Raw genomic sequence first — 72,089 nt, 5'->3', positions numbered from 1 at the left:
AGATAGTTAAGGGAGATTTAATTGTGATGGGGGACTGGAAGAAACGAAGAAAAAATAACAGGTGCATATGGACTGGTGGAAAGCAATGAAAGAGGAAGCCGCCTGGTAGAATTTTGCACAGAGCATAATTTAACCATCGCGAGCACTTGGTTTAGGAATCATGAAAAAAGGTTGCGCACGTGGAAGAGATGGGGAGACGTCGGAAGGTTTCAGGTTGATCATAAACGGTAAGACAGACCTTTCCAGGGCAGATGTGGACTCTGAGTACAGTTTATTTGATTATGAACCGTAGATTAAAACCAAAGAAATTGCAGAAAGGTGTGAATTCATAGCGTTATGTGTTTTTTTTTTCAAATATCTGTAATTGCAATTTAAAAACTAATATTTACATGTATACAAACAGTAAAGAACATTATTTATCTTTAACAGGCATAACATAAAAGCCCACTGAAGATGTTGCAACTGCAGTGAAACATGTTTATGTTAAAAAACAAAATTGTTTTTTTTAAAGGCGGACCCTATCCAAAAACATATGTAGAGAATAGAAGCTTTTGAAACGTGATGCTACAGAATAATGCTGAAGATTGGGTAGGTAGATCACGTAAACACTGAGGAGGTACTGAATAGAACTGGCAAAAAGAAATTTGTGGCACAACCTGAGTAGAAGATGGGATCTGTTGATGGACACATTCTGTGACATCAAAGGATCACCAACTTAGTTTTGGAGGACGTGTTAGGGGTAACAATCGATAGGGAAACCAAGAGATGAATACAGTAAGGAAATTCAGAAGGAGCAATAATTATTCGGAGATGAAGATGCTTGCACAGTATAGAGTAACATGGTGAGCTCCATGAAACTGGTCTTCAGATTGAAGAACTCGACAATAAAACGTAAATTTTCATGTGAGACACCTTAATAAATTCTCTCAAGGAAGAAATTTAAAATATTGCGTTCGCCATTGTCGAGTTCATAAGAAGAGATTTATTAGATCAGTCGGATATGAACAGAAGAAGGTATCCGACTAGACATTTTGAAGGTAATATCTCAGTAAAATTATCAGGAAAAACCGAAGGCATATTGTTCATACGGGGTTTGAAAGTTGCTTTTAAAGGAAACGAGTTTAGTGTCTTAACCACAGTGCCACCACTCTCAGTTATTATTCCATGTTTAGACTTTTAGTCCACTTCTACATTTGTTATGTATAAGTGGTCATATAAAATACTGAAAAAACTCACTCATGATGTGATCATCATAACTAAACCAATGAGAGATACTTAAAGTATGACATACTAATCACAGAAAAACTCGTGAAATTTACTAGAGAAATCACTTCATCAGTAACTGCAGAACATGAAGATATTCAACAACAAAAAATTATGTTGATGTTAGAAAAACACTTAACTGACAAAATATTTTCAATGTAATTGAATTTTGAACTTCAAAATCTTTTGATCTATGTCTGACATATTTTTTAAAAACCAAATTTTAGATGTTCAATTAAAAGTGCAAGCGTTATCTTTGTTTGATATTTTGCCAATGAATATATATATGAAATGATTAGTCTTAATCAGTTTTACACACAGAGGAGAACCATTGATTTACGATTGGTAATATGTGATATACGTCCTAAAACCTCTTACAGTGAACTTGTAAAAACAACTTCAGCAGAAACACTAACAACATTTTTACAATATATTATCTTCATTCTACATGTACAATCAATTAAAGTCTAAAAAAAAGTTGGATACTGTACTTCAGAGCGAAAATAACTCTTTATGAACCTGCTCTGCTATGGTAAGTCGTGGAATTTGTCCTAAACATCTTTGACAAAATCTAACTGAATCAAATTACTTGATCCAAGAATTCTTACATAGTAGAGGTGGGCGACCATTCAGAGTTGACACAATGTGCAGTTATGGAAAAGTCCTGATAACACTATTCCTTATTAAACGTTACACGTTTCGAAAAATCATTGTCATACGTAAGTTGTGCAACAATGTACGGAAATCCATTAAAATATATAACACACCAGTATAATGCATAACCGTGATAAAAATTGTATGCGCAATTATTTTAATACTTACATATTGATCTAGTTTTAAGCTCAACAACTGAGCACCTAGACTGTGTGTAGTAATCCAGTTCTCATTTCGTAAAGATTGAGTCTGACAGGCTGTTAATTCAGTGAAAGCAACTGTCAAACTGGCTGTAGGGTATTAAACTGACAAAGACGTAAACTACATTGATAGCATTGACCAAGCACAATTCGCCTCGATGAGTGAATAAATTAAGATTGCATTCCCTGCAAACGACGTAAGAAGTTTTATGGAAGAAGAATTTTTTAAATTCCTTCACTGGATAAAAATTAAATTACAATAAAATGTACATCTAAGTATAACAGTAGCACTATAGATAAAAACTATTTAACTTTATGAGATTCATATACATAGGATGACAGTTATAACATGTGTTGCAGCGCCAATACATAAAGCTATACACGAAGTTCCAAAACGTATGCCATAAATTGTTGCCGGTCATGGTGGCCGAGCGGTTATAGGCGCTGCAGTCTGGAACCGCACGACAGCTACGGTCGCAGGTTCGAATCCTGCCTCGGGCATGGATGTGTGTGATGTCCTTAGGTTAGTTAGGTTTAAGTAGTTCTAAGTTCTAGGGGACTGATGACCGTAGAAGTTAAGTCCCATAGTGCTCAGAGCCATTTTGAACCATAAATTGTTTGATATATGACATATATATATGACATATATATATATATATATATATATATATATATATATATATATATGTGTGTGTGTGTGTGTGTGTGTGTGTGTGTGTGTGTGTGTATGTATTCGTCAACAGCATCACGGATGTTTTCTTTTAGGCTTCAACACTTGGAACTAAATGCGAAATACAATTATAAGAGATCAAGAATGATATAAACAATTGATTGTATATATCACCAGCTGCGACATAGTCGCGAAAACAAACAGTGAGCCAGGTACTGTCAAATGTTGTTTTATTCCAGTCTTTGATCATAATATCAAGTCCTTCGACGATGACCGGTTACACATATTGGGCAGTCTATCTTTCAAAACAAGACAGTATTTCATATCATGATATACTCTCATACAAACTGGGAAATGTACAGATAAAATAAGGTAAGGCCTACCTGTTCTACACTATGTCCTAATGCGATAAAGCTGTAATGGCATCGTCAAAACATAGAAACATATTCAGCAAAGCATCATTACGTAGAACTAAACTATTTTTGAAAAGAGGCCACATCGTCGACACAGTCATTTTGCAACTGGCGTTACAGTACAAAACATACTGAAGTGCGGAAGTTACCAGAAATATGTTCGCCTATATGCTTCATAGATGTCGCTGCTGTGGGCATAGATGTATCCTTCATTTTCGTAAGAACCATTATACACTCCTGGAAATGGAAAAAAGAACACATTGACACCGGTGTGTCAGACCCACCATACTTGCTCCGGACACTGCGAGAGGGCTGTACAAGCAATGATCACACGCACGGCACAGCGGACACACCAGGAACCGCGGTGTTGGCCGTCGAATGGCGCTAGCTGCGCATCATTTGTGCACCGCCGCCGTCAGTGTCAGCCAGTTTGCCGTGGCATACGGAGCTCCATCGCAGTCTTTAACACTGGTAGCATGCCGCGACAGCGTGGACGTGAACCGTATGTGCAGTTGACGGACTTTGAGCGAGGGCGTATTGTGGGCATGCGGGAGGCCGGGTGGACGTACCGCCGAATTGCTCAACACGTGGGGCGTGAGGTCTCCACAGTACATCGATGTTGTCGCCAGTGGTCGGCGGAAGGTGCACGTGCCCGTCGACCTGGGACCGGACCGCAGCGACGCACGGATGCACGCCAAGACCGTAGGATCCTACGCAGTGCCGTAGGGGACCGCACCGCCACTTCCCAGCAAATTAGGGACACTGTTGCTCCTGGGGTATCGGCGAGGACCATTCGCAACCGTCTCCATGAAGCTAGGCTACGGTCCCGCACACCGTTAGGCCGTCTTCCGCTCACGCCCCAACATCGTGCAGCCCGCCTCCAGTGGTGTCGCGACAGGCGTGAATGGAGGGACGAATGGAGACGTGTCGTCTTCAGCGATGAGAGTCGCTTCTGCCTTGGTGCCAATGATGATCGTATGCGTGTTTGGCGCCGTGCAGGTGAGCGCCACAATCAGGACTGCATACGACCGAGGCACACAGGGCCAACACCCGGCATCATGGTGTGGGGAGCGATCTCCTACACTGGCCGTACACCACTGGTGATCGTCGAGGGGACACTGAATAGTGCACGGTACATCCAAACCGTCATCGAACCCATCGTTCTACCATTCCTAGACCGGCAAGGGAACTTGCTGTTCCAACAGGACAATGCACGTCCGCATGTATCCCGTGCCACCCAACGTGCTCTAGAAGGTGTAAGTCAACTACCCTGGCCAGCAAGATCTCCGGATCTGTCCCCCATTGAGCATGTTTGGGACTGGATGAAGCGTCGTCTCACGCGGGTCCAGCACGAACGCTGGTCCAACTGAGGCGCCAGGTGGAAATGGCATGGCGAGCCGTTCCACAGGACTACATCCAGCATCTCTACGATCGTCTCTATGGGAGAATAGCAGCCTGCATTGCTGCGAAAGGTGGATATACACTGAACTAGTGCCGACATTGTGCATGCTCTGTTGCCTGTGTCTATGTGCCTGTGGTTCTGTCAGTGTGATCATGTGATGTATCTGACCCCAGGAATGTGTCAATAAAGTTTCCCCTTCCTGGGACAATGAATGCACGGTGTTCTTATTTCAATTTCCAGGAGTGTATTTCACTGCTACGCTTGCAATTAACTAGATATTATTTTCAGTGCTATGTTAATGTGTTTTCTTATTTTACTCTTCAAATTGTGCTTTTCTGTGTTATCGTGTGAAATATTGTGACAATTATGGCGTGTGAAAAACGTAATACGAGGCTCCAAAGTAAACTGAGAAATGACAGTGAAGACGAGAGTAGTGTGTTAGCGCCACCGTGTAGTGAATTAACTAATGTTCAACATTGTAATTTGGTAATTGTGCATAGGGAAATGGACCAGGCGGCAAATAATAGTGTAGACAGTGAAACAATTAGTGAACAAGGAAGCGTTACCGATCGATCGTTCGACAACAGCTCACCTCCAACTGCGCTACGCTACACGCTGTTCACATCCAACTACCGAACACTACAATAGCAAATATTCGAACAATGCAAACCAGCCACAGACTGCACACAGCATAATCATAAAAACCTAAACAGTCTACTTACATAACTAGCATCAAAACGGATAGAGGGATTAGTGAATACAGGGTTGTCATAGCGAGATTGAATATTGTAACCCCCAAATCCTCCAAAAATAAACGAAAAGTATACCTATTCAGAAAAGCAGATAAAAATTCACTTGACGCCTTCCCGAGAGACAATCTCCACTCCTTCCAAATTAATGATACAAGTGCAGAACAGATGTGGCTTGAATTCAGAGAAATAGTATCGGCAGCTGTTGAGATATTTATACCAAATAAATTAACAAACGACGGAGCTGATCCTCCTTGGTACACAAATCGGGTCAGAACACTGTTGCAGAAACAACGAAACAAACGTGCCAAATTTAAACAGACGCAAAATCTCCAAGATTGGCGATCTGTTGCAGAAGTTCGAAATTTAGCACGGACTTCATTGCTGGATGCTATAACAGTTTCCACAACGAAACTTTGTCTCGAAACTTGGAAGAAAATCCAAAGAGATTCTGGTTTTATGTGAAGTATGTTAGCGGCAAGAAACAATCAATGCCTTCGCTGCGCCATAGCAATGGAGATACTATCGAAGACCGTGCTGCCAGAGCAGAGTTACTGAACACAGCCTTCCGAAATGCCTTCACAAAAGAAGACGAAGTAAATATTCCAGAATTCGAATCAAGAACAGCTGCCAACGTGAGTAACATAAAAGTAAATATCCTCGGAGTAATGAAGCATCTTAAATCACTTAATAAAAGCACGTCTTCTGGTCCAGACTGTATACCTTTCAGAGTATGCTGATGCATTAGCTCCATACTTGACCATCATATACAACCGTTTGCTCGACGAAAGATCCGTACCCAAAGACTGGAAAGTAGCACAGGTCACACCAGTATTCAAGAAAGGTGTTAGGAGTAATCCACTTAATTACAGTCTCATATCCTTAACGTCGATATGCAGAAGGTTTCTGGAACATATATTGTATTCGAACATTATGAATTACCTCGAAGAAAACGGTCTATTGACACACAGTCAACATGGGCTTAGAAAACATCGTTCTTGTGAAACACAACTAGCTCTTTATTCGCATGAAGTGTTGAGTGCTATTGACAAGGGATTACAGATCGATTCTGTATTTCCAGAAGGCTTATAGTGAAATTGCGTGCATACGGAATATCGTCTCAGTTATGTGACTGGATGTGTGACTTACTGTCAGAGAGATCACAGTTCGCCGTAATTGATGGAAAGTGACCGAGTAAAACATAAGTGATTTCTTTCGTTCCCCAAGGTAGTGTTATAGACTCTTTGGTGTTCCTTATCTATATAAACGATTTGGGAGACAATCTCAGCAGGCGTCTTAGGTTGTTTGCAGATGACGATGTCGTTTATCGACTAATAAAGTCATCAGAAGATCAAAATAAACTGCAAAACGATTTAGAAAAGATATCTGGATAGTGCGGAAATTGGCAGTTGACCCTAAATAACGAAAAGTGTGAGGTAATCCACATGAGTGCTAAAAGGAATCCGTTAAACTTCGCTTACACGATAAATCAGTCAAATCTAAAGGCCGTAAGTTCAAATAAATACCTAGGAATTACAATTACGAACAACTTAAATTGGAAGGAACACATAGAAAATGTTGTGGGGACAGCTAACCAAAGACTGCATTTTGTCGGCAGGACACTTGGAAAATGTAACAGATCTACTAAGGGAACTGGCTACACTACGCTTGTCCGTTCTTTTTTAGAATGCTGCTGCGTGGTGTCGGATCCTTACCAGACAGGACTGCCGGAGTACATCGAAAAAGTTCAAAGAAGGGCATCACGTTTTGTATTATTGCGAAATATGGGAGAGAGTGTCACTGAAATGATATAGGATTTGGACTGGACATCATTAAAAGAATGGCGTTTTTCGTTGCGACGGAAACTTCTCACGAAATTCCAATCACCAACTTTCTCCTGTGAATGCGAAAACATTTTGTTGACACCGACCTACATAGGGAGAAACGATCACCACCATAAAATAAGGGAATCAGAGCTCGTACGGATAGATATAGGTGTTCGTTCTTTGCGCACGCTATACGGGATTGGAATAATAGAGAATTGTAAAGGTAGTTCCATGAACCCTCTGCCAGGCACTTAACTGTGATTTTTTTTTTTTTTTTGGAAATGGAATCTACTCACTGTAAAAGTGTCTCCACAAAGCATTGACCTGAAAGAGGGCTACGTCGTAATTGAACGTACTTTTGATCAAAACACTGCTGGATTTCAGTGTCACGCACAAAAAAAAAAACACCCTTCATACACTGATGAAAAAGGTGATATCCATTGTTGCAGCCACATGTAGTAAGCGTTGCTTCACGCAGTGGAGAATGGCAAAACAGAGGCAGCCGGCGATCGCGGCATTGCGAAGTAAGCGCGGCACAGATATCCTTGCTGGCAGTTGCAGTCTACCAACAAGCTGACGCAAGGACGCACGCAGACCGAGCGCCGAGCGAAGCCTGGAGAGTGCTGAGTAAGGAGAAGTGAGGCCAGCACGCTAAGTTACGCTGCAATATACTGCAGGAGTAATAACAAGAAGCTGCCACCGAGGGTAAAAAACGTCCTCCTGCCGGATATAAATAGTGGAGCGCAGGCAGCAACGGCCAGAAGCCATTGGGAAGCAGTTCGGATCTGAGGACGGAAGTGGTCCATGTCCAAATGTTCAATCTTCGTAGGTGACGATTCCGGAAGTCTGTTCCAGCTCGCAGGAGTCATCCGTTCGCCGCCAGATGTCAACTTCAGCTCTGGGGGTCGTCCCGAGTTCGGTCGGCACCATGGGTGACTAACTACAGCGAGAACTTCCAGTAGGACCGGCCGCAGCGCGGTCTTGGTCACAGGCGCCGCCGGGGACTGACGCCCGGACTTCACGGCAACCTGGAGCCACGGCGCGTGGTCCGTCCATGACGGGACCTCCCGGACATCGCGACTGCCGGCTTCCCAGCCGCTGGTGCAGCAGGCGTCGGCAGCTAACCTCACGGCGACGCGGAGAGCGGCGACGAGTTCATCACAACCACAGGGCATCCTGGCTTCAGCGGAGCACTAGTGGTCTGAGGCCCCGAGTGCGATCAGCGGCGCGCGTGGCGCGCATTGTCGGAGAATCTACACAGCAGCAGCCAGGCGAAGGGATCCGCAGGGCTGGGCAGCGACGACGAGGGAGAAATTGTAAAGAAAGTTCAATAAATAATTGTAAAACTCCATGCCGTCTCAGTCTTTGGCGCAGCCACTGTGTCTGCTGCTAACAAGTAGCAAACGGCCGTAACAGGTACTGCAGAAGTCGTAACAAGTGCCTCCTCCGTAACACCACCATCAAAGTCAACTTAACTAAATGGCCATGATTCTGAAGAACTTATACAGGGTGACACACAGGAGACTGACGGTTTTGAAGTGCATTGTACTGAGGACGCGGTGGTGGGAGGTGGTTGTTGTGGGGATAGTTCTGATCCACACAAGATGCCATTTCATTTACTCAGTCACTATAGAGCAGTGGGATTTGCAACGTCGAGTGTTTGTCTATGACAGTTTCGTGAAAAGTGGTGAGTCTATTATTGCTATGCAGCGATTGTTTCGTGCACTGTTTAATGTCGGTCGACATGGAGCTGTTCCGAGCCATAACACAATCCTCATATGGGTGGAAAACTTCAGATCAACTGGAAACATACTGGGTAAGAAGCATCCTGGCCCGAGACGCAGAGTAACGACACCAGAAAACGTTGAAAGGGTAAGGCAAGCGGCAGTCAGAGGCCAGGAAGGTCAGCTATACGTCATGCTAGTGAGTTACGAATCAATCGTGAATCGGTTAGACGAATTTTGCACAAAGAATTAAAATTCCATCCGTACAAAATGCTCATTGTCCAACAACTTAAGGAAACTGATTTTGCTGTACGAGAAGATTACGCTTACAGATTGCAAGTGATTTTGGGATCGAATGAAAATGAAATTTTATTGACGAGTGATGAACCTCATTTTCATTTAAACGGGAGCGTGAATAAGCAAAACCTACGTTACTGGGCTCCAGAGGATCCACACCTTATCCACCAGCGTCCTCTACACTCAGAAAAAGTAACAGTCTGGTGTGCTCGTGGCTCTGTTGGCATTATTAGACCTTATTTTTTCGAAGAGAACGGGTCACAGTTACTGTTAACTCGGTTCGTTACATTTGTATGCTTGAAACATTCTTGAAACCAAAACTAAGAAGACGACGAATCCTTTTAAAACGCGTTTGGTTCCAGCGGGATGGGGGAACATCGCAAACCACGAACACTTCAATAACAGTTCTTAGACGCCTGTTTCCTGGCCGGATTATCTCACGTTTTGGCAATTTTCTTTGGCCTCCCAGGTCTCCCGACTTGTCACTATGTGACTTTTTTCTGTGGGGGTACTTTAAGAACTGTGTCTATAACCACAAACCACGAAATTTGGACGAGTTGAAGAATGCAATCATTCAAGAAATTGCTGCCATCCCTGCAGAGATTTTAGTCCATGTGATGGAGGATTTTGAGAAGAGACTTGAGTCCTGCATTCGAAATGATGGACATCACCTTGACGATATTATTTTTCACAAATAACTTTGTTAACTAAAATGGCAAATAATGAGCTTTGATTTTGTGTAAATAAACATGCAATTAATTTTAAAGTTGGCTGAGTATTATTTCATTACATACCGTCTGTCTCCCATGTGCCACCCTGTACAGATGTAACATGTCTGAAGCGCTGTAATTATTCCGCCCTGATAATATATAATGATGCTCATTTTCTTTTCATCTGAGTATGTGCATGTGATACTATGTCACCAGACAAACTTCGTATTTTATCAGTGGCTTCATTATCGCACCGAAGTTGTTGCTGGTCTTGTATTCAGTACATAATCTAATATACAGACAGCAATAACTCTACTAACTACGAGGGCGTGCTGAAAAGTAATGCCTCTAAATTTTTAATTCTGTTTTCAATACTGGTTGAGGTGTTACTTGTCATGCATATTACTCGATCGACTTTCCTGCCTAATATCCGCAGTGCCCTCATCACCACTCAGGATATCATCACTACACTCCGCACGAAATGTAACACCGCTCCCGGTCACGATCGTGTTACCTATCGCCACCTCCGTGAAGCTCCCACCTCCTTCCTCTCCACCCTGGCCAGGCTATATAATATGGTCTTGTCCACCGGCTACTACCCCGACCTGTGGAAAACCTCCCGTATCCTGATGTTCCTTAAACCTGACAAACTGCCATCCGCTGTCTCCTCCTACCGTCCCATCAGCCTTACCTCGGTCTCCAGCAAGGTCTCGGAATCCATCCTTACCCGACGCATCCACCAGCATCTCCGCCAGCACCGTCTCTTTCCCACTACCCAGTGTGGCTTTCGACCATCCTTCTCTGCTGATGATCTTCTCCTTCATCTCACTCATCTCCTCTCTGAACAGCTCAACTACCGTCGAACCGCCATCTTCCTCTCCCTTGACCTTGAGCGTGCTTACGACCGTGTATGGCATTCCGGTCTCCTCTTCAAGCTCCAAACCTTCGCCCTTCCTATCAACTACGTCCGTATGATCGGGTCTTTTCTTTCCCAACGTCCTTCCTACGTCACCATCCATAACACAGATTCCTACACCTTCTACCCCTCTGCCGGTGTGCCCCAAGGTTCTGTCCTCTCCCCTCTTCTCTACCTTCTGTATACGGCAGACATGCTGCCGCCCTCATCCCCCGTCCACCTTCTCCAGTACGCCGATGACACCGCCTTCCTTGCACTCGCCCCCACCCTGCAACGCTCCCAACACCTTCTCCAATCCCATCTTGACCGATTCACCACCTGGTGCAACCAGTGGTTGCTCAAGGTCAATCCTTCTAAGACCCAGGCGATCATTGTAGGCAAAACCACCCCTTCCTTCCGTCTCCTCGATTTCTATATCACCATTTATGGCTGTCATATCGCCCTCACCCCTACCCTCAAGTACCTTGGCGCCAGCCTTGACCGCCGCCTCTCCTGGACCCCCATCTCTGGACATTCCAAGCCAAGGCACACTCCTGACTCAGTCTCCTCAAGCTCCTTTCTGGCTGCACATGGGGTCTGGACCCCTCCCCCATCATCCACACCTATAAATCCCTCATCCGCCCTATCCTCTGCTACGCCCACCCTGCCTGGATCTCCACCCCTCCTACCTTTTACAAATCCCTTCAAATCCTAGAACGCCATGCTCTCCGCCTCGCCTATCGCATCTGTCTCCCCTCCCCCACGCGTATCCTCTATGACCTTACTCTGTTCCCGTACCTCCTCCTTTTCCTCAAACGGATACAGATGCTCTACACCTCCTGTAAACTTGATCCCCCTCACCCGCTTGTCTCTCCAATCCTCTCCCACCCCTGTCCGCTGCAGAGCCTGTATTCCCATGTCCCGCCTGCTCTCCATCTCTCCACTCTACATACCCTCGCCCAAGGTGGCTTCCACCGACCCCCCTCCCTGATGATGCCCTCATCCCCTCCATCTACCACTCCTATCAACTTTGATCCTCCCCTTCCACACCCTGTGTTTCCTCAGGGCACCCTCTCTCCCTTTACTCCATTCTCCCTTCCTCCCTCCCTCCTCCCCCTGGGCTTCCCCTACCCCTGTACCTTCTTTCCTCCCCCTCCCATCTCCTCTGCCACTGGTCTGTAAAACCTCCCTTCTCCCTCCTTCCCCAACTTTTCCCCTTTTGGCAGGTCCCCCGACTCGCACACGTCAAGTGAACATTCGCACGCCGGAGATCATGACCATCTTTTCTTTGTGTGTGCCGTCGTGTTAGTGCTTTAGTGTTTTCACCGCCCACACTCCATCGTTCACGTGTGTCGTTTCAGTCATCAGTGTCCGTGTACAAGTGCTGAAGGTTATTTTTTATTATGCTCCACCTGTGAATGGCTCCATGTTTTTTATCTCAAGTGTCTACTATTTTTTGTCCACCATTATGTTTTGATTTTCTGTGTCTTCCATGTCTCTATTTGTTCTATCTGTGGCCGAAGAGCGGCCTAATATTGCCGCTGCCGGCCCACCTTTTGTGTAAGGTGTTGAAATAACAATAAGGAAAAAAAAATTTCCTGCTTCGCTGTCGCAAGTTGTAAACTTGTGCCGCTAGAGGGCTCCGAATTGTAGCGTGTAACGCGGCTGTGTGTAACGTAACTATGTGGTGTGTGACAAACAGCGTGCTGTAATCAGGTTTATAGCAACAGAAAGAGTTCGTCCACACATGGAGCACCCGCTCCGATGCCAGATCACTCACAAGCGCTGCACCATCGCCAATAATCGCACCCCTTGGGTTCACTGTCATCGATCTGCAGTATCGGCCGCACTGCAAAACACGCGCGCCGCCAGTCACGCCGAGGCGTTTCCTACAGCAGCCACCGCGGCTTGAGGTCGCTGCCGCGAACGCTTACGCTGCCGCCAATGATATGCAAGCATCCCCTCTCCGGAGCTCTAGCAGCGGGTTCACATAAGTTCAAACATCGATGCACTAAAGCCTTTTTGTGTATTTCCCATTTCATAACAATTATAAACTTTCATAGCAGCAGGGGCTAGTTGTCTGCGGAATTATCATTGTATTGAAGACTGACTGAATTGTAAACTTCTGTACCTGAATCTGTTTCAACATTCAAAATTACCGTTAGCACCGGACACTACAACAACAGCAAACAAAGTTATGTTTTACTTTTACTATTTGATATTCGATATAGGATATATTAATATCCGAATTCTCTGCCCACGAACCGCATCTATTCCTCGATCCTGTATCTATTAAAGAACCACAAAACGTGCAAGGAAAGTTACAACACGATCGTCCTCAGTACACGATCATCCGATTTTCATCTGTTTCCAAAACTTAAAGAACACATTCGAGGACTTCACTTTGACAGTGATGAAGCGGTGCAAGCAGAGGTGAGGTTGTGGCTCCGTAAATAAAGTCAAACATTCTACAATGACAGTGTCAACAAACTGGTCTCTCATTGGGAGAAACGTGTTAGTCGCCAGGGTTAGTTGTCACATGTCAAATTCGGAGGCAATATTTTTCAGCACTCCCTCGTACAATAAAAAAACCCAGAGAAATTGAAATTTAAGGCGATCTTTTAAAGTTGTTAATTGATCCTAGTTCTACTACGATACAACACAACACTGACGCAAGCACGTTTTGATTGATGAGTTCACTTCTGTCTATTAGAAGCAAAAGCCAGTTGTCCGTTGGCACTAAGGGAAGGTTCATACCCTGGATTGGAGAGAAACTGGGCTAGCTTCCTCAGCATCTCTGCTTGCTTTTGTTTGTGTCTGTAAGGTGCGTTGTTGCTGTTGTTCTTGTTGCAACATCAGCGGAGTGTACTACTAAACCACGATTTTATTGCACTTGGCCGTTATCGGAAACAACCGGTGACGTTACAGTAAACATGTACTGTGGTGAATAAAAGAAACGCATCACACTGTCAGTGCTTTGTCAGTTTTGCATATACTACCAACTACGATTATGCGCTGACTCACAATAAGCCGACAAAAACACTCACAATCCTAGGTGTACTAATATTGTAGTCGACTAATAGACTGTATTGAAAATACCTAACACCAATAATTAATTTTGTTAGTGAATACTGCAGTAAAGATTGCGTATGTTTAAACTTGAAATAACGTGACCTAAAGTTTTGTGTTAGATGGGGACGCGAACGCAGCGCCTAACCGATTGTTAACTTAGCACAGACAGATGTTAAACATCGAATTTATTCGCTCGTAGTGAGATGATTGAAACTTAAATCACAACACGAAAAAGTGTTTCCTTAGCAGGGTTTGAACCCGGTACGTACTGATCTTGTTTTAAATATCGGCGTACTTCATCAGTAGCGAGATGTGTGTCTGTTTCAACTGCAAATAAAGTGACAAAAAATTCCGTGTCTGACTGGGTGTCGAATCTGGCACCTATCGTTACAGCTGACAGTGCACAAATAGACGTTAAATATCATAATTATTTTTCGCATGTAGTTTGGTGTGCGCAATGCTGCAGCTTGAAACGATATGATAAAAAATTTTGTGCTGGGCTAGAATTCTAACCCAGACACGCGCCTTTCGTAGGGACTTTGAGGAGTGTGGAAGCTCTGAGAAACAAAGAAACGATGTAACTGAATCCTCCTGAAACGCCGGGAAACGGGAATCTGAGTTAGAATAGCAGTCCAGCACCAATAATTTCAAAAGATCAGGTTAAAATACAAGACATATGTGAGCTATGACCTTACAAAACGATTGATTAATTGATAATACAGGCGTTGTTCATTAATAATATATGCATATATTAGTGGTCTAGTCGTGGACCCGGCCGCGGTGGTCTCGCGGTTCTAGGCGCGCAGTCCGGAACCGCGCGACTGCTACGGTTGCAGGTTCAAATCCTCCCTCGGGCATGGATGTGTGTGATGTCCTTAGGTTACTTAGGTTTAAGTAGTTCTAAGTTCTAGGGGACTGATGACCACAGCTGTTAAGTCCCATAGTGCTCAGAGCCATTTGAACCATTTTTTTCTAGTCGTGAAGATGCAAACAACATAACTGTCTTTGGAATATACTCAGAGTACTGTTACTAAGTATGTCCTGCAGACCTGATAATTGGAAAAAGAAGTAGCCTAATGATATAATACAAATAAATCAGACGGGTACGATAGAGTAATACACAAGAAAAAAGTACCAAGGAAAGTTAACCATATAGAAATAATGCGTAGATAAGGATCACAATCTTACTTCCCTTGTGCAGCAACAGCTTTACGTTTTCAAAGAAAATATTTAATTTCAAATAGGTTCAAAAATGGTTCAAATGGTTCTGAGCACTATGGGACTCAACTGCTGTGGTCATAAGTCCCCTAGAACGTAGAACTACTTAAACCTAACTAACCTAAGGACATCACACACATCCATGCCCGAGGCAGGATTCGAACCTGCGACCGTAGCGGTCGTGCGGTTCCAGACTGTAGCGCCTTTAACCGCTCGGCCACTCCGGCCGGCTTTCAAATAGGATATTGCATTTTACGGACTACAAAATTTCAACTTATAGAGAGAAGTTTTAGAAGGTTTTTACTGTTATCAAGAAAGGAGAATTTCACTTTTCTATTTTCCTTGCTGAAAAGCAGATTAACAACGGCAGTGAAGCCAGGATTAATTGCTGATACATAACGAATTTTTAATTTTTAAGAAGATATCTTTTTTAAGAGTAGAAATTAAATCTATATTTTAAGAAAAGAAGAATTTTTAGTTTCACAGAAGGTATTTAATTACAAATTTTTGGATTATAAAGGCATGGAGTAGAAAAGAGAAAAAGCGAGTTGCAGAAGGCAAAGAAGGGGAGTGAATGAAAAAAAGGGGAAAAAAGTAGTGACATAGCGCAGCGTAAACGTAAAGGCAAGATATCGAGCATACTAATTTCTTTATTTTTGTAAAACTAGATTTCGTTTAATAGAACAGCATAGGTCACAGAGTTGTCACCATTGCCCATGAGGCATATCACCTGAAGAATACTGACGTATGTAATCTAATACAACAGCAAAATTTTCAGGAAAAGCGGAGAGTGGTGCATACGATCATGTAGATTTTGTTTGGGATGTTGTAATGCGAGTTGCTATAATTAGATATTTATCAATCATCCGTTTTTATTTGGGCTTGTACAATTGTTCTCTCGGTGGCTTATTGAATATAGTTTATTTGAAGGTTATGAGGAACATAGTTTAAGTATCAGAAAATGAAATTTGAAACAGAAACAACGAAAACTAACATTTGTGACTTTTTTTTTTATTTAATAAAGAGGTGGAGGCAGCTGGAAACATTTGAGCAGTATTTGGGGTAATTGCATCGAAGAAATCACAACACAAAACAGTTTACTCGTTTCAAGTAGGATCGTTACGACAAGGATTCAGTTTTACCACTGTGATCCTACCTATTGTTGGCACTTGCATTCAGTGGGCAATGTCGAGGAAAATGAAACTTAGTAAGTTTAGAGTAAGTGATCCTCTAGACGATGTGGTTATTAGGGATGAAGCAAAACCTGGGCCTGGTAAGGATGGGGAATATGTCATTTCAAAGGAAGGATCCCAGGATTTGCCTTAATGGGTTTAATGAAATAACTGAAAACTTAAATCAAGTTGGTCAGATGGGGATTAAACCACAGTGTATAAACTTCATATAAAGGAAACAATGGCTGTCAAAAAAAAAAAATAATAAATAAATAAAAATAAAAAAATAAAATAAAATAAAAAATAAATAAATAAAAAAAGAAAAGAAAAAGAAAATACAAAGGGAAGTGGCAGTCCAAAAAACAGAGTGTTATAGATCTAGTTGCACTGAGAAGGTGTTTTGTGTTACGAACTGTATCTCAGTGGTTTGGCCATTGCAACTGCCATCTGCCGGCCGGAGTGGCCGTGCGGTTCTAGGCGCTGCAGTCTGGAACCGAGCAGCCACTACGGTCGCATTTTCAAATCCTGCCTCGGGCATGGATATGTGTGATGTCCTTAGGTTAGTTAGGTCTAATTAGTTCTAAGTTCTAGGCGACTGATGACCTCAGAAGTTAAGTCGCGTAGTGCTCAGAGACATTTGAACCATTTTGAACTGCCATCTGCTGCCACCAAACGCGGCAGCTGGTGAATGGCGATGCGGACGAACAAGGACTTGAATGTGTTCAACAGGCTGTAATCCATCCCAAAAGAGTCAGAATTCACATTTAGTGTCACGTGTCCTGCGTTACTACAACATCATGAACCAGCTATCTGTGGAGCTTGGTGATCTGATTAAGGTCTATGTTCGATTCACGATTCAGCAAACTATTTTTAAGAGGCACTAAAAGACCCTCTTCACCTCTGACAAAGCCATATTGTACAACGCAAGGTTGCACTGTGGTTAGAAATCCATATTCAATATACACTGAAGCGCCAGTTGTCTTGTGACAGCGAGAGCGAGAGCACCAGCAGCAGCACAGTACTGTTTGTATAAAGCGTTTATTTTGCATTTTGTTTACGACCTTCCACTAAGGAAGGGATTCTAGTTGTGTTTATCTGCTCTGCATAGTAACTAACAGTTCTTGATAAAACTTTACGTAGTTTTCGTGTTAGATTTCTTAGTGTTTTCTTGATCGTTTAGAACAGAAAGCGCCCTAAAACCGTCATTTGTTTGTTTCGCGGCCGTTAGCCACTAGTCACTTGAATCAGCCACTAGTCACTTGAATCAGCAGTTGTCTTGTGACAGCGAGAGCACCAGCAGCAGCGAGTACTGTTTGTATAAAGCGTTTTTGTACTTATTTGCTGCGCTTAGCTTTTAAATAGTTTTTCTGGGAAAACCTAGCGTAGTTTTCGCGTCTCGTATTTCAGTGAGTGTTTCTTGATTATCAGAGTAGCTCATCAGAAGATTATCTTGGGAATTTGTCACCGTATAGGGTAGGGTAAACATAGTCATGTGTAGGGACTGTGGTTGTTGTGAGCGGACGCAAGGAGAATTGGCCACTCTTCGGGGGCAGGTGGAGGCTTTGTCTGTTAGGCTCATCGAGCTCGAGGCGCAGGCGTCGGCTCGTAGTGGCGTTGGGGCAACTGTGGTAAGACCTATGCCTACTTCGGTGGCCTTGGAATCACATGGAACCCCTGATGTCGCTGCGTCTTCCGGCAGTGAGCATCTTACCGGTCAGCCATCACTCCAGGGTGAATGGCGGACAGTGGTGGGCTCTCGCGTGCCTGGCCGAAAGGCGAAGGTGGGATCTGGCCGCGTGGCAGCTGCCTTACCCCTTTCCAACAGGTACGGGGTGCTTCCTAGTGGTGATGACATCGTTTCCGAGCCACCACAGGATGCCTCGCCTGTTGGGCCAGTGGCCGATTCTCCGGCAAGGTCCCGACAGTCACAGAGGGCGGGCCTATTAGTTATAGGGAGCTCCAACGTTAGGCGGGTTATGGAGCCCCTCAGGAAAATAGCGGGTAGGTCGGGGAAGAATGCCAGTGTGCACTCGGTGTGCTTGCCGGGGGGTCTCGTCCGTAATGTGGAAGAGGCCCTTCCGGCAGCTATTGAACGCACTGGGTGTGACCGGCTGCAGATAGTAGCACATGTCGGAACGAATGACGCCTGCCGCTTGGGTTCTGAGGCCATCCTTGGTTCCTTCCGGCGGCTGGCTGATTTGGTGAAGACAACCAGCATCGCACGCGGAATGCAAGCTGAGCTTAATATCTGCAGCATAGTGCCCAGAGTCGATCGCGGTCCTCTGGTTTGGAGCCGTGTGGAGGGTCTAAACCAGAGGCTCAGACGACTCTGCGACTATAATGGTTGCAAATTCATCGACCTCCGTTATTGGGTGGAGAACTGTAGGGCCCCCCTAGACAGGTCAGGTGTGCACTACACACCGGAAGCAGCTACTAGGGTAGCAGAGTACGTGTGGCGTGCACACGGGGGTTTTTTAGGTTAGAGGGACCCCCCCTTGGGCGAAACGATAAAATACCTGACGGCTTACCAGAGAGGACATTATCATCGTTGATAAAGAACGTCCGTCCTCAGAGACCAAAAACAGGAAAAGTTAACGTAATATTGGTAAACTGCAGGAGTATCCAGGGCAAGGTTCCTGAATTAGTATCTCTTATTGAAGGAAATAGTGCGCATATAGTATTAGGAACGGAAAGTTGGTTAAAACCGGAAGTGAACAGTAACGAAATCCTAGACACAGAATGGAATATATACCGCAAGGATAGGATAAACGCCAATGGTGGAGGAGTATTTATAGCAGTAAAGAATTCAATAATATCCAGTGAAGTTATTAGCGAATGCGAATGTGAAATAATCTGGGTTAAGCTAAGTATCAAAGGTGGGTCAGATATGATAGTCGGATGCTTCTATAGACCACCTGCATCAGCAACCGTAGTAGTTGAGCGCCTCAGAGAGAACCTGCAGAACGTCGTGAAGAAGTTTCGTGATCATACTATTGTAATAGGGGGAGACTTCAATCTACCAGGTATAGAATGGGATAGTCACACAATCAGAACTGGAGCCAGGGACAGAGACTCTTGTGACATTATCCTGACTGCCTTGTCCGAGAATTACTTCGAGCAGATAGTTAGAGAACCAACTCGTGAAGCTAACGTTTTAGACCTCATAGCAACAAATAGACCGGAACTTTTCGACTCCGTGAATGTAGAAGAGGGTATCAGTGATCATAAGTCAGTGGTTGCATCAATGACTACAAGTGTAATAAGAAATGCCAAGAAAGGAAGGAAAATATATTTGCTTAACAAGAGTGATAGGGCACAAATCGCAGAATATCTGAGTGACCACCATCAAACGTTCATTTCTGAGGAAGAGGATGTGGAACAAAAATGGAAAAAATTCAGAAACATCGTCCAGTACGCCTTAGATAAGTTCGTACCGACTAAGGTCCAAAGCGAGGGGAAAGATCCACCGTGGTATAACAATCATGTACGAAAGGTACTACGGAAACAAAGAAAGCTTCATCATAGGTTTAAGAGTAGTCGAATCATAGCTGATAAGGAAAAGCTGAACGAAGCGAAAAAGAGCGTAAAGAGAGCAATGAGAGAAGCATTCAACGAATTCGAACATAAAACATTGGCAAACAATCTAAACAAGAACCCTAAAAAGTTTTGGTCATATGTAAAATCGGTAAGCGGATCTAAATCCCCTATTCAGTCACTCGTTGACCACGATGGCACCGAAACAGAGGACGACCGAAGAAAGGCAGAAATACTGAATTCAGTGTTCCGAAACTGTTTCACTGCGGAAAATCGTAACACGGTCCCTGACTTCAGCCGTCGCACGGACGCCAAAATGGAAAATATTGAAATAAACGATATCGGAATTGAAAAACAACTGCTATCACTTAGTAGCGGAAAAGCATCCGGACCAGACGAGATACCCTTAAGATTCTACAGTGATTATGCTAAAGAACTTGCCCCCTTTCTATCAGCAATTTATCGTAGATCGCTGGAAGAACGTAAAGTACCTAGCGACTGGAAGAAAGCGCAGGTCGTTCCCATTTTCAAGAAGGGTCATAAATCAGATGCGAATAATTATAGGCCTATTTCGCTTACGTCAATCTGTTGTAGAATAATGGAACATGTTTTGTGTTCTCGTATTATGACGTTCTTAGATAATACAAATCTCCTTCATCATAACCAACATGGATTCCGCAAACAGAGATCATGTGAAACTCAGCTCGCCCTATTTGCCCAAGAAATTCACAGTGCCGTAGACACTGGCGAGCAGATTGATGCCGTATTCCTGGACTTCAGGAAGGCATTTGATACGGTTCCGCACTTACGTTTAATGAAAAAAATACGAGCTTACGGAATATCGGACCAGGTTTGTGATTGGATTCAGGATTTCCTAGAAGAAAGAACACAACATGTCATTCTTAACGGTTCAAAATCTGCAGATGTAGAGGTAATTTCGGGAGTACCGCAAGGAAGCGTGATAGGACCTTTATTGTTTACAATATACATAAATGACTTAGTTGACAACATCGGTAGCTCCGTGAGGCTATTTGCAGATGACACGGTTGTCTACAAGAAAGTAGCAACATCAGAAGACTCGTACGTACTCCAGGAAGACCTGCAGAGGATTAATGCATGGTGCGACAGCTGGCAGCTTTCCCTAAACGTAGATAAATGTAATATAATGCGCATACATAGGGGCAGAAATCCATTCCAGTACGATTATGCCATAGGTGGTAAATCATTGGAAGCGGTAACGACCGTAAAATACTTAGGAGTTACTATCCGGAGCGATCTGAAGTGGAATGATCACATAAAACAAATAGTGGGAAAAGCAGGCGCCAGGTTGAGATTCATAGGAAGAATTCTAAGAAAATGTGACTCATCGACGAAAGAAGTAGCTTACAAAACGCTTGTTCGTCCGATTCTTGAGTATTGCTCATCAGTATGGGACCCTTACCAGGTTGGATTAATAGAAGAGATAGACATGATCCAGCGAAAAGCAGCGCGATTCGTCATGGGGACATTTAGTCAGCGCGAGAGCGTTACGGAGATGCTGAACAAGCTCCAGTGGCGGACACTTCAAGAAAGGCGTTACGCAATACGGAGAGGTTTATTATCGAAATTACGAGAGAGCACATTCCGGGAAGAGATGGGCAACATATTACTACCGCCCACATATATCTCGCGTAATGATCACAACGAAAAGATCCGAGAAATTAGAGCAAATACGGAGACTTACAAGCAGTCGTTCTTCCCACGCACAATTCGTGAATGGAACAGGGAAGGGGGGATCAGATAGTGGTACAATAAGTACCCTCCGCCACACACCGTAAGGTGGCTCGCGGAGTATAGATGTAGATGTAGATGTAGATGTAGAAGATGGTATTGGCATGTGTATTCATATACAGCGGTATGTAAACAGGCACAATACGGCGCTGCGGTCGACAACCCCTATATAAGACAACAAGTCTCTGGCTCAGTTGTTAGATCGGTTACTGCTGCTAAAATGGCAGGTTATTAAGATTTAAGTGAGTTTGAACGTGGTTTATAGTCGGCGCACGAGCGATGGGACACAGCATCTTCGACGTAGCGATGAAGTGAGGATTTCACGTACGACCATTTCACAAGTGTACCGTGAATATCAGGAATCCGATAAAAAAATAAAATTTCCGGCAGCCGGAAAAAGATCCTGCAAGAACGGGACCAACGACGAATGAAGAGAATCGTTCAACGTGACGGAAGTGTAACCCTTCCGCAAATTGCTGCAGATTTCAATGCTAGGCTGTCAACAAGTGTCAGCGTGCAAACTATTCAACGAAACAATATCGATATGAGGTTTCTGAGCAGAAGGCCCACTCGTGTACCCTTGATGACTGCACGACAGAAAGCTTTACGTCTCGATTGGGTCCATCAACACCGACACTGGACTGTTGATCACTGGAAACATGTTGCCTGGTCGGACAAGTCTCATTTCAAATTGTATCAAACGGATGGACGTGTACGAGTATGGAGACAATCTCATGAATCCACTGAACCTGTATGTCAGCAGGGGACTGTTCAAGCTGGTGGAGGCTCTGTAATGGTGTGGAGCGTGTGTTGTTGGAGTGATATGTGACCCCTGATACGTCTAGATACGACTCTGACAGGTGACACTTGTTTAAGCATCCTGTCTGATCACCGGCACCCATTCACGTCCATTCTGCATTCCGACGGACTTGGGCAATTACAGAAGGACAATGCGACACCCCACACGTCCCGAATTGCTACAGAGTGGCTCCAGGAACACTCTTCTGAGTTTAGACATTTCAGCTGGCCACAAAACTTCCCAGACATGAACATTATTGAGCATATCTGGGATGCCCTGCAACGTGCTGTACAGAAGAGATCTCCACCCCCTCGTACTCTTAGGGATTTATGGACAGCCCTGCAGGATTCATGGTGACAGTTCCCTCCAGCGCTACTTCAGACACTAATCGAGTTCATGCCACGTCGTGTTGCGGCACTTGTGCGTGCTCGTGTGGGCCCTACTCGATACTAGGCAGGTGTACCAGTTTCTTAGGCTCTTCAGTGTATCACCGAGAGAGGAGCGGAAGTTGCAGAAACTAGAAACTCTGTCTTCGGTAGGCTTTCTTACTCCAGAAATTTTCTTTTACCAACGAAACATTCGTGACGTAACGTCACAGGCCCCTTTTTTCTTATTGTATGGTAACTTGAGATGTTGAAAATATTGGTGCTGGACTGTAATTCGAACTCAGATCTCCATTTGCGCAGGATTTGCCTCCTTCTGGACAATATAGTTCCATTGTTTCGTTATTCCCCCAAAAATTATTAAGTTGTTCAAGGTATCCACGAAACTATCGTGTCTGCCTGTCCTGGTCGGGTACAAACATTTTTATGGTTTCATTTCAAGCTGCAACTTGTGCACACCAAACTACAGGTGAAGCATAGTTATGCTTACCATCGTCACTTCGTGCGTTGTCAACAAGGACGATAAGCGCCAATTTATACCCCCAGTCAACACAAAGCTTTTACTTATGTTATTTCCACTTCAAACATACGCACATCTCGTTAAAGGTGAAACAAACAGCTATTTCTTGTCTTCTCGTGTCAGGAAAACAATGGCAATCGGTGATTGGTTAGAATTCTGGTAAGGCAAAGCTATTTCGTCTCCTCATTTCAGCTGCAGTCATCTCGCTGCTGGTGAGGAAATCAATATCTAGCATTTGACTGTGCTTAGTTAACAATCCGATTAGGTGCTTGGTTCACATCCCCGTCTGACACAAACTTCTTGTTTCGTCATTTCACATTTTAACATGAACACACTTTCTTACTCTTGATTGCAACTATATTTAAGATGTTTCACGGTTAGTTCAAATGGTTCAAATGGCTCTGAGCACTATGGGACTTAACTTCTAATGTCATCAGTCCCCTAGAACTTAGAACTAATTAAACCTAACTAACCTAAGGACGTCAGACACATCCATGCCCGAGGCAGGATTCGAACCTGCGACCGTAGCGGTCGCGCGGTTCCACCCGGTTAGTTAATAGGGACTGTAGTTACCGCTTAGGTGTCACATGTCGCAGTCCAGTACAAAAATTTCAGTTACGTAATTTCAAGTTGAAATTTGCTTTTTGGAGTAGCGTTTATTGTAAAAGAAACTGAGTTTACAAGCGCTAAAGACTATATCATCTTTAATAACGTGTTTCTAGTTATTTGCATTATCGTGGTATTAATTTGCCTTTGAATTGATTGCCATTATGTAGATTATTCTCTACTTCTCTCTTATGGTAGCCATTTTGTATAGTCAAACGAATGTAGTGAAAAGAGATTAAAGGGTTTGCAAGAACATTACGTTATGAGCTGCATGCAAATCAGGCCGAACGCAGTTCAGGTCGTTCGGATAGTTTATAGCATGATAGTGCGTGCTTCAATTTTACATAACAACAAGGAGATTAAATTTTATACTGTTATAGACGTTTAAAGTGTTTTCAGGCTGCTTTCAACAACAATTCTATAAAAAAAATCAACATCCAGTTGGAATTTGTTCAGGCGAAATTTGATCAGTCTTCGTCCGTTAACATTATATTTAAATAACTGTTCACTGTTTTCGAAAAGGATAAAAGAACGGATGCACAGAATCATAGACCAATATCGCTAACGTCCGAGTGTTGAAGAATTAAGGAGCATTTTCTAATCCTAGACTGTATTCACAGTGGCACCGACAACGGTCATCAGAAACCGTCGCCAGAGGTCACCCGATAACGCCGGCCGACAGCGAGGCTAATAACTAAGATACGATCATTTTCAAATGTGTATGACGATCTTGAAAAAAATTTTGAATAACACGACCCAGTACATTATACAGGACGGCGAATAAGAAATGAACGTAACATTACCGATTCCTCAAGAACGCTTAATAGGGCCACTAATGTTCCCTATATACATCAATAATTTGTCAGAAAGTGTTACCACATTTGTCAGGTTGTTCACCGACGATCATATTTTCTTGAGAAAAGTGTCGTGGTAGGACGATCGAAAGGAATTTCAGAAAGACTCCTAAAATATTTGCACTTTTTCGGTGAACTGAACGAAAGCTCTTCATATATTCTGTCGATTGCTCTTTTTAAATTAAATTACCCCCTGCCGGCCTAGTGTCAAAGTTAGGGAGGGGAAGGGTGCTGGCAACAGAACGATATTACAACTGATGTTTTGGCATTATATTTAAAACAATTTGAAACATTTAAAATATATTTTAATTGGAGTAAGAAATAATTAGTTCTACGATTAATGTGTTAACTTAGAGATGTGATTAAAGACTTATAGAAAAACAATTACAGGAAATTACGTTATTTTGTGTGGAGAATCAGCACCAGGAATGTAGTCAGCTAGGAACACAAGAAGTTGTGAAAAATTTCTTTTATAATATCTAGAGTATCTCTGCTGTGAGTTTTTAGCATTGAGGTATGGATGATGTAAAGGACTGATGGATAGTGGATGGGTTAGTTCAGGCATGGATAACATTTGTTAGGTAGTAGGGTTGAGTAACGAGGAGCCCTGACGCACATAGGGGCAAAAGGGGCAGTCATGAGTCTGTAGGATGAGTGTACAGTGCGTGACAAAAAAGTGAAGCACTTCACGGTTTGAATGGATATGGACGTTATATTAGGCGATTGCATTATCGAGCCAAACTTAACAAAGAACTTGGCAGTACGAGACGACTTACCAGTACGACGTGGAACCACGTCCGATCTGAATACATGCACCGATTCGGTTGGGTATGCTGTCATGAAGCCGTTGTCTCCTCTTCTGAGGCAAGCTAGCAACCACTGGCGTAATCGGTCCTTGATATCTTGGATACTGGCTCTGAGACGGAGTTCGCGTCCGAGCTGGTTCCACACATGTTTTGTCGGGGACAGATCTGGGATTCTTTCTGACAAAGGGAATAGATCATCATCACACAGAAAGTTCACAGAGACACGTGTCTCGTGTGGACGAGCGTTGTTCTGTTGACAAATAGCGCCAAGATACTGTCGCATGAGAGGCAACATATGAGGACGCATGTCTATGAGATACCGTTGTGCAGTCAGAGTTCCCTCAAGCAACAGCCGTGACAAGAAATGATACCTGATGGGTCCCCACACCATGACACCGGAGTAACACCTTTTGTTCTCGGATGGCAGAAGTGAAGGGGTTACGGTGTGTTTAACGCACAATACGGCATTTCTAAACGATGGTGGGCAGACGTGGTTGATCGTAACCTTGAAGACCAGTACACTTATCCTCATGTTCACATGCGGTCCAACATAGGGCCTCTCTCACACCTGGATGCTCCACAAATCTGATTGTTGCACTGTTAGCTCAACCGACCAAATGGAGGCCCAAAATGACATCTGTATGTCCTTCACAGAGATTACTCAGCATCTGACGATATTCACGCTTCTTATATACGCTACCAGGACAGCTACCAACACTAAACACGAGCAACAGTAATTCACTCTGGCGAGCTGTTTCCTGTTTTACCTGTCATGAAGAGTTGCAACTCTAATTATTTACGGACCCGCCAATGGTGTGTATGCATAGGAAGTCACGTTGGAAATTTTGGAAATTTGTGGTAAGGTCTTATGAGACCAAACTGCTGAGGTCATCGGCCCCTGAGCTTATACACTACTTAATCTAACTTAAACTAACTTACACTAAGACCTACACACACACACACCCATGCCCGAGGGACGACTCTAAACTCCGACGGGGGGAGCCGCGTGAACCGTGACAAGGCGCCAGGCGCCTCAGACCGCTCGACAACCCCGCGCGGTGAAGTTACGTCTCTTCTGGGTGCTTTACTTTCTTTGACAGGCAGTGAATGTCAAATCGGATTTTGTATTCTGGGAGTTGAAGTCGTTTGAAATTGCATTGTGAAATGATATGCTATATTATTCGTTCGGCAAATTACTAGAACTGAGATTATGGAGGAAACGCTGGGACAGCTGAGGTGTGTGTACGATTTCCATAGTTGTCAATATGGGTGAAAAACGTGGAAGGACTTTGCTACTAGGTACGTAGAAAAGGATGTACATCGTTCAAAGAACTTGAAGGAGGGCTCAAATTTCGAGTAAATGTAGGCACCTCATATCAGGAATGCGTTAGCTCTACAGTTTAACGTGCATTACGAACCACATTGCCACTTGGCATTTTTCGCTACTAAACACTAGCAGGAGTGAAAGAAGTGGTAAATGACAGTATATTCCCTAAGATTGACTGGGGTTGGAACCTCAAGTATCTGGAATTGTAGTTATATGACTACTGAGCCACCAAACGACACAATATTTTATTTTGCCATTTATTTTAGAGTTTCAAGTAACTGGAACAGTTTAAATAGATAGGTAGAACTCAATATAACGAAAGGAACGCTGTTATTTTTTCCTGTAATTTTTTTCTAGGTTTGTTGCTCATACTTTCATTTGGAGCTGGACTGTATCTGATTATCAGACATTTATTATTATGTTACCGTCACCGAATTAACTGAGGCAAAATTCAGATTTAAGTTAGTCTTTATTAACACATTTTTTTACAGTTTCATTTGTTTAACATTAAAAAGGAATTATTGCTCTACATGTGGAATTTCTACATCTACATATCTACATGTATACTCCGCTAGCCACCAAGCGGTGTGTGGCGGAGGGCACTATTCGCGTCAAAGTCATATTCCCCCCCCCCCCCTTCCCACTGTTCCACTCGCGGATCGAGCCAGGGAGAAACGACTGTCTGAACGCCTCAGTACGGGCTCCAATTTCCCTTATCTTTAAATGGTGATCATTGCGCGATTTGGAAGTTGGTGGTAATGATATATGCTGTACTTCCTCGGCGAAGATCGGATTTTGGAATTTAGTGAGCAGCACGTCGTCTATCTACAAGTGTGTCCCACTTCAAACTTTCTATGAGATTTGCAACGCTCTCGCGATGGCTAAATGTACCAGTCACGAATCATGGCGCTCTTCTTTGGACCTTCTCAATCTCTTGAATCAGACCCAACTGGTAAGGGTCCCATACAGACGAACAATACTCTAGGACTGGACGAACTAAAGCACTGTAAGCAATTTCCTTTGTTGAAGGACTGCATCGCTTCAGGATTCTACAAATAAACCGCAACCTAGAGTTCGCCTTACCAGTTACTTGTGTAATCTGATCGTTACATTTGAGATCACTTCGAATAGTCACAACCAGATACTTGACTAATGTTACCGCTTCCAAAGACTGGGCATTTATTTTGTACTCTTACATTAATGGGGATTTTCGATTTGTTATACGCAGTAGGTTAGACTTACTGATATTGAGAGATGACTACCACTCATTACACCACGCATTTATTTTCTGAAAATCCTCATTGGTTTGTTCACAATTTTCGTGTGATACTACTTTCCAGTAGATTACAGCATCATCAGCAAACAGTCTAATGCCGCTGTCAGTACCATGACCTCGGATGTTGGGTTCCGTGGTGCTTAGAGCCATTTGAACCATTTTGCTGTATACTTGGTCCTGCAGTCACTATTCTTTTGAATAATTATATCAAAAGGGTCAACGATATTGTAAATACAAATAAAGTTGCGACACTCAAGAGAAAGATATAAGTGTATTGAAAATTTGGTTCTGTGAAGGTTTTTGTATTTTAAGCATAAATAAACAATAAATAATTAAGTAAATATAAATAATAATTCATTTCTTATCGAATTTCAAAACCTTTCCTTGATACCCCGAAACAGGTATTTGTACAGACAATTCAAAATTTCACTTAACTTCAATTTAAGTTTCAAAGTGGTTCCACGGAAAAAGACAGTGTATCATAAAAATAAGAGAACAAATTTTAATAATTTAAAGTATCAAAATTTCGTTTTGATTTTAGATAAGAATTTGATGAACTCGAAGTTTATAGAATAGCATCTGGAAGCGGCTCGCGTATTAGTATGACTCCTACCGATGACGTGAGGCACCGAGTGTTGCGACCTTAGTTCTAGGTGGCAGACGTTACAAGAGAAGCGTTGTGCATCACGGAGAGGTTTACTTCTGAAGTTTCGAGAGAGCAGTTTTCGGGAAGTCAGACAACAGGGGTCAACTTCCTCCCGCATACCTCTCGCGAAGTGACCAAGACGAGAAAATTCGAGAAATTAGAGCTAATACAGTGGCTTACTGACAGTCATTCTTTGATAATTGCCATGAGCAAGTGGAACAGGGAAGGGGGCAGAATCAGAGGTACCAGAAGTACCCTCCGCCACACACCGTTAGGTGGCTTGCGGAGTATGTTGTAGACGTAGATGAACCAGATCATTTATGTAAATCGTAAAAAGCAGCAGACCTATTACGCTGCCCTAGGGCACACCTGATGTTACGCTTGGTTCTGCTGAAGTCTCCCCATTCAGGACGACATACTGCTCTCTGTCTGTTAGAAAACTTTCTATCCAACCACATATGTCACCTTATAGACATTAAGCGCGCACTTTTTGGAGCAAGCGACAGTGTGGAACTGGGTCGGACGCCCGCTGTTTCCTAAAACCGTGCTGGTTTCTGCAGATGAGCTTCTCAGAGTCTAGAAAGGTCATTAAAAATGTCTGAACACAAAATATGTTCCATGATTCTACAACAAATCGACGTCAGTGAAATGGCCGGTAATTATGTGCATCGGATTTTCTACCATTTTTATGGATTGCTATGACCTGGACCTTCTTCCAGTCCGCCGGCCGGTGTGGCCGATCGGTTCTAGGCGCTTCAGTTTGGAACCGCGCGACCGCTGCGGTCGCAGGTTCGAATCTTGTCTCGGTCATGAATGTCTGTGCTGTGCTGTTCTTTGGTTAGTTAGGTTTAAGTAGTTCTAAGTTCTAGGGGACTGATGATCTCATATGTTAAGTCCCATAGTGCTCAGAGCCATTTGAACCATCTTCCAGTCCCGTGGAACTTTCCGCTATTCCAATGATCTCTGAAGATGATGGATAAGAATGGTGCTATATTTGTAGCATAGTCAACATAAAATCTTACGCGGATACCGTCTGGTCCAGATGCCTTCCTGGCGTCTAAGGAACTTAACTGTTTTACAATCCCAGATACACTAAACACTATGTCAGCCAAACTTGCGTTTGTTTGATAATTGAAAGGGGGAATTGTGCTACAGTCCTCTACCGTAAACGAGTTTTTGAAAGCTAGGTTTAGAATTTCGGCCCTCTGTTTATCATCACCCGTTACATTATCCGTACTGTCAGATAGATTTTACGTACTACCAAAATTTTTTGAGATTACTTTTAAAAATCTGAAGATAAAAATATTACTTTCAAATTCGTTAAAAGAATCTCTCATTGACCTTTTGACAGCTGCTTTCATTTCGCATAATTCCTGTTTGTCAGCGGGGCAGTAACTACGTTTTAAACGACTGTGGAAAATTCTCTGCTTTCTCAGCAACTTCCTAATATGTTTGTTGAACCAAGGTGGATCCTTTCCCTCCCCTATATTTTTGCTAGGCACACATTTCTCTTGCACGTGGTGGACAATACCTTTAAATTCCGACCAAAGATGCTCAATATCTTTGTGTCCCGCGGTGAATGCTTAGAGTTGACTATGAAGACATTCATTAATGACACTTTTATTTGCTTTCCCAAACAAGAAAACTCTACGCTGTTTCTTTGGTTTTTTTGCAACTTCCACTGAAATCGAAGCCACAACGACATTATGATCGCTAATACCTTTTTCTAGATTAACTTCCTCAAAAAGATCAGAATTGTTTGTCGCCAAGGTATCTAAAATGTTCCCATCTCGAGTTGGTTCCCTAACCAATTGCTCAATGTTGTATGTTGAGAGAGCTCCTAGAATAACTTCACACGAGTCTTTGCTTCTGCCCTCCTGTGATAAATGTGTAAATTTCCCAGTTAGTGGACGCCAGATTAAAGTCTCCCCCTATAACTAATGGATAATTTGGATATTTAATTCCTATGTACTCATGACTTTCCCTGAAACGTTCTGCGACTTTTCTTTCGGACGCTGGTAGTCTATAAAAACATCCTAATACAGTGATCACTCCTTGTCTGATTGACAGCTTTATCCAGACTATTTCACAGTCCGACCCATTAACGATCTCAACTGCGTTTAAACAGCTTTTAACTGCAATGAACACACCACCTCCCGTAGCATCAGTCCTATCCTTCCATTGCTTTCGAATCGGATACGGGAGATCGAAATACGTTCTCTGTGCCTTCGGGAAGAAGTAGCGCAAAAGTAACAGTAAATAAAACAACGAATGTCTTTCTAAAGAGCAAGGGAACTGACGTAGATTACATCCAGTTGGGCGGGTAGTGTAGCAACGAACGCCTGGCTTATCAAAACTGTGGTATACCGACCCGGCGACTTTGAATTCCCACTGGAGAACATGGAATTGGATCTCGGCCGCTAGTCTGAGCCGGTACAGCCGCGGGCGCTAGCATTGCCTTGCCCCGGCGCCACACGTAATTCCGCCGGCGAACTGGAACCCGTGGCAGCCGCGCAGCGCAGCGACATGGGAGTCATAAGGGACACCTTTGACCTCGAACGCTCGGAACCGCACAACACCATGCTTATAATAACACCTGTCCATAAAAAGACAGTCGCTTGTATAATTTCTATGCAAAACGTTGCATTCCATCACAAGCGACACTTTAATGGAGGGAAACAAAGTGACAAGATATCAATACCATTGGAGCGAAATTATACTTAATTCAATGACGTCATTGTAACAATACATTTTCAATCAACAGTGCCAAAAACTCTCTACCGAAAGTAATTATAACAGCGCAAGACACACATATCGTACGCACTTATATGAGTCCTCATAGTACAGATGCGGGATTTCGGCATAGTGGTTAAAATAAAGTTGAAGAGAACAATGCGCACACCTCTCTAAATCCACGTTTTTACATTCGAAATCACTTTCACATTCAAGCAGTTACATTTTCAAATGAGGACATGGGCACGTTAATACCATAGCCTACCTTTCGCCAAGCATATTGAAACATAGACGTATAATTTGGTACAGAAAATTGATTGTAAATGATTGATGATGAAATAACGATCATGTACCTTCACTTGGGGTTTGGCACTCTGCATTCTTACAAGAGCACCAGTCCTTCCGATACAGAGCTTATATTGCCGAAAGAAGTAAACATCAAGGGGTTCGTGATATTTTGTTGTTTCCGGTGGCAATATTTAGCATACCATCATATTTGCTACGAAAACTCTTATCTAGAAGGATATGATTTGTATGACCTGATCAGGAATCACACAGCAATAAGCCCTTTTCACTTGTTACATGTTCGCCAAGAAACGAAGTTAGAAAACGTTTCATGTGTTGTTTAGTTATTTTTCCCCTTTTGCTTGCCACCACATGAATATTTCGTTGGCAAGTTGTTTCAAGTTTCTTTGAAATATTTGGGCCGAAAGTGCCTTATGCTTTTTGAAAACAGATGTACAACTTGCTTACAAATCTTTCTGTCATTGATAAAGCCACATCAATCGTGTAGCTGTGGGTGGAGCTATGTACAAATTGCAACACACTAGCTGTATCCATGGAGTCTTTCGGGGTGTCATGTTTCCATGAAATAATCTCGGTTTACAAGCCGTTTCATTTCGAAAAAAAAGTCGAGCTTTCGACAGCTGTCTCCGCCATCGTCATCAGGAGTCGGTGCTGGCACGGTAGCACGGTGTTCTGCTTATATGGATGTAATGGAGCGTCTGGATACTTCCAGAGACTGCCGGAGTGGCGCGTGCCCGGAAGAGCAGCTCCTAGCGGCTTCGTCCCGCTGTGCACCGAGTGACGTCATATGGCGCGATCTGAGATCCACGAGAAAGATAGGCCGTGGCGCGTACGTCACAGCACATGACACCGCAGATCTTACGAGTGCCAGCAGCCGTCTCTGGCGGGGAGCGAGTGGCTATTTCAGAAGAGTTTAATAATTCTTGATGTGTGTGTTTGAATGGATGTAAGTTTTCGACAGCACACGACAAAATTAAGACCTTTTGTGGGTACATTTTCAATTAAATATTGATATCCCTTGGGCCCTGCACGGACCCGAGCATTCTCGAAGTGTGGCGGAGAAGCCAACTAGTGTGACGTCACAAGTTCATTGCAGGGCTCGTATTTCTCGCTGGCCCAGCTCCGTCCCGCCGAGGAACCGGGGCCAGCGAGATATACGGACCCTGCAACGAACTTGTCCACCACACTTCGAAGATGCTCGGGTCCGTGCAGAGCCCAAGGGATATCAATATTTAATTGAAAATGTACCCACTAATGGTCGTAATTTTGTCGTGTGCTATCGAGAACTTATTTACATTTAAACAGGAAGTCAAGCATTATTAAATTCATCTGAAACAGTTACTCGCTCCCCGCCGGAGACAGCTGCTGCCACTCGTAAGACCTGTAGTGTGCCTGCATCTCGTGGTCGTGCGGTAGCGTTCTCGCTTCCCACGCCCGCGTTCCCGGGTTCGATTCCCGGCGGGGTCAGGGATTTTCTCTGCCTCGTGATGGCTGGGTGTTGTGTGATGTCCTTAGGTTAGTTAGGTTTAAGTAGTTCTAAGTTCTAGGGGACTTATGACCACAGCAGTTGAGTCCCATAGTGCTCAGAGCCATTTGAACCATTTTTTGAACCTGTAGTGTCACGTGCTGTGACGTACGCGCCACGGTCTATCTTTCCCGTGGGACTCGGACGGAGCCGTTAGCAGCTGCCCCGGCACTCTCCGGAAGTTTACAGATGCTACATTACATCTATATAAGCAGAACACCTTACCAGCCCCAGCAGTCAGTGATATCAACAGCTGTCGAAAGCTCGACTGTTTTATTCGGAATGACGCGGCTTGTAAACCGAGAAGATTTTATTGAAACACTAGCTGTAGTAAGACAGTGTTGATGATGGGGACATTTCATACTGGAACTAACTCTGGTCACTGTTCCAAACATTTCCTTTCTCCACACCTTACTCTGTCATGATCATAATCACTTTTTCCACAAACTGTCGTGTTTTCCGACGTATAAAAATGGTTCAAATGGTTCTGAGCACTATGCGACTTAACTTCTGAGGTCATCAGTCGCCTAGAACTTAGAACTAATTAAACCTAACTAACCTAAGGACATCACACACATCCATGTCCGAGGCAGGATTCGAACCTGCGACCGTAGCGGTTACGCGGTTTCAGACTGAAGCGCCTAGAACCGCACGACCACACCGGCTGGCTCCGACGTATACTATGATGGTCTACTATGTCCTTACGTGTGACGCATGTAGTAATATGCCTCGATGAAATGCCATACGGCTGACCATAAGATTGTTGATAAAAGAAATCGAAGCTTTGAAATAGTCCAGGGCAACCATTTTAGACGCTTCTAGTGCCAAAATTTGCAGATGCCAACAGTGAACTGTAGATCTATATTACCTTGCTATATCAAACTGCGATGTTACATGCCCTTTTATAGTTTGTAATTGCGACAGTCTGTTCCTTTTGAAACGTGCTCCTGCTTGCCATTTACTAGACACATAGTTCAGAATTAATCTGAAATTTTGTTTACTTTTAATCTACTCATAGCGCCTCATTAGGAATCGAAGCCACGATTGTAATAGTCTTCCTAACTGTTCTCCAGTACGCTGTCATCAATATCTTCTAACATCCTTGGCTTCGACTGTTTGGGTGGAGATAGTTGGTACTCTCACTGACTGGACTGTTCCTGTTGCTGTGAAGATGGCTGTCGCGTACTGCTTCAACAGCCACTATCAGGTTCGGGTTCTTCCTGTCCTTCAAAACAAGTATATGTACGTATTTAGCATAACGTCATGTGTTTCTCCCCATTATATTTCTCAATTATTATGTGATATAATATATACGCTGTCCTCGACCCCGATTTCATATACATATTCAGCACATCACAATTTATTCCTTAATATTTGGACCACATTCGTAGGATTAATTCTCTTCATGCTATCACTGTATACATTTTACACAGTAACCGGAATGCGAATACACCAAGTGACACATTCGTACAGCGGCAATACCATTCACACAACTCGAGCACTTGTTGGTGCAGTACAACATGCCACCGTCTGATGGCACTAGCAGACAAGTGCGGAGTTTTGCATGGAAATGGCACAGACTACAGCCGTTTTCATGATCGAGTGTTAGTCTAAGCATGGTGTCGTGCGATCCGTTGAAGGTCAAATGTGTCCCTTGTCAGTGGTGTATTCGGTTCGTTGTATAGTTGTCAGAGCGCACCTGATTCTTAGCCTCTGCTTTAATTGGTTTCTTCTCTTCAGGTCACTGGTTAAACTGTATTTATCTGTAGTGCCGTGTCTACTTGTCCGTTTCCTCCTTGTTTGTCTTTCAGTTCCTACTCGGTGATCCGCTGATGACGGTCTCGCACTGGTCGATCCAGCCTCACTGGGTTTCTTTTGAGCCATTCTCGACTTTCGGTCGAATTTAGATCACAGTATGTGTGGTGTCACCGCCAGACACCACACTTGCTAGGTGGTAGGGTCCGTTAGTATATGCCGGACCCGCGTGTCGCCACTATCAGTGATTGCAGACCGAGCGCCGCCACACGGCAGGTCCTATCTAGAGAGACTCCCTAGCACTCGCCCCAGTTGTACAGCCGACTTTGCTAGCGATGGCTCACTGTCTACATACGCTCTCATTTGCAGAGACGACAGTTTAGCATAGCCTTCAGCTACGTCATTTGCTACGACCTAGCAAGGCGCCATATTCAGTTATTATAATTACTATCTTCAAGAATGTATTCTGAACAGGTAATATTGTGAATCATGTACCGTCAAGAGCGACGTTCATCATTAATGGATTAAAGTTAAGTATCAAACTAATTACGTCCGCTTTCGGAATTCTCATTCCTTGTCATGTTCCAGACCTCACTCCAGTATAGTTCTTCCCTCCTCACGCCAGCCTGCGTGAGCTAAAACGCGTGCATTTCGGCCTCCACTCGTAACACGGTGTTGGCTCTTCAGCTAACACAAAAGTATGTGGCAACGAGGTAGCAGGTTAGCGGATCTTCCCCCTCCCCCCTCCCCTCCTTCCATCCTGTTTTTCCCCCGCCTACCTTCTCTTTGACGCCAGCCGCTGTGGCCGAGCGGTTCTAGGCTCTTCAGTCTGGAACCGCGCTGCTGCTACGGTCGCAGGTTCGAATCCTTCCTTGGGTATGGATGTGTGTGATGTCCTTAGGTTGGTTGGGTTTAAGTAGTTCTACGTCTAGGGGACTGATGACCTCAGATGTTAAGTCCCATAGTGCTTAGAGCCATTTGAACCATTATTTTACTCATTGACTCCCTTCTCTCCCTCGAGTCCTTTTGCATTCCCCTCCTTCTCGCTTCTGCCCTGCCCCCCCTCCTTATGTGTCCTCTCCCTCCATCGGTTCTCCCCCTTCCCTCTTCCTCTCCTCCCCCTTTTTTCCCCTCATCTGTCAGCCCCTCCCCCCTCCCATCTGCCTTAGGCTGTGGTGTCTCATCATCTTCGTGTCTAGTCTTTAGTGCAGTGTTTAAGTGAGTGTTAAGTGCTGTGTTTTTTTTTTTTTAAGTGTTGCGAGCGGAAACCATACTGTCGCTAGGTGTGATTTTTTCCTCTTGCGAACAAAAACCAGTCACCGTGTTTTTTAACTGTGTATCTGCTATTGTATCTGCCTACTTACTGTGTATCTTAATTAACATCACCAACCCTTTGTTTTTGTAGTTTAACTTCCACGACTTTACGCAATTTTACAGTTTTAAAAAGTCGCCGTTTTTATCGCCTGTTTTTATTGTTTATTATTTCCTTATTATGTTTTTAAAAATTCTGTAGGCTGAAGAGCGGCGTACTAAGCTGCTGCCAGCCCGTCCACCCTCTGGGGGGAATCGAAACGCAGTAAAGGAAAAAAAAAGAAAGAAGTTAGCGGAGTACCATGGAAGCAAAACATTTGAAACTCTTGAAACAGCAACAGCAACGGCAACAGCTGCCACTGCAACCCAGCAATTGTAACAGCTGTTCCAAACAGTTTCAACAACAACCGGAGCAACAACATCGGCAGTAGAAAGAGGTGGTCCATCAAAAATTCAGCTTCTGAAGGATCAACTACAAATACAGGGTAGTAGCCACATACCAGGCAGAGAGTCGCCCACCGGCGTTTCCGCCAATTAACTATTACAATGGGGATTCGGGCACGTATTTACTGCACCGAACTGCCTTTCCAGTCACTGAGGTCAGTCTCCAACGGTCGCTCTTCCCGTCTTGGGGTTCCACGTGGTCGTTTTTCTTACACAAGCAATTGTCTCCTTTCTTTAATCTAGTCGCCCTCACATTGAAGCAAAGGCGCACGTTATTTCCGTATTATTATTCGCAAAGGCTCTATGTTATTGGAACTGCGACTCCGATTCCATTAATAGCAGGAACCACTTAGTCATTCTTATCGTTCCTGGGTAACTGATTTGCGAGGGTTAAGTCACCGATGGAATTTAATTTGCGTGAACCCAGCATGCAGAACCTTATATATGGGCTCTAATTAGACGTTGTTGTCAAATTGGCTTCCTGTCCGGAAGAAGGCACATCAGCCCTCAAACTAAACAAACCATAATTAGAAGATATTTTGACAATTTCGCACTCTTTCGAAATTGCGTAGGCATCAAATGAACGTCTCATGGCCCGACCGCAAGGAGTATTGATCCATAGGCCACATCTCGCCTTAGGGTCGCCAAATATCCGTAAACTATTTGCTAGACGGCGCTGTGGGATTTATTAATATGAGATGTGTCAAAGGCCCCAGGACAGGTAGTCATACCCCGTCAGCATGGGCAACGGAGACCTTCATGATGCCCGGGCTCTTACACAGTAGATGAGCGAGCAGTGTGTCCGGATAGTGGGACGCACTGCACGCGGTTTGGAAGAGGTGGAAAAAAAAATTGGAAATTTGTGGTAAGGACTATGGGACCAAACTGCTGCGGTCATCGGTCCCTAGGCTTACACACTAATTAAACTAACTGACGCTAAGGACAACACACCCATGCCCAAGGGAGGACTCGAATCTCCGACGGGGGCAGCCGCACGAACCATGACAAGACGCCCTAGACCGCACGGCTACCCCGCGTGACGGAAGATGTGACCTCAGAACAGGCTTTCGTAAACCGCTAGTACGATCAAATCTAGTTCCTCGCACGCGTCAAGGATGGTGTATGAACTTCTGCCTACAGTCCTCCCAAACGATTCTTTCACTAACAGGCGAGCAAAGGCGTAATTTCCGGATGGAAACAAGAACCTCAGTTTCTTTGTTACACCTCGAAATGTATACTTGTCTAGGTTCCCCAGAATTAGCCCCACCCACCTGTATGTTCGTAGAGTATAGTGACACTTCAGTTCCCCACCAGGGTCATAACAATCACTGCGGCCTACAGAAAGGTCACGCTGTTGGTAACATTATTTGTTGTCTATAGTCACTCACCCAGAAACATGTTTGGTCTGGATACCTCCTCGTTGTTTGGATTCTCCACCAATGATGAAGTTCACGTCGTCTCTAACACAGTTTTCGTCCAGAAACTTAACGACGCATTCGCACCTACATTCAAACATGACACTGGGTGCACCACAGATCTCCAGGCTCACATCTCCTTGTGAACCAGACGCAGTGCCCTGTTTATGCCGAGATTGAGCCATTCTAGTCCCCTTACAGAGAACCATCAAGAAGAAACTCGATCAACTCAACGAGGCTGGCGTGATTGTATCAGTTAAAACAAACGCTTGGGCCATGCTCCTGGTAGTCGTAAAGAAATTCGATCGCTCCCTCCTGGTATGCGACGATTTCAAATCAACAATCAGTGTTCAGATACAAGTAAAAACCTACACTATATCACGTCCAGAAGGGCTCGTCACAAAGCTTACTGGAGGACCATGTTTTTGTAACATCGACCTCGCCGACCCATATTTGCAAATACCGGTAGATGAGAAGTTGCAGAACATCGTATTTACAACAGTCAATTCGGATCGTAAAAATACGGGGTGTCCATAATTAAAGTTCAGAATGAGGTCTGATTTGAACAGCTCATTATTGACAAAGAAATGTCGTAAAAAAAAAGAGTTTAACTAATATTTAACCGATAGATGCCTCTGTAAGCATCTCAACGTTAATAGAGTCGGCTACAAATGACAGATGAATCGCAATACGACGGCTATGGTTTGAGCTGCACATTACACCATCCGTGCTATTCAAAGCGCCTGACTACAAAAATTCGGTAGTGAATAGTTGTGGCACTATTGGTTTGGTAAGTCCATTCAGCATGGCAAGGTCGTACCTCACCGGATGGAAAAAGTCGTTTTTTAAGTGCGCTGACGCCAAAAACCGCATAAAAAGCAAAATTGCGTTGGGTTCTAACCATGGTGAGACGGGCGCAAGACATGTTCAATATGCTTTCCACCGTTTTCTGCCATAACTTGAACTCGAAAAGCATTGTGTTTCACAACAGATCATATAGTCGCGGGGGGGGGGGAGGGGGGGGGGCACGTTCAGAATGCGCTGCGCAGTTCGTGCCTTCAATTCAGCTACGTCCGCGATTGGAGCACTGAACACGTCTTTCAGATTAATCCCACAGCCAGAAGTCACACGATCAGCTGATGTTGACGGCTAGGCTGTGGGGAATTGACGGCTGATGATTCAAGCATTTCCGAAATGTCTCTGCAGTAGCCACTTCACGGACTGTGCAATTTGTGGAGGAGCTCCAGCTTGCATAAAAATGATCCTACTCACACATCCACGCTCCTGAAGGGATGGAATGACGTTGGTGTGCAAAAGACTCTCATGGCGTTTCCTAGTAACGATACAGGTAACAGGACTCGCAGGACTCATCTCCTCGACAAATGTACGGTCTTACGATGAACGATGCCGTCAACCTGCAACACACAGTTACCTCTGCAGAATGACGTAGTACTAGTTGATGTGTGTGCGGATTTTCCGTAGCCCATTTTCTGCAATTCTGCGTACTGACATGTCCTTGGAGATAGAAGAGGGCTTCGTCTATCCTCAGAATGTTTCGAGGCCATTCATTGTCCACCTCCATGTGAGCATTAAATTCCAGGGCAAACGTTTGCCTTGCTGACAGGTCAGCAAGAAGCAACTCCTAAACATGTATGATTTTGTAGGGATACCAATGCAGGATGTTTTATAGGATTCTATGCACCATGCTCACAGGCGTGTCCAACATACGGGCAATTCCGCGTGCACTACATATTTGCACACCACCGCTCTATTCCTCCGGCAGTGCTGTGGCCACATATTGGACATACGTCTGATCAACTGCTTTCCTCCCTGTCACATAGCGCTTCAGAAGACCCTTTTTATCCGATTTTGTATACATTTTCTCCAAACCCTTAGCAGGCATCGGACCAATGACTTTTTTCGTACCCTTGAGTGTCCGGAACTTCTTTAGAGCTACCGGCACACAGTCACCGTTCTGGTAAAAGAGCTTTGCCATCAGTGCTCGACCCTTCATGGAGGCACTCATGTTGGGCGTCTCGGACCCAAACTGAGGAACAGCCATGTGCCACACGTCTTTTGGCGTGCATATTCTGATGCTTACAGCGCCATCTATTTGTTAAATTTTCGTTAAATGATTTTTACTCCATGGCGTTTCCATCTGCATCAATAACATGTTTTTCAAATTTGTCGTCATTCTGAGCAGTGGTTCTCGGTCTACAGAGTTTTGAAACTGGACCTTTAATTGTGGAATATCTTCCGCTCCTGCAATCTTTGTGATAAACAGCCAACTTTTAATAATTTTCTTAGCTGCTTTCACGAACTATCTAGGCGACTTAATTGTCACGGGCCCTACTTGTTAGGACTACCTGCAGGGCCTTTGTACACTGTTTACTACAATACATGTAACAGAGCTAAAGTACTGCCTAGACAAATGCCAGTTTTTTCAGGAGAAAGTGAAATACTTTGGGTATATACTGAACAAAGATGGAGTTCAGGTCACTGAGCAAAACCTAACAGCTATCGACCCTCCTCGCTGCCCCCGAAACTTAGAGGAGCTGCAAACTTTTTTTGTAAAGATGAATTATTATTCAAAGTTCGTCCCACAAGCGACCGATATCACGCAACCACTAAACCATTTGCGAAAGTAGGTGTTCGGCGCAGGTGGACAGCTTTCTGTGATTGCATTTTCATACAGTTAAAAGTGTATGCTGCGTTCGGCTCCCTGCATTATATAATTTTTGCCATTGCTTCCAATAGTTCTTCCCATGGATGCATTTTCAGTTGGCATTGTTGCAGCGCTGGCACATACGAATGATGACTACTGAAAAACCTATTGCCTATGCATCAGAGGCGCCGATAGCCACACAAAAGTACTACTCACAGATAGAACTACTCATAGATAGAACTACTCATAGATAGAACTGCTCACAGATAGAACCACTCATAGATAGAAAAGGAGGTTTTAGCGATCGTATTTGCAATCATGCAGTTCCAATTTTTCTTATGAGTGAGTAAGTTCACTTAAATCTCGTACCGCAACCAGCTGGTAAGCTATTCTAGTCACACTGCAGTGTTCCAGAATAAACAGCACAGCGCTATCAAGATTGGTCGTTTTCCCTGAGTTCCTAAAATTGCCGAATTAAGTACAAACCAATATTGCAACACATAAATGTGGATGCTCTATTTTGCCTTCTCGTGGGACCAGACAAGGTCCAATAAATCTTATGGTTCCACGTAGATAAAGAAACAAGACAAACCTTGGAAGGATTTCCCATAACGGCTGCACGAATCACTGCAGACACACACAGCAACCTGACCTTATGACAAATCATTCACTGCGCACTGCATGGGTGGAAATAACAAAAATCAAAGGCCCCAGACCTGGATCTACAGCTACCACCGTCTATCAGTCTTCAATGATTTCCTTCTAATAGATTGAGAGGCAGATACACACCATATCCTTATCCCGGCCACCCTGTGACCACAGGTTTTACAAGCACTTTATTGCAAGCACTGGTGAACGTCACAGATAAAAGCCCTAGCGAGACAACATGCATATTGGCCAGGGTTAAATAGGGAAATGGAAGCCATGGTGCACAGCTGTACTCTTTGTACCTTGCATCAGACAGCACCATCTCAACATTCCGCTCTTCTGCCCACCTCCTGCCAACATTGAAACTGCGTTCACTGGGGCTATACAGGTCCATGTTTGGGCACTCTGTGGCTAATAAGCGAAGGCCTTTCTCTGAATACCCATCTGTGGAGAGCCTGGCGTCCATCAAAACAGAAGGCACGATAAATAAGCTAGTCGAGATTCTAGCATTCGAAGTGCTCTTCCAAACTATAATACATGTCAGTGGGCCCCTAATTCACAGCAACGGCCTGCAATAAACTCTGCAGATCCAATGACTTAAAACACCATTTTAGTCCGCCTTTTCGCTTACTCTCCAATGGCAAAGTGGAGAATATGGTGCGGATATTTAATCAGCAAATGCCGGATGCAGTGAGAACCACCACCACCACCACCACAAAAAAAACAGCGCTCATGCTGTTCCTGGGCATGCACAGAACCACTCCAGTCCAAAAGACCGAACGAGGTGGTGCAGTGGATAGGTCATTGGACGCCCATTCGGGTGGACGACGGTTCAAATTCTCGTCCAGCCATCATAATCTACGTTTTCCGTGATTTCCCTAAACGGTTCTAGGTAAATGTAGGTTTGGTTCCTTCGAAAGCATATGGCTGATCCTTAAAACAATCCAAGCTTGTGCTCTACTTCTAATGACCTCGATGTCGACGGGACGTTAAGACATAATCTTCCTCCCTTCCAATCCAAGACCACAGCCCGACAGAGCTCCTTTATGGGAGACAACTGCGAACGTTTCTCCATCTCCTGTCCCGGTAGCCCCAAAAACGCCAACCATATCACTGCTTCACCTTACAATACATCGTCTAGGACGTCCAACCATTCGTGTCCTGTTAGGGGGAAGCGCATAGAACTAGATTTAGGCCGCGAGGTGGAGCTGTTACAGCTGCGAGCGCTAGCTTCGCCTTGCCGCAATGCCACAGAGCATTCAGCAGATCAACTGATGGTTGCGGCCACCGCCGCGTTGTGGTTCAAATGGCTCTGAGCACTATGGGACTCAACATCTGAGGTCATCAGTCCCCTAGAACTTAGAACTACTTAAACCTAACTAACCTAAGGACCTCACACACATCCATGCCCGAGGCAGGATTCGAAGCTGCGACCGTAGCGGTCGTGCGGTTCCAGAGTGAAGCGCCTAGAACCGCTCGGCCGCAACGGTCGGCCACCGCGTTGTGACACCACTCAGTAGTATACTCGCTTCGTCTTATTGTCGTGACACGCTGTTGTTTCTTGATCTCTGCTTTCGTCACTTCTCCGGTTTTCTCTCCAGATTACTCACTGGATTTCGTTTATTTGTAATGTCGTCTCCAGTTGTTCTTTTCGTCGTTGTTTGTCTTTCTATTCACACTCGGCAACGCGCTGTTAATTTCCCCAGACCAGTCAGTCTAGCCTCCCCGGGGTTCTATTGAGTCTTTTCTGATATTCGATCAAATCTCATAACATAATAAAAACTTTGTTTTATGAAGTCACTAATCACACTAGTACAAAACGGAAATGTGTGGGTCAGAATACCTGTGGCGAATCAAGGTAGGGAATAACCATAACTGTTAGTTCGACGAAACACGATCCTGTCGCCTATTTGAGAGATACACCACATCTTACAGTAAATTATTGTAATTTAATGTTTGTAGAACGGTGTTGCGGAAAATTATCTCTACGGGTGAGAAGAAACAATAACAAAATGCATCAAGCACTAGGCTTCTTTGCGTGTACTACTATCTCGTTACAGCAACTGTAGAAGGTAGCAGCATTTGAGGTTTGTTGAAAAGAATAAAAAAGTAACTATAACCTCTTCCTCAAAAAAATTAATACACTTGATAGCCTGTTGCAATTTATCGATCGGAGAATCTATCATTTCATCTTTTTTCTGGACTTATCCTGTGTCCGTCCTCATTGGGTCGGCGTATTAATCAGCATTTGGCGATGTTAGTGGTATAGGGTGGCTTATATCCTTCCTGTCAGTATCCCTTCCGCCGAGGGACGTAAATTTTGTACCCCATCTGCCTGCGTCCAACGTTATTCATGTGAAAGTGTGAGAACGTTTTCGACGTGTTTCCAAATCGTGTGACAGGCGGGACATGGTAAAAGCCAGATATTCGTCTAGACAGATTTGGAAAACCTCCTGGAAACCACATCCAGGCTGGTCGGCAAACCGGCCCGCGTCGTTAATCCGCCGGCCGGACTCGATCCCGGGCGGCCGCGCCTCCCCGAATTTCAGGAGCGGCGTGCTGAAGGGCATGCTATCCAGGTGGATCGATCAGAGTATCTATATGTTTATTAAAATTACTTTCTAAATATATGTTGTATACTACCGAACTTGGGTAGTTCAAACCACATCACGTATTGCATTCACTGCCTGCTAGGATTTTTTTTTAAAACTTCGTTGTTGACTTCCACTTTGAATCTTTAGCAGATTGTACTATCGATAGTTCAGTCTATTGTGTTTTTTCTTTGTTCCAGTCTAAAGCTCACTGATAATGAGTATACAACTTTGCAAGTAATAATTTATCACAACAGAAGATCAGTACATAACCTGCGATATAATTCCTTCGGGAGGACGACGGTTCAATCCCGCGTCCTGCCATCCTGATTTAGGTTTTCCGTGATTTTCCTAAACCGCTCCAGGGAAATGCCGGGATGGTTCCTTTGAAAGGGCACGGCCGACTTCCTTCCCCGTCCTTCTCTAATCCGATGAGACCGATGACCTCGCTGTCTGGCCTCCTCCCCCAAACAAACCAACCAATTCCTTCGCTCTGGTATTCGATCGCGTAAGTATGAGACACGTTCCTTTGTTTGGGAGTCTTGGGTATTTATTTATGACGGACTTCGTAAAAAGTGCGCCATCCCGTCATAATAATGAAAATCAAAAGCGAGGCATCTGTACACTTTGGCACTCCTTGTGTGTCTGAACAACACTTTCGAACATTTTTGGTGTGAAAACTCTCGGTAGCAAATCTTTCAATGAGGAAAATATGAATTGTTATGGTCAGAGGGGTTCGTGGCTATTCATTGTCAGCCGTCTTGTTATTTTATTTGTGTATGGATCTGTTTGCGCTCTCGCATTGACTACGTCTGCGGCTCACAAATGTTTCGTCACCGTAACCGTCTATTTTAATTCCCCTCGTGCTCATAATTATCTAGAGGAATATTTGCCGAGGTGTTCGGATCGTTATATCCAGTTTAGAACCCACGTATCGTTCAGCGTGGTGCAGTGTCAAGTGTGTAGGCAATCAACGCAAAATAACCCTGTACAACTGTGAACACTGAAGCCAATGTGGTGACCGAGTGGGTTAGTGCTGTAAGATATTGAACCCATATTGGGAGACGAACAAGTTTCAAGTGCCTACCTGTACAACCTAATTTAGTTGCTGCCTAATATAACTATTTCTTCCTACAGTGTCACGTTCGCATCTTTCCTGCTAACCTTGACAGTCATTGCTAATGATCCTTCTTGGATAAGCTCGATGTTAAATTTTAATCTCCCATTCTATGTTTATTCTTCAGAGAACGTGTGAATACGTAAGCATTGTGGTATAATTTTTTGTTGAATGAGAGATGTATGCGAATAAGTTAAAGTTCAAATTATAGACGGCCTGTATTTTGTTGGCTGTGAGAGCGAGTGGTAGATATTTAGGTAAAATACGGACTAGCTTCGCTGCTGTGATAGTTCGATCTACGTTTTGTAGGATCTGGGGATGACACACCTTTTATCAACACAAAAAATGAGGAGAAAAAGTCTTATATATAAGTAACTGCACTCAGCGACCAATAGTTATTGTTGGGTCTTTTAATTCCAAACACATTGGGGACCATCAGCTGCTTTCAGTCTAATTTTATGCAACCCACAGTTTGCAGAAAGAATACTACCAACATCGCCTCTCTTTGAAGACTAAGGTAGTACATCGAAGTAAGAAAGTTTATGCGCCAGAGGACATCAGAATTCGCTACTGCCGTTGTTAAAACAATATTTGAAACAGAACATGCACATAAATTTTCACAAATACGAATAACACTTACAGTACAATAGAAAGGGCTTGCAAGGACTTAGAAAAGGGACCTGACACTCGGAAGCTAGGTTTACGCGTAGCTCGTTTGGCATCGGCTAGGTCAAAGACATGTTAGTGGACAGAGCTCGACCGTATATGACTTTGGTTTTTTTTTCCTAGGTGGGCTCGCTTCAGAGACACACTACGTGATCAAAGGTATCCGGAAACCCCAAAAAACATACGTGTTTTGTATTGTGCTGCCACCTACTGCCAGGTACCGCATATCAGCAACCTCAGTAGTCATTAGACATCTTGAGAGAGTAGAACGGGGCCCTCCGCGGAGCTCAACGGACTTCGAACTCGGTGAGGTGATTGGGTGTCACTTGTGTCATACGTCTGTACGCGAGATTTCCACACTCCTAAAGATCCGTTTGTCCACTGTTTCCGATGTGATAGAGAAATGGAAACGTGAAGGGACACGTACAACACAAAAGCGTACAGGCCGATCTCGTCTGCTGACTGACAGAGACCGTCGACAGTTGAAGAGGGTCGTAATGTCTAATAGACAGACATCTATCCAGACCATCACACAGGAATTCCGAACTGCATCTGGATCCACTGCAAATACTTTGACAGGTAGGCGGGAGGTGAGATAACTTGGATTTCATGGTCGAGCGGCTGCTCATAAGCCATACATGATGCCGGTAAATGCCAAACGACACCTCGCTTGGTGTAAAGAGCGTAAACATAGAACGACTGAACGGTGGAAAAACGTTGGTGGAGTGACGAATCACGGTACACAATGTGGCGTTCTGATGGCAGGGTGTGGGTACGGCGAATGCCCGGTGAACGTCATCTGCCAGTGTGTAAAATTCGGAGGCAGTGGTGTTATGGTGCCGTCGTGTTTTTCAAGGAGGGGGCTTGCACCCCATGTTGTTTTCCGTGGTACTATCACAGCACATTCTTGCTTCCCACTATTGTAGTGCAATTCGGGGATGGCGATTGCATCTTTCAACAGCGATCGAGCACCTGTTGATAATGCATTGCCTATGACGGAGTGGTTACACGACAATAACATCCCTGTAATGTACTAGCCTGCACAGAGTCCTGACCTGAATCCTGTAGAACGCCTTTGGCATGTTTTGGAACGTCGACTTCGAGCCAGACCTCACTGACCGAGGTCTATACCTGTCCTCAGTGCAACACTCCGTGAAGAATGGGCTGCCATTCCCCAGGAAACCTTCCAGCATCTGACTGAACGTATGCCTGCGAGAGTGGAAGTTGTCATCAAGGCTAAGGGTTGGCCATTGAATTCCAGCATTACCGATGGACGGCGTCAGTTACTTGTAAGTCATTTTCAGCCAGGTGTCCGGATAGTTTTGATCACATAGTGTATGAAGGTCAACTTAGATTTTTTAAATGGGATGCTATAGTTTGGTACTTATTTTCTGATAGCGGCTATCGAGACGAATCTAATGATGTGTAACAGTAAGGTCTTTGAAGGTCAACGAAGGTCACAAACGTGGCATGAACGTCCATTTACAGAAGATGTTCGAAGTGATGACCATTGGTATCAATGCAGTGCTGCAATCTTCTTATCATGGACTGAGTGGTATTCCTTATCACATCGGCACTTATCGAAGCACATCCTCCGATAATTCTCTCTCGCATATCTTCAGGTGTAGTTGGAACATCTTTATAAACAATGTCTGTTACGAATCCCCAACAAAAAAATTCCAGAGGCGTCATGTCTGGCGAGCGAGCCGGCCACGTCAAATCTCCTCCGCGTCCAATCCAACGATTTGGGAATTGTCTCTGCAACTCATTTCTAGCCATCAGCGAAAAATGTGCAGGACACCCATCGTGTTGATACCACATTCTGTTCCTTGTTCCTAAAGGTATTTCTTCGAATAACAGACCTAATGTTTCTTGCAGGAATGTAGTGCACTTCCTACCATTAAGATTTCCTTCGATGAAATAGGGGCCTATAATTCTGTCCTCCAGAATCCCACACCATACATTCACCGACCACGGTTTTTAGCGTGCAACTTGCCGCAGCCAACATGGATTTTCAGTTGCCCAATAATGCATGTTATGCATATTAACAATTCCATGGTTCGTGAATGTAACCTCATTAGAAATAAAATCAAATAAATAAATGTGTCACCCCTCCGAATCTGAAGTTGAGCCCATCGGTAGAATTAAATGAGTCGCATACAATCCGTACCAGTTAATTCTTGGTGGAGACTGATATGGTAAGGGTGATATTTATGGCGATGCAGAACACGAACAAAGCTACTCTGGCTCATGTCAGATTCCCCTGTGATTTGAGGCGAACTAACACAAGGATATTCGAACCACAGTGGCAAGAGTAACTTTACGTTGCTGGATATACTTCTGATGCGTTAAAGATTTAGTTGTTCTCAATTTATCATACACATATTTAAATGCACGACGTGCAGGGTGAGTACATTGAGGATATTTTTCAGCATATAAGTCTCTAGCTCTCACTGAATTTCGTTGTCATTCTGCATAAATGAGAAGCATATCGACTTGTTCTTCGAAGGAATACGTCATTCACATTCGCTTGATTTGACGATACTAGTCTCACCGTTCCTATTAGTGTTGTATTGCGAAACCGTCCAATGGTGTTTACATGTCAATGGCACGTGACATGGATACGCCGTATTCGGAGAATATTTACTATTTACACTATATACGAGAGAGAACTGTCGGAGCGTGTTCTTCGATAAGTGCCGAAGTGATAAGGAATATCACTCAGTCCATGATAAGAAGATCGCAGCACTGCATTGATACCAATGGTATCACTTCGAACACCTTCTATAAATGGATGTTCATGCCAGCTTTTTGACCTTCGTTGACTTTCAAAGACCTTACTGTTACACATCACTAGATTCGTCTCGATAGCAGCTTTCAGAAGAAGTACCAAACTGTACCATCCGATTAAAAAAAAAAAACAATGTTGACCTTCATATCTCTGACGCGACCCCATCTAGCAACAAAAAGCCAATAATATGACATTATGGCCCCCGTTGTCCCACGCAACATTTGTCCCACAAGCGTCTCAGCTACTATCATACTTTCGGAGTTATTCTTCGTGGCAATAGTTGGTAACTCACGCTGCATATCGAACGTGTACTCTATGTCGAGCGCACGACCCTGGTGGCGCGAGTTGTGGATGCGGCTTACAGCGTTCACTAGAGCAACCACATAAGAGGAACGCTTACCCACTCACAAATAATTACGAATGAAAGTAGAAACTTTACTCATATTGCTACTCAGCCACGACTTCTTCAGGCGCTAATCCTTGGATTGTATAAACGTAGAAGTCCTTTTTTCTCATAACCCGGGCATTCTCTCGCAATGTCAGTCAGCAATATCAGGAGAGTATTATGAAGGTCAATTTTTGAACGCAACCTCAAACCGAAGAAATACAGGTATTGGAAGAGGCAGAGTTCCCCTATCTTTTGGACGCCCCTCTCTTTTTATCGATGTTCTGACAAATTTCCACAAGCGTTCGATGTTCTGTGTGTGGACAGACGGATCGCCCAATGATACAAATTCAACAAAAGATTCACAAATTCATGCTGAAATCCTTCTATCTTTAAAACGTTGCATGACTTATAGTTGCCTGTTATCAATTTTGTGCCTGAAAATATCAGAGAGTTTTCTGTCCACTTAAATAAACTCTGAGTATCAAGCACTTCCGGGATTTTCTTTCAGTGCCACCAAATGCCCAAATATTTTCAAATTCGTTTTTCAAACAGTAGTCGTCTCTGGTATTTCATTGTAGTTATATTCGATTCGTCTATTTCAACAACCTTTTTTTGTCCACTGAATGGAACACTCTACTCCGTGCAACGACGTAGCAGACTTCTCGGCAGAAACCGTACCAGCTGCACACAATGTTCGTGGACAACTGTGTTTCAGAAGCTGTCGCTTGTAGTGTATAGTCTCTTATACAACAAGAAAATAAAATGATGCTGTTCTCGATGGACTACTTGGAACTGTCAAACCATGTGTTCTCTCTAATAGATCTTCTTTTGTGACACTGGACGCAGCACAAGTGTAAAGGAGAATCAGCATCTGCATCTATCTTGCGAAATTTCACAGAACTGCGTCCATGACATTCTATACAATTTCTGATATCCTCATTTGGAAGGAGTTCGAAGTCCCAACAAAATTTCAAATAACTTTCCACTCTTCATAACTGAGGCATTAGATTATTCCATCTGAGACTATCGGCACTCGAAACTGCGACGCCTTACTCATTGCTAATCACAACATAAAATGGCAAAGTATGCTCCCCTGTCAACGCACAAAATATTTACCACAATTCGTGTAGTCGACATAGAGTCGCATGTTCGATGTATATTGTTAGTGGCACGCACGTTCGATAGGCAACCATTCTTGGAAATTACCAGTTCGATGTGTAGTTTTGAGCTACACGTGCATGAAATGACGGTCAATATGGAGCTACAGAAAACGTAATATTCATTTATTTTTCTGTGTTTATGCATTTATCTCACCTGGGAAGCTTAACCTTCACGCCCATCCACACGAAACCAGTCATTTTTAGTGATTCTTTTTACAGTTGACATTTGCATTGTGCAAAGAAGACGAGTTAAACATTATAACACTTACGAAAAGAGTTTTGTAGGCTTCGCTCATTAACTATTAAAGTTGATTTGAATCAGCCGTGTCCTGCAAATAAACACCAGTAGCCCTATTACAAAGTCTGATGGCATAAGATCGGCTGATATCGTGGGCCAGTGTTGTTTCCTCAAGTCATCGTCCCCTTCGATATCATCATTATCATCATCATCATCATTAGTCATATGATCCACTGATGGATAAATGGCACCTCCAGACTTGTCCATGCATTATGCATTTCAGGTAAACCGATCCATGTCGTTCATACATGCTTTCTAATGTGACCTATCCACCATGCTAAAAAGATTTATTTTGTTGTAGAAAGTATTATGTGCTCGCCCGTCCCCTACACCCCCCCCCCTCCTCTTCTCATTCATTGCCTTGTTGCCATTATGTGGGTTGCATGCCTCAACCAAAGGATATAGAAGCCCACTCTTTCGTGTTAACGTACAGGCAGCTATAAATAACTGCAGCCACATACAACCGCGTCAGAGGGGTGTCTATGGAGAGGCTAGACTAGCCTATGATTCCCTAAGAGGGATAGCAGCCGTTTCAACAGCCAACAGGGCCTTATGTAGTTGGTACCGCGGACAGCGGAAAGCAAGAGGAAACTACACCTGTTATATTTAAAGAGGAAATGCAGCTTTTCTTTATGGTTTAATGACAGCCAGATACAACTCCGGAAATTGTTGTTACTGGGAAAAATCATACCAGGTATTTTAGAGTCTGAGTATAGAATGTTAGAATCCTTTATCAGATAGGTAGATGAGAGAACATGGGAAGTGAAATTGACATGTTGAAGTTAGATATAGTGGGAATTAATGAAGTGCGGTGGCAGGATGAACAGGATTTATTGACAAAGGAGTACAGGGTTATCAACATAAAATCGAATAGGGCTATCGCAGTAGTACATCTAAATTAGTAATACGAGTGAGCTACTATGAATGATATAGTTAACGCCTTATCGTAGCCAACATGTGTACAAAGCCGACACGCATCTCAGTTGTACAAATTTATATGCCTACTTGATCCGATGATGAAAAGATTGAAAAATATTGTGAGATATAGGAAATTACTGAGTAAGTTAAGGGAGACGAAAATTTAATTGCGATCGCGGACTGGAATTAAGAACGAGGAGGAAAAATAGCAAGACAACATGGGCCGAGGCAAAGGAATGAAACGGGAAATTGCCAGAACGAATTTTGCAATTTAATCATTGCTGACACTTGCTTTAAGGCTCATGAAAGAAGGTACGTGAAAAAGACCTGGAGACACTGGAAGGTTTCCGGTAGTTCATGTAATGGTAAAACAGGGATTTAGAAACCAGATATTAAACTGAAAAACGTTTCCAGAAATAGATGAGGTCTCGAACCACAATTTATTGGTTATGAAGTGCACATCAAATCCGAATAAATTATGGAAACGTAGGAAATTAATAAGATGGAACATGGTTAAGCTGAAAGGACCAGAGGTTGCTGAGTTTCTGAATAAAAGCATTAGGCAGTTATTGACTGAAACAGGAGAAAGGAATATAATAGAAAGTCGGTGGATAGCTTTGAGAATTGAGACACTGAATGAAGAAGACAAACAACTAGGAAAAACACAAGGCCTAATAAAAGCTATTTCATAACAAATCAGACAATGGAATTAACTGATGAACGTAAAACGGAATACAGACGTCCAAAAATGAGCTACAGCTAAGGACTTGGAAGATGAGTCACACAGAGTAGACAGTTCATGAAATGATATTATAAAATGAATACCAACAAAAGTAAAATGAGGGCAATATACTATATTGGAATGAGATCGGGAGATGATGAGAGAATTAAATTAGGAAATGAGATGTTGGAAGTAGTTGACGAATTTTGCTATATTGCAACAAATATGCGATAAATTGTGTTATATGTGACATAAAATGACAGAAATGCGTTGTAATCTCCGTTCTTAACAGCAATCGCTTTTATATGTTTTTTTGCTTCAATACTTGGAAAGAAGTTTGAAATGCAGGTATACACTGCACAGCTGATTCTATATATGCCTGGAGTGAGATAGACGAATGTAAAATGTTGCAATAATTATTTTTATACTGTGAATAGGTTAGTACGGGCTGTAGTAACAGCAGTTTTGTAACAATGTATAAAGTGATGGTTAGTGTAGGCTGTAGAAACAACAGTTAACAGTAATTTTAGTCTCATTATTGTAACCATTTTGTAACTTGAATCTCTCTACCGTGTTACGGATGCTAATGATATTCGCACTTAAACGATTTTCTGATATACACTACCCAAACAATTGTACAGTACTGATCTTTCTTTCCGCAAAACCCAGGTATTGGACTGATGTTGCTACTACTTATACTAATATTCACTTCATAAATTGTTAAAAGAACTGCTGTTACTTCTGTTTGTACTAACCTCTTCACAGTATAGAATTGCTGTAACATTTTACATTTATTTACCACTGTCCAGACATATCAAATGTTTTTTTATTCCAGTCTTGGATCACAATATCAAGTCCTTTGACGATGACCGGTTTTAGTCAGTAATGACCATCTTCAGATCTACAATATAAAAAGAGATACACATATTGGGCAGTCTATCTTTCAAAACAATACAGCATTTCATATCATGATATACTCTCATACAAACTGAGAAACGTACAGGTAAAATAAGGGAAAGCGTACCTGTTCTACAACATATTGTAATGTGATAAAGTCGTAATGGCATCGTCAAAACATATAAACACACTCAGCAAAGCATCGTCAAGTAGAACTAAAATATGGTTTAAAATAGGACACATCGTCCATACAGTCATTTTGCAACTGGCGTTACTGTACAAAACATACTGAAGTGCAGTAGCTATCAGAAATATGTTTGCCTATATGCTTCATAGATGTCGCTACTGTGAACTTAGATGTATGTAACTGATTATATACTACCTATTCATGGATTGTATGGCCAGACTATATAATTTTATTTATTGACTATTAATATGTTGTCTAAACCTTTTCTGTGGGAGACATCACGATGTATGAAAATACCCCTAGTGGTTAAGTTCTTCCGATCGCTGGGCGCCTACGTAACATCCCGGCGCCCGAGCCAACAGAGGGCGCTGATCAATGATGTGTTTTTCCTTCAGTTATTTTGTCTCATAGACATTGTATCTTTCATAGGTAATTTATAGGTTGCTATAGGCAGTGTATTACGTATATTTTATTTTTGACTGTAAAGTCACCATAAAAGGGACAGATCTATTACCTTTATATATTTCCTTTAAATAATTTTAAATGGTTAACTATATTTGTCTTTTATTTTATCACAATTGGTTTCTATAATAGTTATCAAAATTTAAAAGTCTGTTACATGTATTTTACCTCATGTATTTTCATCATACACTCCTGGAAATTGAAATAAGAACACCGTGAATTCATTGTCCCAGGAAGGGGAAACTTTATTGACACATTCCTGGGGTCAGATACATCACATGATCACACTGACAGAACCACAGGCACATAGACACAGGCAACAGAGCATGCACAATGTCGGCACTAGTACAGTGTATATCCACCTTTCGCAGCAATGCAGGCTGCTATTCTCCCATGGAGACGATCGTAGAGATGCTGGATGTAGTCCTGTGGAACGGCTTGCCATGCCATTTCCACCTGGCGCCTCAGTTGGACCAGGGTTCGTGCTGGACGTGCAGACCGCGTGAGACGACGCTTCATCCAGTCCCAAACATGCTCAATGGGGGACAGATCCGGAGATCTTGCTGGCCAGGGTAGTTGACTTACACCTTCTAGAGCACGTTGGGTGGCACGGGATACATGCGGACGTGCATTGTCCTGTTGGAACAGCACGTTCCCTTGCCGGTCTAGCAATGGTAGAACGATGGGTTCGATGACGGTTTGGATGTACCGTGCACTATTCAGTGTCCCCTTGACGATCACCAGTGGTGTACGGCCAGTGTAGGAGATCGCTCCCCACACCATGATGCCGGGTGTTGGCCCTGTGTGCTTCGGTCGTATGCAGTCCTGATTGTGGCGCTCACCTGCACGGCGCCAAACACGCATACGACCATCATTGGCACCAAGGCAGAAGCGACTCTCATCGCTGAAGACGACACGTCTCCATTCGTCCCTCCATTCACGCCTGTCGCGACACCACTGGAGGCGGGCTGCACGATGTTGGGGCGTGAGCGGAAGACGGCCTAACGGTGTGCGGGACCGTAGCCCAATTTCATGGAGACGGTTGCGAATGGTCCTCGCCGATACCCCAGGAGCAACAGTGTCCCTAATTTGCTGGGAAGTGGCGGTGCGGTCCCCTACGGCACTGCGTAGGATCCTACGGTCTTGGCGTGCATCCGTGCGTCGCTGCGGTCCGGTCCCAGGTCGACGGGCACGTGCACCTTCCGCCGACTACTGGCGACAACATCGATGTACTGTGGAGACCTCACGCCCCACGTGTTGAGCAATTCGGCGGTACGTTCACCCGGCCTCCCGCATGCCCACCATACGCCCTCGCTCAAAGTCCGTCAACTGCACATACGGTTCACGTCCACGCTGTCGCGGCATGCTACCAGTGTTAAAGACTGCGATGGAGCTCCGTATGCCACGGCAAACTGGCTGACACTGACGGCGGCGGTGCACAAATGCTGCGCAGCTAGCGCCATTCGACGGCCAACACCGCGGTTCCTGGTGTGTCCGCTGTGCCGTGCGTGTGATCATTGCTTGTACAGCCCTCTCGCAGTGTCCGGAGCAAGTATGGTGGGTCTGACACACCGGTGTCAATGTGTTCTTTTTTCCATTTCCAGGAGTGTACTTTATGCAAATCTACAAGCATGCCACAGCTGTTTTACAGTACAACAATGAAAAACTACAACTACAAAGGAAATTCTGTCTACAATTACGCGCTAGCAATAAACAATAGCTACACTAATTACACAAACTACAAGAAATAAAAACAGAAGATTCCAGTGAGGTATCCTCGGCTAAGATTCGACATATGAAACATCCCCCTAGAAAAATAAATGAATTACTGTGCTGATAAACCTTTTACGTTATTTGATTTTCAAACAGCTGAGCAGAACTGAACGTACTCAGACATTTCTCTCTTTACGTATTCTGATCAACACTAAACTGACACACAATATTTTTATCGCAACGCAATCTGACTTACAATAATCCCTACAAAAGAATGGTCCTGACTAACAATAACCTATACCTTTCGTGAATCACTTACCTCACAAAAATCTTCGTTACTCGAACTACTGCCATACAGCGAACGCCAATACTGCCAGCTAAATAAAAGATCCTAACTACTGAAAGCACTAACTACTGACAGGCATAGTTAGGAAATGAAAGATTTTGATAGAGAACAAACAATGTATTTATCTTAATAATGTTCAAAAGTCATCAATATATATATATATGTTCATGATATCCAGTATTACAAATTTACTCTTTCTGATGGACAGAGATCATCACGAGAGATGTATTTCGAAGGTAGTAATAGGTTCACTGACCAGTCTTCGAGCATATGTCCCTGAATTTCTTTCTCCTACCATGCAGCTACCCTTCTCGACATTACAGTTACCCAACTCCTTTGCTTACATTCACATCCTATAACCGTACATCCTCCTTGTTTTGTTACTTCCCGGTGCATAACATCCAAATTTCAGTGAGCGTACAATGCGTCTGCTCAGAAACGTCATCTTTTCTCCACCATTCTGAATTTTATTTGTTACTTTTAATAGTTTAAAAACAAGGATAAAGGTCAACCCTTATTTATGTTCAAGACAATAAATGAAAATCATCTTTTTAAATAACATTTTCAACGGAGAAATAACACAACCAACCGGTTTCAAATAATTTTTAATACATTGACCTAGGTTTCGACACCTCTAAGGATATCTTCATCAGAATGAAATTTTAACAATTCTATAAAATAATACATAGAAAAATAAGTGTAACAGAAATATTAACATAGAAAAAAAAAACGCTATAACATTGGAAGGTTAGTTACGTTAAGTTACATTGCGAGAAGGTAATAGTCAAAGTCAAGTCAAAAATTAAAAATTAAAAATTAAAAATTATTCCTTAGAACAGAGGATTGTTCTGGTGTTGGAATTCCACCGCCTAGAACACAGTGTTGTTGCAACAAGACGAAGTTTTCAACGGAGGTTTAATGTAACCAAAGGACCGAAAAGCGATACAATAAAGGATCTGTTTGAAAAATTTCAACGGACTGGGAACGTGACGGATGAACGTGCTGGAAAGGTAGGGCGACCGCGTACGGCAACCACAGAGGGCAACGCGCAGCTAGTGCAGCAGGTGATCCAACAGCGGCCTCGGGTTTCCGTTCGCCGTGTTGCAGCTGCGGTCCAAATGACGCCAACGTCCACGTATCGTCTCATGCGCCAGAGTTTACACCTCTATCCATACAAAATTCAAATGCGGCAAACCCTCAGCGCCGCTACCATTGCTGCACGAGAGACATTCGCTAACGATATAGTGCACAGGATTGATGACGGCGATATGCATGTGGGCAGCATTTGGTTTACTGACGAAGCTTATTTTTACCTGGACGGCTTCGTCAATAAACAGAACTGGCGCATATGGGGAACCGAAAAGCCCCATGTTGCAGTCCCATCGTCCCTGCATCCTCAAAAAGTACTGGTCTGGGCCGCCATTTCTTCCAAAGGAATCATTGGCCCATTTTTCAGATCCGAAACGATTACTGCATCACGCTATCTGGACATTCTTCGTGAATTTGTGGCGGTACAAACTGCCTTAGACGACACTGCGAACACCTCGTGGTTTATGCGAGATGGTGCCCGGCCACATCGCACGGCCGACGTCTTTAATTTCCTGAATGAATATTTCGATGATCGTGTGATTGCTTTGGGCTATCCGAAACATACAGGAGGCGGCGTGGATTGGCCTCCCTATTCGCCAGACATGAACCCCTGTGACTTCTTTCTGTGGGGACACTTGAAAGACCAGGTGTACCGCCAGAATCCAGAAACAATTGAACAGCTGAAGCAGTACATCTCATCTGCATGTGAAGCCATTCCGCCAAACACGTTGTCAAAGGTTTCGGGTAATTTCATTCAGAGACTACGCCATGTTATTGCTACGCATGGTGGATATGTGGAAAATATCGTACTATAGAGTTTCCCAGACCGCAGCGCCATCTGTTGTTGAAAATTGTAACTACTGTAATTTCGAAAGTTTGTCTGCCTGAAAATGTACTGTTGTCCCAAGCATATTGCAACAAACGGTGTATTTCTATCGCTGCTTGTTTAGTTTTTATTGCCGTTTCAAATATATCGGTCATTTTTGAAACACCCTGTATCTACAGTATATGAGATTTGAAGAAAAAGGTTTTTTCGGAACTAGAGGCAGGAAAATATAGTAAAAAAATAAATGAATCAAAATTCAACGACCAGCGGATTAAAACCATTGAAAGAATTTTTGTTGTGTAATTGTAACTGTTCGTTGAGGATGAGGCCATCAGTCTTAGAAATATACTTGAAAATCTCCAGCTCTTCGAGTACGTCGAGCCTGTGACCTTTCTTTCCCCTATGCAACTCAGAAATTTCTTCAACACTTTTCGATTTCTGACCGGAAATTAACACATGATCAGCAAAAGTGGAATTAAGTACATTAGTGCCTCTTTTTCCCAATTAATGTTCCTGATACTGACACTGAAAGATCTTCCGGTATGTCCTATAAAGTAAACACGACACGTATCAGAAGTGATTTTATGAACTCCAGAGCTGTGTATAGGAGCAACTGTGGATTTGAGATTTTGAATATGATTTTTCTGCAAGTTATTGTTATTAAAAAGGCAGCTTTGCATCCATTTCTTTTAACCAGAAGACGACTAATTCCACAAGAAAAAGGGTCTAAAAATGGAATCGAAAAACTCTTTTATACTCTTTACTGTCAGAAACGGCACTGATGCCTAAAGTAGTCACTTTGGCGTCAGTTTCACTTTTAAGATATTTTCAACTAACGAGGGATCATAATCGTTATGAACTGCAATAGTTTTTATTAAATTCATCTCATCATTAAGCTTGTATGGTGACAAAGGTACAGAAACAGCACGATGAATGGCTGAGGACGCACTGAACTAGCGAGCACAATCCAACACGTATTAGTGGCTTTTCGAAAAATATCGAAAGAAAGTCTGTCGTTGTCTATGGCAGTACTAAGGTCCAAGTAATGTAGCTGATGATCATCATTTCCTAATTCACAAGTGAAGCTGATTTTTTCATGAAGACTATTAAAATCTCCAAGCGATTGCTCAGTACCTTCACGGGAACCGCTGTATGTGATCAAAATATCGTCTGCGCACCGAGAATATGACAAAACACCCAGATCAGTAGCTGAAAATATATTGAAGAATTTTTCTTCCGGCGAATTAATGAAAACATCGGCCAAGATGCCCGCCAGTGGATTACCCATTGCCAGGACGTCAGGATGATGGTAGAGTTTGCCACTGAAAACAAAATAGTTGTATTTTACTATTATTCTTAGCAAACGAATTCGGTCTGCTCATCAGAAATATCTTTTTAAAAAGTATGTAGGTTTTTTTCATCGATGTCAATAGTTGTTTGAAAAGGTTCATAACATCTAGTGAAAACAATTTAATATCCTGATCACAGTACAGATTTTTGGTTTTACTGACTAGGTTTTGGCTATTGACGACAGAATACTTATTTCGAAAGACAAAGGACTTCTTTATTTTATCGCGAAGAAACCTTGCTAACTCATGATACGCACTGTTATTACTGTTCACAGTAGGACGTATCGGATGATGAATTTTTTGTTTATTAAACTGGGAATGCAATTTTGGGGCCAGTGGATTGATATTAATAAGTTGTTTCTTATGATGATGAACAGGTGGGTGCATTCCACTGATTCCAAACCAACACCATTTACGACTTCACTGGCGTAAAGTGAGAGCTCATTGGAGGGGAAGTTGGAGGTCTGTTGGTTTTCTGCTGAAACCTGGTTCTGCCTCGGTGCCAGTAATAGCTGTGTGTTCTTTAGAAGGAGGCCATTTGAGGACCTCCAACCAATCTGTCTGCTTTCTAGACACACTGGACCTACAACTGGAGCTACGGTCTGGGGTGCGATTTCGTATGACAGCAGGAGCAATCTCATGGTTACCCTATGCACCCTGACTAAAAAGTTTTACGTCAGTCTGGTGATTCAACTTGCTGTTCGGTCATCTATGTGTGCCATCCAGTGTGTGTTTTCCAACAGGGTAACGCTCGCTCACATACCGCTGTTGTAACCCAACGTGCTCTACAGAGTATCGACACGTTGCTTTGGTGTGCTCGATCGCCAGTTCTGTCTCCAATCGAGAGCATGTGGGACATCATCAGACTGCAGCTCCAGCTTCATCCACAAACAGCATCTACTGTCCCTGTATTGACCGACCAAGTGCAGCAAGCATTGAACGCCACCCCACAGACTGATATCCGATATCCGGCACCTGTACAACACAATGCATGCACGTTTTCATGCTTGTATTCAACATTTTGGCGATTACACTGGTTATTAGTGTTCCAGTATTTCAATTTCGTAATGACTTATCTCGTGTTTATATTCAACTATGAACTTGTAACGTTAATCACTTAAATATGTTACCTAGACAAAGGTATTCCCGAAATTTCATTACTCTACATTAATTATTTCATAGTGTTGGGATTTCTTTTCGTCGTTGTATATGATCACTTTTAACATACTGTGCATACTCTAGCCGCAGATGAAGGGCGCTAATGCCAGAAACTCTTCCGGAAAAAATCTGAATATGTAAGAGGAAATTAATGCTAGCAGGTTTTGTCGATAATTAGGTGTCAAAAATTGCCATCATTACATCGAAGCTGCGCAGCACTCATGTTTCAAAATGCAGTGTATTACAAGGATTTTGGCTTTTACAATACTCAAGCGGAGAGGAAAATCATAGATGCTGAGAACGGTACAAAACTTTTGCTTTCTTACAACTCCTAAATATTGTTATAATAGTTAAAGAACAGCCTGCTTGATCTCCCCTGCCTACACTCCCTTTAGTGTTCACTTAGATACGTTCTGCCATAAATACTGTAAATACTGAAAGCACTGTTCAAAGAATCTTGACTTCTTCTTGCGTAACAAATAGTGCCCCTTTGTCAATATGGTATTGCGATAACAACATACTTATTCCCTGACCTGTCAGTGTTTCTTATTATAATTTAATTTCGTTTTCTATACCGCAATATCTCTACGTATCTAGAATCATTTATCATGAAATAACTCAGTGTCCTAGATTCTTTGATTCCTTGTACACCAGTAGAAAATGAGCTACGATCTTGCAAACTAGGTCGTGTGAAGTGAAAATTTCCAGATATGGGTGAAAGTGTATTGCCGTCAGATCACCGAAGATAAGCGCTGTCGGGCTGGCCTAGCACCTGGATGGGTAACCATCCGGTCTGCCGAGCGCTGTTGGCAAGTGGGGTGCACTCAGCCTGAGGAGCTACTTGATTGAGAAGTAGCGGCTCAGGACTCGGAAACTGGCATACGGCCAGGAGAGCGGTGTGCTGACCACATGCCCCTCCATATCCGCATCCAGTGACGCCTGTCGGTTGAGGATGACACGGCGGCCGGTCGGTACCGTTGGTCCTTCGTGGACTGTTCGGGCGGAATTTAGTTTAGAGGTGTGGGAGACTGTTCCAGTTGTTATTGGCATGGGCGCGAGGATTTAGCGATAATCCCTGTAGACGTTTCAAGCTGCGCGCGAGCTGGGACCTTCCCTTTCTCGCCAACTTTTCTTCATTTTAACACAGGCGTGACTGATTTTTACGGCAGCCGCTTTGTAGTTGTAATTAATGATTTTCAATTCTGGCTTTCAAACTCTAGTGCACGGTGATATAGTCCAAGTTGCTATTATCCGAAGGTAGTTTTATGGTACGTGAGGAAGCTAATACCTCTTTTCACATGAACTGGTTAGTCTGATTTTTGTGGGGTTTTCTATACTTCCCTTCTTTCAATTCGTATCCTGAGACCTTTTATTTGGTAAGATTGTCGAAGGCGTTACACGAGCCACGTTAGAGATAACAGAGACAAATAGCTTTTTTTTTCAGTCCAGTGGTCAGATCCCGTTACATCTCTGAATATTGCTGCAGGGCAGTGATCTGTAGTGTCAGAGTTGCAATTCTTTAATCTGATTTCTGGAGTTTAGGAACGAATGGCGGGCCTTATCAAAAATCATTGCGCTAACACGAGTGTACTAGAGCAGAGAGTGTTTATCCGAATCTGTCAGTCACCAGCTGCGTCGCAGACAACAGCAAAATTACATTGCGTAACGGTACCGCTCAATGAGAGTTTACTGTTCAGAAGGAAATGAACGCACAGTTCAGTGGAAGTACGACAATTATGGTTCGTGTGCCAAAGAAACACTATAAACTTCAACTGCTCATTTCCTTCGACAGATAAAAAGGAAATTTGTAGTTGAAAGGTGGCGTATAGTTTGAATTATTTCATGGTTCGTTTATCTTAAACCTATCTTACAAAGCGTCAGTCTGTGTAGCAAAGTTCTCTGTACGAATAACATACATTGCCTAAGTTAATCCACCTCCAACAATGTGATTGTTGAGAGGAAATCAATAAGCATAAATTCGGCTTTTGTATGCTGAAAACTACTCGTACATCAAAGGCACTTCGTGCGTTTCTCTCTTTTCATGGGATTTCACGAGAAAATATAAACATTGGGAGATATCACGCATTAGTGAGGTCCACATTTGTATCTGAATCATTAACTGAAACATTAACCCGTAATTCAATGTTAATGAACTTATGGGATAACAGTATACTTCACTTGCTGTTCTACCTTCTTCATTTACGGGCATTAACGTGGCAGATAATGTAAATGGATTTTCAAGTTTTATCCTTTCGTGTACATGGTATAAGTCAGCATCTACAACGAAATGTAGTAGCTGGCAGCTTGTAATATCATATTACAAGTCGAAATTTTAGCATTATACAGAAATTTGGTGATAACATATGATTACAACATATTGTAAAATGGAAAGACCACAGATAACGTTGTATGATTACAGGGAACTACTAAATTTAAAATGCACTCCACATTGTGGAGCTACAAGTCATTTTCTGTACCTCTTTGCGGAAGTTAACAGACAATAAGAACTTAAATACTTTAGAATTTTAGGGCGGTGCTCCTGGACAGATTCACGACACTTGAGAATGCTACCCTTGATAATGGCCTTGGAGGCCGAAACCCGTCGTCTATAAAATAAAAATTAAAATGGTGCTGAAGGTTGGTGGTGAATTAAAATTTTGAGGTAGAAATAGTGCTATAGTGTTTCTAGATTAAATGCATTTTGTATAGTATGTTTTGGGAGGCTGCATACTCAAATGTTTCAGGCACGAGCAGTGATACCGTGGCATCGTTGATAAATGATATTAGTTTTCCCTGAAATGAGTTTATAGAGGCAAATGTTACCTGCCACTTGAATTTCACCACTCTACCGCAATACATGTAATTGCTGTACTCCGCAACCACTCGTTGCATATGTGACACCTATTATAGAGCAATTCATTGAAACGCTGTCAATAAAGGCAACTATTATGAACGAGGAATTTATGCATGACCTCGAAATAGCACTACATTCCAGACAAAAACTAGCATATTGTTTTTTGCTTCTGCCAGATGAACACTTACAGCGAACCTGCTTCTACGTTTAATCGCAGATCTTATTAACGATAGTGTTTAATATATGGTTTCCGATTCTGACCACCATAGAAAAAACTTTTCTTTTTAACAAATGTCTGCACAAAACGGTCATGCTACGTAATATCTCTCGTAACTAGTCCGATTCGATTACACGTGCCACTATATGTATCCTTCTCCTCCAAAGACCAAATTGGAAGACCGACTGTGTAGCTAAGACAAACCGTCGTTACTAAATGACTAAAACGACCGAAGATGGTGCTGAGAATATACAACTAAATTGTTGCTTTCTCTAATACATTATTACGCTAAAATCCAGTAAAAATTTAGTTTACAATTTAGTATATATTTTTGGAAGATATAACACTTTCGTCAGCGAAGGAAACATTCTTTCACATAGCTGCAGCGTTAATGTATCCTATATGTTGACCACCGTCCTAATACTATTACTTCAGATAGAGATTAATGGTTGAGTAACTAATTTATTATTTGCAAAGAATTTACCCTCTACGCAGTTTCTAATGACTATCGTTGATTACATTCCTTTTCATTAGAAAAAATAAAGATTTCTCCCTAAAAGGCTAACCTCCATTGAACATATCTTGATCGTATTTCACATTGTTCTAGCACGCATCGAACATTACAAAATTGTATTTTTAGAGTAATGCACGATGGAAATCGGTCTTTGAATGAGAAGTCTTCACTTTACTGATGAAGCGGGATGCAAGCTATAACAGCAAAGGAAGGTGCGAAAAAAGAAAAATTCTTTGCAGATAATAAATTAATTGTTCAACAATTAACCACAGTCAGAGGTAATAATATTAATAGGACGTTGATCAACATACAGCGCACATTAACGTTCAGGCGGATGAAGCTATACTGCATACGCCGACGGAAGAATGCTATCTTCGCAAAATATATTATTAATTACAAACATAGTTTTATTGAAATTTAGCGAAATATTATATTAGAGGAATTAACGTTTAGTTCCAAACTCCCCAGCACCACCTTCGGTTGTTACAATCATTTAGTAACGATGGTGTCCTAGGTTTTGATTTGAGATGGTTGCCACGAACTCCGATCGCAAAAGATTTCGACCGTAGGTAGTGGCGTACATCACCAGATTACGTCTTGCTGTCCTGAGCTTATTTTCAAATCTCTGTGGAGTCTATCTCACAACGAAGACGTAAGAACAGTTTACGGGACCACACCGCCGGATGAGTTTTTAATTTCATGCGATCCACATTCCGGAAGTAAACCTCACTATTTCTTCTCCGCGTTCGTCAGTACATACACAATCGCAACTTTGCGCTTAAAATGAGCTCATTATAGTCATTTGAACCATAAAGTGATTCATATGGCAAAATAGGAAGATAAGAACACAAAAGGCCTTCAAATACTACTTATTATCGGTCACAGCACCATATTCCTGCATTGTCTCCAACGCCCCTTCGTGAGTGTGGTGCTGTGATTACCTTAGATAATAGAGGAACTAGTGCTGTAAACCTAAAACACTAAGAAATAATTATTAAATTGTAATATGTCTTATAGACATACAAATAATAGCACTGAAAACAATAGCGGTGGCCTAGAGTAATTATCAAATATTCAGGCGCTCATCAACAAATCGTTTACACTAAAATAATAGCCAAGCACGGAAAAACGAGTCTTTCTTGTTGTTTAAATCCAACTTTCTTTAGAGGACGTTCCTTCAATGAAGATTTTATTACTCAAATAGTATACGGAAATTATGTTATGAATAACCGCTTACTGATCGAGATATCGTTATTCGTACACGGCAGTCGTCTTCGTGCTGGCATTCCTCTAACCACTGTGACAAAAATATTATACCACACCGGCACAATAAAAAAGAACAATGGAAATAACTTTTCTTCATATAAGACGTACCGAGTGAGCCGGCGCATTGCTTAAGGTGCTGATTACCCTTCGTGAGAACAGATGACCAAATTTCTGACAGGGCGTCCAGTTTAGATTTAGCGGGCTTTCCCCAAAGGGCTTACAGCAAATGTAATGACGGTTCGTCTGAAGAGACCGCGGTAGATTTCCTTCACTACTCTTTTTTCTATGTGAGCTTATTTTCCGTTTCTATTTAGCCTTCGTCGAGCGGACTTTAAATCCTTCTATCCGTACAATGTCACACACCTAAGTCATAATGTCACAATACTCATATTCGATAGAGGACATTGGAGAGTCTTCGCAAATGACACAGCTTAAAACTATGACTATCTATACGGCTAAACACCGAAATTTATTTACTGAGATATGCAGTGTGTCCTAGGAGCAATGGTCAATATTCATGGATATGACAGGAAGCAAAAAGGTCTAGTCAACAGTGCATGCCTTAAGAACTATGAGAACTTCAACTTCGACACTGTATACTGTGAAAACAAATCCCTTCTACTGCAAGCTATTTGTTTTCCATATTTTGAGAGATGGTAGTATGGACCAAAGTAAGAAAAAAGATCTAGTAAACATGGGCTCTAAAGTGCATACCTTAAGATCTATAACCACATTTCCGCTGCTCTGATACATCTCTTCTACTGAAGTAGTGCTCATAGCTCTTACTGTATGGGCCTTACAGCCCAAGTTTTCTAGACAATTTTTTATCACTTTGGTCCATACCACCTCGTCCCAAAATGTGGAAATCAAAGAGCATGCAGTGGAAAAGATTTGTTTCACAGTATCGAAGATGAAGTGCATATAGCTCTTAAGGTACACATTTTAGTGTTTACTGAATGTTTTTTGCTTCGGAAGATCGTTCCTGTCGTATTCCTGAATATTGATCATTCCTCTCGGGACACACTGTTGAAGTAATAAGGGTTTTAGTTTCTTGTAAACATTTCCTAGTAATGCAGACTTCTTATTTACGACAATTTCGGACTTTTTACAAAAATTTCTTAGTGAACACTAAGATGCGCTAGATAACTGCTTTCCTTACGAATTACCAAATACAATTAAAAAGACGTCTTTCCATTAGAAAACTACAGTTACTGTTACGTATCTGTAGAGAAAGTTCCAAGACTTAACAATACAGCAATATACTACCGATTTGTGCATTGTGACTAGCCGAAAACTGCGTATCGACGTTAGCACTTGAAATGAACGGGATGACACAGCTGTGTCTGTACATAAAAATTTAGAACATAAAGAAGAAAAGAATATTTTCTTCTGTTTCCTGGACTTTATTCGTATCTTCACCAAGTCGCAATGTCTATTATTGGGTTTAGCAAATTTCGTGACAGAGGGCGGCGGGATGACTTTCCCCCTCATGACAGAATTTGTGGCCGGCCGAGGTGGCCGAGCGTTTCTAGGCGCTACAGTCTGGAACCGCGCCATCGCTACGGTCGCAGGTTCGAATCCTGCCTCGAGCATGGATGTGTGTGATGTCCTTAGGTTAGTTTGGTTTAAGTATTTCTAAGTTCTAGGGGACTGATGACCTTAGAAGTTAAGTCTCATGGTGCTCAGAGCCATTTGAACCTTTTGAACAGAATTTGTGTACCCCATCTGCTTGCGTCTACAGTTACCCCACGTGAGAGTGTTCAGACGTTTTATAAATATTTGAAAATCGTGCAACTAAGCCGGCACGTGCGTGCTGGCCCGATATTTTTCTACACGGATGTGAGAAACCGCCTAAAAGCCACATCCAGGCTGACCGGCATTCGTCGTTAATACGAAGGGGGGGGGGGGCTCGAACCGCGGCCTGCGGACCCCCACGAATTCCGCAAATCTGTTTACTGACTCTTAAAATTGCTATCGTAGAAAGCAAATAAAGTTTTAGTAGCCTACAATAATTCTTGGTAACAGTACTATACAAGCTAACTGCCACACATTCTTTCTACAGTAGCTTAACGAATACAAATAGTTAGCTAGTGAGAGAAAGTAAACTATGGTTCCTTTGCTATAAGTTCAATCGCTGACGTAAAATTTATTCGCGGTAATTGTTCTCCACGTGTTATTGAGAGCTGCTTTCATGCTGTTATGTACGTTGATTTTGTGTGAAGTGAAATTAATCTACCGCACTAAAAGCTCTTATCTCGGTAACTGGTACCGAAATGGCGCGTACTTGTAACGAAAATTATTATTAACGTGTAAGCTGAAATACTTGACAGAATATTTGGCTATTTTACGCTAACGAATCGCACATGACGGATAACATTATTTCATTAAAGCAACATCGATTTCGAACATTTCATGCTTATCCTCCAATGTTTTCCATCTGATATATATCGGTTATGCCGATAGAGCACACGCTATGGTACTTCACCTACTTTGTACTCAAGACAAAAGCATATTGAAACAGTAACCAGTTTATTTATTGTTATACACTTGCAGAGTGCCTAAAATAGTTTTAGTCTATACTCGTCCTCCTCTTGAAATTAAGAATGCAAGAGTGCTGTTCAGATCACAACCGCTGCGCTGATTTGCGACCCGTTTATACCATGAACCGTTCGAGACATAGAAACGATGTTTTCGGTACATGATAATACGCAGAATGGCAAGTCATCTTGTTTCAATTCAGTTTTTTTAATGGTTCAACAGGTTCTTAAAGCAGACAAGTACAGTGATATAACGCTTGTTAATATTTGCGTTGAAACTTTCCGCAAAAGTACTCGAGAATGAAACTAAAATTGAAATTCCGGTGGAGCTCAAGGTTCCGTCGTTATGTACAATAAGAAGATGTGCCTGCGTTACTAAGATTAACGATTATTGTTTCTGGTCCAAAGTACTACGTCAATGATACAAGTTCACCTACGATTGTTGTAACTGGAACTTTATGTTAGCTTTCAGCTTATCAGAAGGGGCTTAGAAAAACAATTTCAAACGTTTATATGTACTCATTTTTAAGCAGCTTTTCCAGAAACAAACAAACACTCGAAAGGTTCGATAAAGCGACGGAGCCCACTTCACAATTTTCACGGCAGAAAAGCCGATTACAAATGCGTTACCTTCCAATTTTAGCTCATTGCGAAAAGCTTAACACCAACATTAACAACCGTTAGATCACTGTTTTCATCTTTTCAAGAGCTTCTGAATACCCGTTAAAAAAGGTAGTCATTGCCATTTAACAAAACATACTTGCTTCATTATTACGGTTGATACGAAGGTCAAGTGAATTAAACAGATTTACGTACTCGTCTGTGTACCATTATCTGCCGAAACCATAATTTAGAAACGTTGAACGGTTTAATAAATAAAATTCGTGCAATTTTTTGGTATTTCGTGCAGTATGTACAATTTTACAAATAACAAGTTTTATGTCTTCCTCTCATGAGTATAATATTTTGTTATAGCTTCCCGCTTAGTTTTTGCACGATTAGAATTTCCCATTATTATCGACCACTTATGAAGCTATGTTCGGCAATGAACTAGCAAACGTCACTCCCTGTTACTTACGGCACAGGCATTCGATATACGCTACCGGGACGTTTTTTGGTGTTCACTTTATCAGAAATACGCACTACCTACATGAAACATCCAAAATGAACGTGAACTATCAAACGGTGAGCGGCGGTTATAGCTAAAAGAAGCACATTTCGACACACGTAGTTGTTCCCATTCCAGTACAGCCTGTAGTTATAAGACCGTAAGCTACGGCTGAAGAAGAGCGCAGAACATCATAGCAAACGATAACTGAGCGCGTCGTACGAAAATGAATGCCGATACACATGCACAAACACCGAAAAGCCAACACTGCAAACTACTTGAAAAGTTTTTGTTTTAGTGCTTACCTCTTGCGGAGGTTGTGGCAAAAGAGGATCGATAGCTGCCAGATACGCTGTAAGAAGTGAGCCATATCCACAAACACGTCGAGTCAGCGGCCAGGCGAAGATCCTCGTGCGACACGGTGTGTGAAGAGCGCGCGCGCGGTGACCGTTGTTGGCGCCTTCTGCGCTCCACGTGCGAGTCGATCCAAACCAACCGCGTTGGGCTGAGGCGCCCGCCACCACCGACCTGTTGGCGATGGCGCGCGACTTCCGCACCCAGCGCGGCCTGTGATAGGACGCCCCTGCCGCCTCCCATTGGTCCATCGCGGCCACCAGCAGAGAGGGCCACTGTCGCCCCGGAATTCTAACTTAATCTACTCTCCACTGCGTACTGCAAGCATCTTCATTTTATAGCTGCAGAGGGTTGCAGCACTGACAAAAGTGGATATTCACGACGACAACGTGGAATTTTCTCTACCTGAGAGTGAAAAATTGTTTTCCTTTTTCTTTAGTTTACGTGAATTAAAACATCTTTTTATTAATACGTAGCGCTCTTTTCAGTCAATGTACTTACTCCAATGCGAGAAGATCCATCCGTAACGTGTGATTACCGAAAGTCTGCACTCAGCCATCATATCATGTTTCCTTCGGTTCAAAAATGTTTCCAACCGCAAATCTGTTTGCTTCCCGAAACAGATGGAAATCAGAGAATGTTAAAGCTCGTGAATGTAGTGTAAATACCAACTCTTCCCACTATACAGCGAAAGGGAGTGTGTGTGTGTGTGTGTGTGTGTGTGTGTGTGTGTGTGTGTGTGTGTGTGTGCGTGTGCGTGTGCGTGTGTTTTTGTAAAAAACTACGTATACAAAATTGCAGAATGTTTGGAGGCGATAAAAGGAAACGCTTTTTTATATAACAAAACTTTTTTGTATAACAAAAATGTCACAGGCGCGCCATTTTCCCGCTGGGATCAATGAAGATTTTGACGCTAGTGATGTTCAGGGACGGTGTTCGAGCTGCCGTGTGATACGCATTATTTTAGAGACGGATTTTTTGTGAAAAAATTATAAGCGTTTGTGCACGATACACGAATAGACAGCCATTATTTGCGAAACACCTGGCTGTTTTGAGTTTGTTAGATAGTCATTAATACGCAGATGCTAGTTGTGCATTAATATAAACGGACGAAATTTTAGACATCTCTAAAACTATATTCATCACACGGCAATTTGGACACTGTCTCTGAATACCACGAACATCAAAACTTTGATGGACCCTTAGCGGGTTACGGTGCACCTGTGACATTTTTGTCATATAAAGTAACGTTTCCTTTTGTCTGCTCTAAACACTAAAATTTTTAGTTTATTCATTATGGATATTCTAGACCCCGTGCCTGTGTAAATAAGTTACATCAAACAGCAACCAGTCACTTTTTTGAATAATTATGTTTTATTCCATGAACCGGTTTTCGAACCTTTACAGATTCATCTTCAGATGGTTTCTGGAGGTTACATCGTTATTTTTAGCATAATGCTGGGTGCTGGCTTGCGACAGTATGGGTGACAGTGACGGAAAAAAGCCGCTCACAGAGCTGAAGGGAACGACTGGCGAATAAAAGCTACGTAAGTTTGTGATTTCCGCACCATTCTCAAATATTTATGCCACACATGAATTTTATAACAACTTCGTTCCCTACATTTGGCCCTTTGTACTGTTTAGTATTCTAGATTGAAACTGCATAGCGTCTTTTTCTATTTTCTCAAAATGAAATTTCATTCAGTCTTGTGAAAGAACCGAAATTAAATCTCTTGTTTATCATCGGTGTTGGAAGCATCCAGTTTTTTGTAAATACTATAGGGGAACTCAACTAAAGAGAAAAAAACAGTTCTACAACAGTAAATGAAACGATGCTGCAAGTTAATTGTAAAAAGCCCAAGATTACCGTCATTTTGAGAAGAATTGATGTTAAAATTGACGCTGATCGTGTCTCCACATAGAATCTACCACAGGCAGAAAATTGTTATATTGATTTAATTACAGTATTTCTTTCCCATTCCTCATATAACTGTTAGGTTTCCGATTACATTGTTAACACTAAATAACAGCAGTGGCAGCAAAGGTTGGGAGGAATACATATTTTTAGCTCATTTAGCTATATTGCAAAGAATGCAATATGACAGAATCCATATTACAGCTTAGCATCCTACAGAACTATATCAAAGATGCTCGAATATCGGAACGTTAATGTGTAAGACACGAGGTGATCTGTACATTTGACCCATTACTAATGCAGACATGACTTTCGGATGTAAGAATTTACGTTGTGTGCGAGAAAGCGGTGACGGGATAATTTACCCTTCCCAAAAAACATAAAACCTGCTGAGTTTTATATTAGTCACAAAGAAATTGACCGAAAGCTCAGCGACGTTTTGAATTGCAATTTTGTTTATGTGCCTGTTTATCACTCAAACCCTTGAAGATACGGTGAGTGGTTACCTTGACACCTTCCACTACAAGAAACGAATGTTTGATACACACCACATAAGATCAGTTGAAATGGTAGATGACACAGTAATTAAAAACAGACACCAAAATTGTAGAAGCATTCCAAGATCTTTAGTTCAACGGATGAATTGCAAATACGGAAAGTTATTAATGAAAATAATGATATTTAGGAAGTAATTGCATATGAAATGTACAAAGTCATTTGCGGCACGAAGAGAGGGAAGACGGTGGAAGAGGGTGATGTTTCACAGAAATAATTAAAGCTGGAACTGAAGATGTAGAAAAGGGAGTTGCCACGTAATATACAGAATATTTGCGAAAAGAAACAATCCTCGAATTCGTAACAACTTTCGGTAACTCTTCTCCTTTTAAAGAAAGGAGAAAGACTATAGACCCAACAGAGTTTTCCGCATAACGCACAAAATATTCGCTAAAATTATTATCAATCTCATAGAAAGACTGTACGATTTTCATCAGAGAGAGGATTTAGCTGACATACAAGAGAGTATGACAAGTTGTGAACGAAATAATGCAACGGAAAAAT

This window comes from Schistocerca cancellata, chromosome 4 (assembly GCF_023864275.1).
Source record: "Schistocerca cancellata isolate TAMUIC-IGC-003103 chromosome 4, iqSchCanc2.1, whole genome shotgun sequence".
NCBI lineage: Eukaryota > Metazoa > Arthropoda > Insecta > Orthoptera > Acrididae > Schistocerca > Schistocerca cancellata.
Note: the sequence above shows the minus strand (reverse complement) of the source record.